At 41.8% G+C, this 72,089-nt stretch overlaps 2 protein-coding genes across 2 annotated transcripts; both read right to left on the minus strand.

Moving 5' to 3' along the window:
• Positions 1 to 6,122: 6,122 nt before the first annotated feature.
• On the minus strand, positions 6,123 to 21,591 carry LOC147887860 (uncharacterized). The gene is made up of 5 exons (XM_087393157.1): positions 18,939 to 21,591; positions 8,144 to 8,271; positions 7,772 to 7,997; positions 7,462 to 7,589; positions 6,123 to 7,314 (listed from the first exon to the last, which is right to left on the minus strand). Exons 1-5 carry the CDS (start codon positions 21,061 to 21,063, stop codon positions 6,469 to 6,471), a joined length of 3,453 nt encoding a protein of 1,150 aa, XP_087249283.1. The 5' UTR covers positions 21,064 to 21,591; the 3' UTR covers positions 6,123 to 6,468.
• Positions 21,592 to 43,661: 22,070 nt separating this feature from the next.
• On the minus strand, positions 43,662 to 46,010 carry LOC147887861 (20 kDa chaperonin, chloroplastic-like). The gene is made up of 5 exons (XM_087393753.1): positions 45,774 to 46,010; positions 45,432 to 45,611; positions 44,866 to 45,021; positions 44,366 to 44,443; positions 43,662 to 44,273 (listed from the first exon to the last, which is right to left on the minus strand). The coding sequence occupies exons 1-5, from the start codon at positions 45,924 to 45,926 to the stop codon at positions 44,100 to 44,102; spliced, it is 741 nt and encodes a 246-aa protein (XP_087249879.1). The 5' UTR covers positions 45,927 to 46,010; the 3' UTR covers positions 43,662 to 44,099.
• Positions 46,011 to 72,089: the final 26,079 nt, after the last annotated feature.

Raw genomic sequence — 72,089 nt, forward strand, 5'->3', positions numbered from 1 at the left:
TTGATTGGAGGAAGACACATAAATTCTAGCACTCATCTAACTATTCTCTTATGCCACACTTAATTAAAGACTCACTCCATGTGATCTTATGTGATATTGGTCAAACTATGAAGTGCAAATGATAAGTAATTTCTTTTGGAAAGTCAAATGCAATGCTTTAGGATGAGTACGTCTTGTCGCAAAAATACTTCAATAATGTTCAATAGTCAAATAGTCATATAAACTTTAGTGCTATGTGATATGTCGCAAAAATACTTCAATAATGTTCAATAGTCGAATAGTCATATAAACTTTAATGCTATTTGTACATTCATATATATTTATGCTGTATATTGTGTGTGTAGTGAACTACCATGCTATGTAGAAGCAATGGCAAGGGAAATGGTGAAAAGAGATAAGACTGTTCAAAGGATCAACGGGATGAAACAAGTTCATTGCGTCTTTGTTGATGATGAATGCTCAACAAGTTCGACCTGAGCTTCAGTTTGTTGTTGAATTATAAGTCAATTTATTGCTTTAACTTGGTCTTCAATCGTTGAAAGGAAACTAAGAAAGACTATTGGTGATGGATTATCATGTTCCATAAGATATTCTAGTGCTTGTATGATCATGTTTCTTGGCTTTTTTTGTTTCTAGTTGTCAGATCCTAAGTCAATTGTCATATCTATAATATACTAAGCACGCTAATTGGATAGGATCATTTAGAGAATGTGGGACCTTGGATTTAATGTGATGAATGTAAACCGTTAGATCAATTCAATCAGAGTGGTATCAATTGGTATCATGAGGTGCACCTGATTCTTCCATTGGGTTCTGAATCCTCGAACCACCTACAGGCTTCGAGATCATGCGGATAGCATAGTTCATGATCAATCTTTCTAAGTTTTTTCTTATCTTCAATTTGTTTCATGGAGTTCCATCACCATGCTTGAAGGACAGAAGTCAACATCCAAATAATATTCTATAATGCATCCTTTTTTCCTCTTGTATAAATTGGATAGAAAAATTTTGAAGGGTGATTGGCTGTTGTTGTAAATACTATATGCCCACTATGAATGTAAAAATGATGCCCACATGGCCACTATGAATGTAAAAATGATGCCCGGTGGAACGAAATGGATATAGCCTATTTCAACTTTGAACCTTTGTTTCATAGAGGTCCAATAAGATCGTTCTTGCAAATTTGTTGGGTGGATTGTTTGTCTTCCTAAATAGTTTTAAGATGGAGGGGAATGTTGGGATCCCTCCATGGAACAAAGTCATAAAGGAACACTTGGGGTACAATATAGCCACATGGGGCTGGTGATGATGGGACTATTATTTTCCCATTTTCAAGAAGGCAAATGCTTGCTTTATTTTATTAATTTTTCCTTTTTGCATGACTTCACATACAACATCACTACTTATCTTAATGTCATTCCAGTCAAAACATTTAGTGTTTAATTTGTTAATGGACCATGTATTTCTTAGATGGACCATGTTAAATGTGTTACTTGATAGGATAGGCATGCAACATCATGTTTTCAATTGCATGTTGGAATCATGACTTTAACTATGTAAAGTGTACTCTCTTGGTTTTCACTGCTCGCTTTTCTTATCTCGCTCGGTTTTTGTCGCTCACTTTATCGACTACCTCACCATGGGAGAAGTAATATAAAATAGGTGGAGATGGATATTATATTGGATTATTCCCTCCTTGTAGGATAGGCCCATGTGGGGGGGGTGTACATAGTCCAAGAATGCAAGTTAAATAATGGGGAAAGTAGGATGAGGTAGCAAGACTCCTTGTGCCAACCCTCCACTTGTCCTCCTAGATGTTTAAACATATTATAAAATTGGGAAGAGACCAAGGGAGTATCTTAGACTTGGGATATGGGGTTTGATTTATGTGGAAAAATTAGGCAAAGGGTTGTCGCACACAATTTAGAGTGCATACCCACCTAGCCCACATGGGAGACTCTTCCACACACACCATGCATGTGGGAGGATGCATTTATTGGGAGAGACCCCCTCTCTTGGCTATAAAAGGAGGGGGCTATTCCTTGATGTAACACGCTCATTCTTGTTAAGCCACCTAGGTAGTACCTTGATTTTCCCCCCAATCCTTCCTTTCAAATGAAGCATGACTCTCTTCCCTTGATGTCTCCATCTCTACATTCCACCTCCCATCATGTACATGCTCCTCTTCCCCCTCTTCCTTCCCCCTTGTGCCATAGTCTCCCTCTTCATTCCCACCCCTCTCAATCCGTTTTCCCCACCTATGTTGACGCTTCTTCCCTCATGTTCCCTTTTCCTCCATGGCCCTCGAGCGTCACCATGCCTAGCATCTAGCCTCATGCCTTGATTTTTTTTCTAGTTAATAGTGTGTGTGTGTGTGTGTGTGTTAGACTTAAGGATCCACTCTTGGGAACAAGTAGCAGTTCAGTAGACTAGTATCCCCTTTGCATTGGAATGAAGTATGAAATATATAATGAGGTAGGAGACCCTTTGCATTTAAAATCTTCATTTGGAGAGATGAAGAGCAAGGAGAGCATTGAGGCATTGATGTACTGGAAACGTATTCCAATGTTGGGGACTCTTACCTGCATCCATCCAAGAGAACGTGATGTTAGAATAGACACAACTTCTAACTTGGGATTGTAGGTGTTATCACAGTAGAGAATACGCACCAGCACCAGTAAACCAAAAGATCTAGCAACCTTGCAAGCTTGGAAGAAACCGAAAGTCTAATCTCATATGTAAAAAATGCTTCTTGCATACTAGTGAGATCTGAGACCATTCGTCGAGGGAAAGGAGGGCCAATGATCCTCATTCTCCATTACCCATGCAGGCTGGTAATCACGTCAGATTTATAGTAGGTAGAATAATCACAATCACAGAGCATGCAAGAACTTTTGACAAAGAATCACATTGTATCAAGATCCTACCATATGTTAAGTAGCTTGAATAGAGTTTAATGGCGGCATGCCACAAAACCTTAACTTCAGTCGGTCAAGAAGCATCTCGACTTTAAAGGATTGGGTGTCGTTAACCATATTTAAAAACTTACGATGCAAAAGAGCATATTGAATTCATAACAACCATCTCTTGGACTGGCAAAAAATGAACTGATGTTGCAAAGGAAATCAATCGAAAAGCAATTGAGAACTTCTCAAACACCACAAAAGGGAATCGGAATAGATTTGAACACCACAGAGACCATTGTGGTCTCACTTGGGAGGGAGGGCTTGAGTCGTTCATCACTAGCTTTGAGGGGGGCGCTATGTCCAGGGTAGCTAAGTCACTTCAACACATTGCTTGAAAAATATGAATGTAAGGATGTAGGGGATGAGCATATTGAACATATTTTCTTTAAGACAAACCCATTTATGATAGAATCCGAGAAACCCATTTGCATTAAGACAAACCCATTTATGATAGAATCCAAGAAACCTATTTGCATTAAGACAAACCCATTTAGGATAGAATCCGAGAAGGTTGTTGCTGACTCTTAGGAGTTGAATGACATAGAGGTCACTCAAGACTCTTCACACTATTTTACCCTTTAACACTATGGATTGTGATGCCTTGGTTGCGAGATGATGGGGATTATATTTTGAAGTGCTTTAGTGTTCCCTCTCCATATGGGGGGAGGATGTGTTGGATGTCATTCCCTCCTAAATCCAGAAGAGTAACCAGCTTTTGAGCTTTTGACCATTTTGATGCAACATCTCGTGGCTCTTTTAAGTCATGGCTATATATTATCAAGATTAGTAGTGAAGTACATGTGAATATGGTATCTACACCACACATTCTGTTTGATCAAGGAAAGCCTTTCCACACGAGTGGGAGCCTAGTTTAACCATGAGTTTAATTGTATTAGCATGTGTTTGTTTGGATAGTAGCAGTGACAGTCAATTATAGGATGGCTAGTCAAACAAGTGAAGTGAAGATGCTTTTTGGATGCCATTTGGGATTAATTGTAGTTAGTGAATGTTAGGAGGTGTAGATGCCATTATCATGCAACTACTTTGGATGGTCATTGTGAGGCGGCTTGATAGGAGGGTGAGCACTCTTATAGGGAAGGCTTTATCCTAGTTCTACTCAGAGCCACCATGGTGGAGGTACTTGGTTAGTCTATGTGTATGCAGAGTCTTTCTTATAGCTTAGTCTTAGCAGGGTCCTTTGGGGTCTCTTCCTCCTTGTGCTCATCGAATATGGCCTCTAGAGAGGAAGGCATAGACATGAGCTTTATCAATGGAAGACAGGCTACAACATAGGAAAGGCATTGGTCAAGGTGTAGGTCGAGGGGTTGGGACTGATGAACCGTGTATGTGAGCCAAGCAATTTAACTTGAGCATAACATATACCTTATGAGACATAGATGAGGTCCAAGATTCCAATATGCTTTTATCCTTGCATCACCACTCCATTCAATACATCCATGGGACCATCCACCTCAACCATGGATCCATGGCCCTCCTATTCTATATTATATAAGCCACATGATATTGCACACATTGCAAATAATCGCAATAAGTCCCCACCCCCACCCCCATCCCCCAGCATGGAATGTGCAACATTCCCATGCCTAGGTCAATTACATAATCTTCTAAGATACTTTCCTACATCATGATCATCAAGCCTAGTGAACACTTGACAACTTGCCAATCCCACACCTACTTTTCCAATCCATTGTAGACCACCAGAGCCTTCACTTAGGTCTCTATACAATTACACAAAAAATATGCTCCTTGTTATGTTGGAATATATTGTATGGCACATCTTATGAAACTTGTTTGTTTTGCACATGATGGTGCTTCAATCTTACAAGTTTGTCAACATGGTGTCTCTATACAAAACAAAATATACTCATTATATTGAAATACATTGTATGGCACATCATATGAATCTAGCTTACAAAGTTGTATATTGATACAAAGAGTTAAGACTAATTAAAAAATGCTACTCCTACTTTTGTAAGAGTCTAAAAAGATGAATCAGTTTCGAGTTATTGCAAAAGCAATGAGAGGTATTGAAAGACATGGATACTAGACGGATATCTTTAGTTCAATCAGTAAAAATATTATGAAACCAATACAAGACTTTGGTCTATTTAATGCACATGGTGATAGAGCAAGAGGTTGAAAAGATAGATATTTTATATCATAACCAACATAGATTTGAGATTAACATTGTGTCAAATTATTCCACTTTTAGACAAAATGAATATATTGATTAAAAATCTCACAATGCAAAGATATTTATATCAATGAATATGTCAAAGCAATAAAACTTGTTCATTTGAGTATAATATTAGCATATGATAAAAGATCAACATCTAGTTGATGCAAAATTGTTTAAAGATTGAAAAAGGTTAATAGACCTAGATGTAGATTCCTCTCTTTTACCACGTGACAAGAAAGGGCATGTTTGCCTTCATGCAAACAAGTTTGTTTTTAGGTTGACAAGAAAACAAATAACAGAAAAGACTAAAGTATGTGAGAAAGGAGGCTTTTCCAAAAAAAAGCACAAGCCGTGAAAAATGCACTAAACAAAGTCGCAAGTGCTATGGTAGATGAGATTGAGACAAAATCAACTGATGGAAGCATTTACAATCATGTTCCCACGTCTCTAGATCACGATCTTGTGAAGTATCAAAGCATCTCTAAAGAATCATCTAAATGCTCTGAAATGCTTTACTCATGGTCTCCCTTTAATAAAGAAGTTATGCATGAGAAAATTAATGCAATGGAACATCTTTAGATGCAAGATTCAATCAAAGCACTTCATGTCAACGTTTTAGACAAGGTTATAATAACCTTTTTTGCAATATGGACTATACTTTTCAGAAAAAATTTTGAAATGGATTTAAAAGGTATTCATTACCCTTGAACAATTTTATGCTATGTATACTTTATAACATCCTACATGTTAGCTAATTCATGTATTCAATACATAAAATGATAAAATTTGCTAGTATAATTGAATTTTAATATTTGTGAAAGTGTTCACAATGCTTGAGAATATTGTCGAATTTTGAAAGAAAAAATTCAACACGAGATCGAATTCGCCTCCAACAAAATATGTACTCAAGATGCTCACATTGTGATTTTCTCTACAGACACAAGACAGGAGTGAAATCGCTCAATAATAGTAAATTAGATCCAAAAACAGCAAAAGAAACGTACATCAAATTGAGGAAGGGAAGAGGGGGAGGGTGGCATAGTGGAAGGGAGCGGAGTATCCACCCTCTTAGAGAACATGTGATATGCAAAGACGTCAAGTTATTTACATGGAAGTGTAGTCCATTTACATTTGTAAGATGACCATTTCACAGCCAATCAAGTTCCAAATGCAACATTGACTCGAATAAGAGTAGCCCACTCAACTGTGGAGCTTCGATCATATCCACTTCCATTTCTGAGATCGTCAGACTTCTCTACTGACATGAATTGTTGTTGTTTTCCATTTACCCAGGCAAACCTGTCAACGCCGTTTAGGTGCTAAAAGCCTAGCTAACTCATCTACAGGTAACCCTCCCATTGGAGGCACCTCTACCCTGGGTAGATCCTGCTTCATCTTTGATTGTTTTCTTAGTTTCATCATATTCTTTTTCCTACCGAAGTCAATGATTAACTCCTTCGGTTTTGTCTCTACATTATTTAGTTGCAACTTTCTGAGCAGATTGCGCGAATAAGTAGGTCCACGCGGGGCCATCTGAGCCAACTCATCTGCTTTTTTAAGTATTAAATCTGTGTCCAGACTTGATTCGTCAAGTTGAACAGCCATACCAGACTCAACAGCCTGCTCCCACAAGCCATCCACTCTTACAGGACCAACATCAACTCCGCCTTCCTCTTCTTCAAGTTCAACATCAGAGGAGGCAACATCATGCTCTCCATCGTCTCCTTCAAGCATCTCACTCCACTCCATCAAAGCCTCCTCGCCTTCCTCTTCTTCAAGTTCAACATCAGAGGAGGCATCATCATGCTCTCCATCATCTCCATCAAGCTCAGCACTCAAATCCTCCTCATCCTCAGATGAATAGTCTGACCACATCGATTGTTGCGGAACTTCCGAGTTGGAGTCATCATAATGCTCTCCATCGTCTCCATCAAGCTCAGCACTCAAACCCTCCTCACCCTCTGTTAGATAATCTGTGCATATCAATTGTTGCGGAGCTTCCAAGTTGGGGTTGTCTATTGGGATTGCAGCCGTTCCAGCTGCATCTGCAGAAACGGGGTCGATGACTGAAGAAGCATTCAAGCCTCTTCCTTTCCACATTAGGATCTGCTCTTTATCGAAAGAAAGCAGAACACAAGGTACCAGATCCTGCAAAACAAGAAGGCAACATCAGCATGTACAGTGCCTTGCATTAGCAAATAGAAAATGAACCAATATGTTTTCAAGGTAGGCATCATAGACCACTGCTAGCAGCATTGACAAGGTACAAACATTTTTATGATATCAGAAACTTACCTTCAATTTGGCTCCAATTTTCTTGTAATCGCTAGGGTTCAATCCTTGACAGTCAATGCGCACCAGGTCATCCACTCTGAAAGCGCTTCTAACATCCTTCACAAGATTCAAGTAAACCCCATTTTTACCTGCAAATGTGCAGTGACAATGTTGTTAAAACGTATGTCTTATTTCTTCCATGGACTCTTCCTTCTATAAGCCATTCACACAGCCACAAATCTTACTGCTGCATATAATTCACTTTAGCACCTCAGAAATAAGGTTTACTTCAAAGGTTTGCTTCAACACAATGAAAATTTCAGAAACCTACCTAGCCGGCATAGTGGGGTTACTTTCTGGCCTAATGCTCGTAACTGGCGTGCTTCCTCCATTGTTAAGCCTTCAGGAGCTTTCTGAATCAGCTTAGGGTACACAGGTGTAATAGGTTTCCAGAGCATGAGAGGAATCTTAGGACGATCTTTATAATTGTAATTGCGACCTCGAAAAAGATATAGCACCCCTCCAGTTCGATAAATAATCTTTCCCCCTGTTTTTTCCTGTTTAACAATATCAAGGTCTTGTCAGAAAAGACACTCTGCAGTCTATAGCTGAGTTCTGCCCTGTGAAACCTATGCATTAGTAGATCTATTGAAGTCTTTGGCGTAGCCATGATAAAGGTAAGCAGAGAAGCAAATGGACCAACCTCAATATGAAAGCATACATTGTCCATGTCAACTGTGGGAACACCTTTGCATTTAATCCTGCACACTCTCCGTCTCTTCCAGTGCGTGTGAATCAAATCAAGCATGTTATGGGTCAATCCATCCCTGCCTGTAACCACATAGGCATTCACTTCAGTCTCTCATAATCAATCACTGCCAACTGGTCTCTTCCAGTACATGTGAACTAAATCAAGTATGTTATGAGTCAATCCATACCAGGCTGTAACCACATGGGCATGGGCATTCAGTTAGTCAGTGGTGTTAATATGTGTAGAACCAAAACTTCTTTCCTTATGTGTACTTAATGTAGATGAGTGCAGCAAGTAAATGAGCAATGCACAGGGGAGATGTAGAACCAACAAAACTTATATTTACGTCCTCAAAGGACACAATACAAAAGGACACAGTAATGCCCAGTGTGTCACCCTCTAGTAGAACCAAAACTTCTTTCCTTATGTGTACTTAATGTAGATGAGTGCAGCAAGTAAATGAGCAATGCACAGGGGAGATGTAGAACCAACAAAACTTATATTTACGTCCTCAAAGGACACAATACAAAAGTAATGCCCAGTGTGTCACCTTCTAGTAGCAAAGTGCTATCTAGATGTGCACCCTTGTACCTAAACAAAACAGTTGTTCTCCTACCTCCATGGCACTCCCAAAAAATCCTGTAGGTCATGGACGGCTTTTTACACTTGTTGTTTGCCCTCAGGGGAGAGGGAAATCTGGATGGCAGAGGGTGTCAAGGGCATTGCCATGTGAGCCCCTTTGGCCAGACAAATGGTCACCTTCTGGATCATGAAAGCCCCTTGTCAAATAGAACCACCACTAGCTAGCTTTGTGAACAAGAAAAGGGAAATGAAGAGGACCCTCAGGGCAATGTGAGATGCAGCACAAAAGGGGACCTTGAAGCACCCCAAGGTCACCAAAAATGGGGACCAGCCTGATCAGTGGCAGAAAAGGAATCAGGCGACGGGAGCTAGGAAGCGGCATCGGAAGGGGAAAATGCCAGCACAAGGGCTGGTCTGAAGCAGAGCTGGGTGCCTAGGTGGATCCCAATAAAAGGCGAAGAGTGTTGGAAAGGTCACCTCCCCATCTGTAAGCCCCCATATGAGGAGAGCATGGGGGAGGTGGACCTAAGATCTGATGGATCGCCACATGGGAAGCAAGATGGCTGCCATGGGGGCAGGAGTCGGAGAGATCAAAGGCGCCTTGCAATGGACAGGTATGAGGGCAGGCACATGGACTGCATCAGGCCTGGAACAGTAATGGCGGGGTATCCCAGGAGAGAAGGCGAGCCAGGTGGCAGAGCTTGTGGGCAGGAAGGCACCTGCAGCAAGCACTGTAGATGGCACAGCATGGAGAGGGCAGCCAGCAACTAGTCAACTGTTTGGAGGCTGGTAGGGCTGGTCACAGCCAGCCTACCAGGCCTGGAACATGGCTAGACCATGGGGGGCTGGACCCCTCAAGGTTTAGAGGGCATATGCCCTGGGTTTATAGCCCCACAGGGCAGTGGGGAGGCAGGGCAAAAGTCGGCCTGCATAGGGGCTGTGGCCCTGCCTTAAAGTGTGGGCCAAAGGCCCTGGAAAAGAGAGCCCCAAAGGGGCATTTATGGCAGACCAGGTCAGGGCCTGGTCGGCCTGTTTGGGTCAGCAATAGGCAGCCTCACTGGTCGGTTTTTGCAGCCCCTTGAGGGCCTATAAAAGGAGAGCCTCCAGGCCCTCATTCACCATCATCTGAAGCAGCAAGCAGAAGCAGCAGGAGCAGCAAAGACCAGCACCCTTGGAGCCTATTCTGGAGGACCAAGAAGAAGTGGGAGGCTGCAGACCTAGCTCAGCAAAGTGCTGCCCACCTAGGCTGATTCACAGGCAGTAAGGTGGAGAAGACCATTCTGGACAGAAAGTCTACAGACGCTCGAGGTGGAGCACGCGGGCTGAGTCTAGAGATATCCGGCAGATAGTAGAGATACCTTGTGGTAAGATCAGAGGACCACACCATTGGTGGGCCTCTAGATCTCTTGCTTTTGTATTGTGTCCATAGCTTTAGACGGAAATATATTATTTTGGTGGTTTCTATATCTGGCTGGTTCATTGTCTATTGATGAGTCTGCACATGTATGTGATGCACATTAAGTTAAGAAGTTTGTGATTCCACTCCCACACACACACTGTGTGAGCTCCTGGGCTATTCTATCAGTCTTCCGCTGTGCGTACCCTCTATTGGTTGATTTCTAACAAAGAGAAGAAGGGGAAGGAAATGGTAATGAGCCCAAAGACGGGCTAAGGAAAGGTCCAAAGAGGAAGTGGAAAACCCCAGACGAGCTGAGCAAAACAGCAGAAAAAAAGGAGTGGTGAGGAGGATTAGAGGCAGAAGGAATGACTACCGGTATCTTAGTCTAAACCTTAGTCCCCACCCCCCGCGCGGAAACCAAAAGTATAGTTCTTTGACATCTCAAACATATACCATTCCAACTATGGATTGGGCCTCCACTAGGGTGGCCTAGATTTTGTCTGGCTGGAAATGACATTCTCAAGATGCCACACTCAATGACTAGCGCTTTGACTTGCTTCCTCCTCGTACTAGCCTTGTCATCCCCACCTTCCTCGCTAGCGTAAATTCAAATGCCTAGGATCCAGTGCCAAACCGCCATCAAAGGTTCATATGGTGTCAGGGTCCGTCCCAAAGGTTTCTCGACTGCTTGCCCCTACCCCCCGGACACCACCTCCACTTGAACGCCACTTCCACCTACTCCCTCTCAATCATCCAACGCACCACTAGATTGGGACGGGAGCTCAGCCTCAGTTTTTATACATTGGTCCCTCAAGGGGGGTCCTGAGCCAAAATGCCTTTAGTGACCCGTCACTTGAATCTAGACTACTCGCCATTTAAAAACCAACCAATCCCACATGTTCAGGAGTTGTCACACATGCTTCCAAGCATCAAAAGGCCTTATTCGTCACCCCCAATCCTCACCAAGCCCTTTCCCCAGAGGCATTTGATCGGGGTGAGCTCATTGTGCAATTTAGATGAATTTGACAGATGGGAATCAAATTGAGATCTTCAACATTTACGCACATGCATGCCACCGACAAAGAGTACTTTTTTTATGTCAACTTATCGAAAGGTTACCAGATATGGACTCCTAGATTGTTGGAGATGACTTCAACAATCTCGAGTTTGTGTAGGACAAGCTTGGGGGGCTTTCTTCTCCAATATGCATGAGCGCCATCAGACAAAGTTTACCAAGGTGTATTTACAAAGACCTACATCAAGGGTTGGGGCCATGTATAGGGGTGGCTCCACAAATATTCTGGCTGGCTCCAGGTCATACCTTTCTCCCATTGTGTAACATCCAGAACAACCATGCCAAGGTCTCTCATGAGGATACAAGACGCAATGTACCAAGAGAAGGCGGTCCAACAAAGCCATGGCACAAATATGGATGGTGGAAATGCCCTCCCACAAAATGGATAGGACAGATGGACAACAAATGCCATTCAAAGGAGCACTGCAAAGCTCGTAAAGAAAGGGTGGACATTCAGGGGAGGGATTCAGCCTCTATTGAGAGGCTCAAGAGGTAAGAACCCACCTCACACTAGTTAGCGGATAGATATGGCATTGCCAAACTCGACTTTACCTCTTTCTACTGCAACCTCTTACTGCAAAGGTAGAGACTCTCCAAGTGGCAACAATCCACCGAAGAGGTCTGGGCCTAGCATATGATGCAACTAGAAGCCCCTTTCATGGATAAGAAGATGCTTGAGGCTCTCAAGGCCTTCCCGATGTAAAAATCTTCCAGTGACAATGCTTGTCCCCACAATTCTTTGTTTTTTGTAGGAACAGATTCGCATTCCTTTGTGATTGGATTTCCAAGATACCTTTGATCTTAGATTCTCCCTCGGACACTCTGTACGAGGTGGATTTTCCTCTTCATTCTCACCTCCCAAACTTTCCATGGCACTCAGATAAGTCTTGTCCAGGAAAGGAACATTGTAAACAACATCTTCACGTTTTGGGAGGTTGTTGATGTGGCACGGAGAAAGCCTAGCTCACGCTTTCTCCTACTCACTACTAACTGAACTTAAAGAATAATGCACTCACAAGTGGTACTATGGACTGAGTGTGAGAATCTGAGGAAGGTATATAAGGGGCCTCTGAAGAGGGAAATGAATAACTGAATGATTGTCAGCCCAAAGGACGGAATACAACTATACGAAACTGAAAGAATAAGTACTGCATTAAGGAACTAAACCATCACTGCAAAAGAATGTAGAAGTACTCTAGAGAGTGAGCTAAACCCTCATTGTATATCTGTATACTAAGGGCTGCACTGATGCAACCCTTGCCGCTGCTGTAATCCGGACTGAACCGGTCGGTAGGAACCCTGTAGAAGGCGTGGATGGGGCAGATCTTCTGCTCCCTGATCCAGGCCTAATCCAGGCCTGTTCGGATACTGAAGGGGGCTGTTGGCTGAAGCTGAAGCTGAATCTGCCCTGGAATGGCCTTGGAAGTGAATGGTATGAATCGCCAATTGGGCTGCCTTATACAGGCCCCCTTGGGCCCTAGATTTGACCGACCAGGGGCTGGAATGAACCAACCAGACCCCTCTATCCCGACTGCTACTGCCAGCCAACTGGCTCTGAAGGCCACGTGGCAGGCTGTCATGTGGCACCTGTACGGCTACTGCTGACCTAGCACCTGTGTGGCTGCTGGATGATGCTGACACAGCTGCTTGGCAGCTCCTGAAGTTGCCTATGTGGCTGCCATCAAGTTGCTGCTGACCACTACATATCCCAACTGCTACTGCCAACCAACTAGCTTAAGACTGCTGACCACTACATATCTCGACCACTACTGCCAACCAACTAGCTTAAGACTGCTGACCTAAATGCGTGGCTGCTGGGCGCTGCTGACGCAGCTGCTTGGCAGCTCCTGGTAATGCATGTGTGGCTGGCATCAGGCTGCTGCTGATTGTGCAGCCCTAGCAGCATGGTCATGGGCTGTAGATGCCCATCACATCCCCTTTTACTGAAACTAGAACTGGGGTAGGGGAAAAACCTCTCTATATGTGGAGAGGAGGTGGCTAACATCGGTATACCCAGCTCATGAATCCGGATCTGATAGAAGTGAAGCTCAAGCCCCTCCTCCATCTTCTAGCTCAAATGGTAAGGATGCTTGCTGGGAAGATGATGAGCCAGGAAGAAGCTCAATGCAATGCTCCTCCGATCGTACTTGTGGTAGGGACAGAGGGAGTCTTGTCATGAGGAAGATATATTGGTCCCGCTGTAGTAATACTTCCTGCCAACGGTCCTGACTGGACTGGCTGCAGTGGTCAAGTTGACATATGCTTCATCACCTTGTTGAAATCAAAGGTTGAGGAGGAGTATCCCTAAGCCAAGAAATGAACTTATACCCATATCGTGGGATTTTCGTATCCAAGCCCTGGTTCCAACAGTCAGGTTGAACTTCAAATCGGTGCCACCATCGTGCTCCCAAGATGATATCCGCTACCCAAGTTGGTGCGACCCTGAGTGGCCGGTTGTCTACCCACCAGGAGCTTCAAAGTGGCTGAAGTGACCTCCATGCTGCTCTCCTCCTGCTGTCCCAGAAATGCACCATTTCAATGCAATGGTATCTATCGAAGTAAGCATCAGATGTGTCTGCTTGGAGAAATGATACCTCGGAGCCCCCCGAATCTACAAGGATGAGGACCTTTCGACCAACAATCTGGCCATAAAAGTGAAACATTGTGGAAACACATGAGGCTCCCTCTCCTGATCTTCAATGTCTTTAATGACCATGCATGGGAGTTAAAAGCTGTGGATGAACCACTTGACATAGCTCCTTTTGTATGGAGCTTCTTAAAGTGAGGCATATCCTACTTCTTGAGGCCCTGTACATGACAATGGAAGCACATGTTCTCTTTGGCATAGGTTGCTCAGGTCGCTACATCCAAGAAACAGCCATTGCCATTGTTATCCTTTGTCACCCAGCTCTTCTTCTATTGCCCATCCCCACCATCTCCCGGTGTGGTAGAGTCCTAGGACTTCTTGCTTTTGGATCCTTGACCTTGTGAATAAGCTCAAACTTTTGGGCAAGCTCGTATGCACTCTCATAATCTCGTGGCCTGAAACTTTGGACATACCACTAGACATCTATATACACATAATGAGGTGACTCCATGTCACAACGGTCCTTCTACCACTTGTGCCACTAGTGATCGTATCGCCTGTGAGGTGCATCGAAATGTGATTACTGTTGGGTGTTGGAAGCAATGGAAGCACAATGGAGAAAAATGAGATGCTGTAATAGATTGCTGCAAAACTGAAGTGTGGAGGCTCCAGGTAGAGCCAACATAACAAAACCCTAGGGCTAACTGCCCTAACTGGACTAAGTGTCCTAACTAACCTAGATGGTACATAAACTAACTGTACCAATAGTCCTAACTGACTATAACTAGGCCTACAAGGCTCATACCAAGGTATAAGTGGCATCTATGGATAGCTCATGAGATAGCCTACAAACCCCCCTCCATGGTATGGGCTGAAGTATCCTGGACATGGCTCAGGATACCTAAATATCTAGTGTCATGGTTGCACATGTTCGTCCCGTAGGATATAGCAACCTATGACTGTACAGAGTACAACACATCAAGTTACGAAAGATACTAAGTTTAAAGCTTGCCGAAAAGCCTCAAACTAAGGTCGAGGTAGAGCCTTCGTAAAAAGATCTGTCAAGTTGTCTTCAGTGGGAACATAAGACAACTCAATATCACCTACTAATAATTGTTGTCTGACATAGTGATAGTGAACCTCAATGTGCTTTGTGCGAGCATGGAAAATTGGATTCTGTGCAACAGCCAAAGCACTATGACTATCAGTGAAGATGACGGTAGGAGCAGTCTGACATGCACAAAGATCTGCAAGTAGCTTCCGAAGCCAAACACACTCCACTGTAGCTGTAAAAGCCGCTTTGTACTCAACTTCATAGCTAGAAGTAGCAACTGTACTCTAGTTCTTGTTGAACCAAGAAACACATGAAGTAGCAAGCATAAAACAGTTGCCACTATGTGACACACGAGTGTCAAAACAACCAGCCCAATCACTATCAGTGAACCCATGCATGGCAAGTGAACTATCAGCCCCATAAAGAAGGCCTAAATGCTGAGTGCCTTTAAGATATCTGAAAACACGCTTCATGGCATGCCAATGGTGCATAGATGGGCTGTGCATATATCTGCTCAACTGTGAGACAGCATACTGTAGATCAGGTCTTGTATAGCATAGGTAAATCAAACAACCAACTGCCTGCTGATAAAGAGTGACATCACATGTACCGCTGCCATCCTTGGAAGAGAAGTGAAAACCAATCTCTAATGGTGTGGATACTAGCTTGCAATCCTCAAACTGAAAACGCTGCAAAAGCTGTCCAATGTACTTGGATTGTGACATTAACATGCCCCCCTCACTGCTAGCAAATTGAATGCCCAGATAGTAGTACAAAAGACTAAGATCAGACATAGCAAATGTCTGCTGCAAATCAACTTTAAAATCTGCAATTTGCTGAGCATGTGTCCCAGTTACAAGCATGTCATACACGTAAAGGACTAAAATCAGCAAATTTGTCCCACGCTTGCGGATGTAAAGAGTAGCCTCTGTAGGTCTGTTCTGAAAGCCAAGTGTCAACAAATGAGAATGAATTTTCGAATACCAAGCCCGAGGTGCCTGCTCCAATCCATAGAGGGCCTTTTTCAAGCGGCATACCTTGCTTTCTGAACCGTCAACCTCAAAGCCAAGAGGTTGGGAAACATAGAGCTCTTCCGGCAAATGCCCATGAAGGAAAGCTTTCTTAATATCAAGCTAATGTATCTGCCAATGAAAGTCGCAATAACAATGCGAATGGTAGTGATCCTGGAAGTGGGAGCAAAAGTCTCCTCAAAGTCAATGCCATGCTGCTGAGCATAGCCCTTAGCAACAAGACGGACTTTGTAACGGTCCACTAAACCATCAACTTTCTGTTTGATCTTGTAAACCCACTTAGTTCCAATGGCATTCTTGCCATAAGGCAAATCATATCTTCCTTATATAACTTCACCAGAGCTTCAAAATTGAGGTGTCCAAACCTCTCATGCCACACATGAGTATCTGCCATGGTAGAATCAATAGCAAAGGCATGTGCATCGGCAAGTGCAGCATCATCATCTGAACATCTGTCATAAGCATCAAGTCTGTAAAGACCGCTAGACAATGTGCCAGTCAAAACCAGGGTAGAGGTATGTGTAACATCATACGCTGCACACCTCACACCATCAAAAAAAACCTGAAAGCCACATGTAGCAATGGCTGAAATAGAAACGAGGTTCTTACGAATGCCTGGAACACAAAGCACATGCTCTAGAGTGACAATACCACTAGAGACAGAAGTAAGAGCAACTTGCCCAATACCTTACACAGTATATGATGCATTATTGGCACATGTGACACTGTCCCCCTTAGATGTAAGCTCCAATGAGCTGAATAACTTCCTGCAGGAAGTGATGTGCTTGCTAGCACCACTATCAAAGAACCAGGCATCACGAACATCTGAAACTGCCATACAAGCATCATGAACATTAGGATTATACTGACATGTAACCAAGAAAGCCCAATGGTGGTCCTGTGCAAAATTAGCAGACTCATGTCGATCTTCTGCACTAGAAGAACCAGATACTGCAAGACCAAACTCTTTCTTTTTCTTTTCAGATGCTATGTGCTTCCTGCATTCAGAAATATCATGCCCAGGTTTCCTGCAATAGTTACATCTTTTTGTTATCCCCTGAAGAAGAGGCACCATGTGAATGATCAGCATGGGAATGAGAGGGCTTTCCAGCTGAGACCTTGCCTTTACCTTTGTGTCTTTGTGTTTATGATGGACAGCAAATGCTTGATCATTAGCCATAGTAGCATTGCGATTCACAGGACTAAGCAACAAGCTGGTCAAATGAGAAATGATTAGCATCACCCCCTGCAACCAACCTCAATGTAGTAGCAAAGCCTTGATATGAGTCAAGCAACCCATCAAGGGTATCAGAAACCAGCTGAGAATCAGGCATAATCTCATCAATGTTGGCCAACTGCTCTTTCAAATCCTTCACAGTAGTGAGATAGGCAGCCATGTTACCACCCTCATCAAGCTTTAAATCTTTCAATTGCCTACGGAGATAGGCAACCCTCGCCTCATTCCGCACCTGATACAAAGATGCAAGCTGATCCCATGCTTGCTTAGCTGTCTTGCAAGACCGAATATGAGGGATAATAACTTGTTTCACTGAAAGAGCAATCAAGGCATGTGCTTTGGCATCACGACCATCCCACTGAATTTGCTCCTGTGAAGGAGGCAAAGCACCTAGAGCAGACGATGGGCTCACATTGGTAGCTTGCTGTACGGCGCACTTGGGGGCAGGCTGAGTTCTGCACAAAGGCTGAAACTGGCTGGAGGGGCAAATAGCCCCTTATATAGGGCTGGATAACAGGCCGACTTAGCAGGCGGTTTTAACTGACCTGTTTGGTCGGGTCAGTTGACGTGACTTGGTCAGCCCTGATGACTGACCTTGGGTGACCCGGTGGGCCCATCAATGGGCTCCTAGAATGCCCCAAAACCCTGCAAATATGCCACGTTGGGATGCTGCGAGATGGTGACTGTGCAGCCAGTTGTCACTGCCACATGTGCCTAGCACTGTGCATGTGACAGTTGTTTAGTCTACCTATGGTTTGCCTTGGAGCTATGTTCCCCATTGCGACACATCAAGAACTCTCCAACTGCCATTGATGCTTGTTAGCTGCTCCTGGGAAGATAAGCAGCTGGTTGCTCGATCCTTCAAACTGGTGGAAGGAGTGTGCTTTTATAGGCCCATCGTTGACTTCCATGAAGTTGCTTAATCCCCCTAGCTGAGTCGGTCAATCAGCCAAGGTCGATGATTGAATCGTTGGGTTGGCATGGACTCGTTCAAAGTTGATGCTGACTCTTACCTTATATTTTGTTGTCTCTTTAGTGGCTCTTGATTGGGCCAAAATGCTCTGAAACTGGCCCATTATATGGCACTCTAGGACCTAGGTGGGCCTACAAGTGGCCCACCCATTCTGTGGCACTGAAACGCCCAATGTCCCTAAAATCAGGGCTCACAATAGGGGGCATGCTCTATTATCTTCCCTTGCCCGACCAGATTCAGAGTATGACCAGGCTGCTGGTACGCATGTTCTTTGAATACCAGCTGGAGTTTTTCTAGCACCACTATCACAAGTTATCCCCCAAATAGGAAAATGTGGATGGCGCCCAGTATTCAAAGCACCCCCACATTGCAGATATCTGGGTGCACTCGAAATACATTTAATGTCATGGAAGAAGACAAGCTGAGCCTGCTTGGTCACAGAGTCCCAATGCTAGGCATTGCCCCTTAAGCGCTTTTACTGGTATCTTTTAATGTCAATGCAGTTTTCATCCAATTCTAGACAGTAAATGCCAGCTCTTACGGGAACCTACTCAATAAATACAACCATGGGAGGGAAATCTAATGGAAATTTTCGGAGGACAAGAGATATGAAGAGTTTGGACACATCAAGTTCACCAAAAAGGGATCCCGGGAGACAGTTAACCCAAGAGCGCCCCCATATAGAACAGACGCAGGCATGAATTCACACAAGAAATAATCAGAGCTTAAGCTAAAGCTTCATTTCATTTGAAAAAATGGAAAAGCCTGCAGTTAGAGCAAATACAATGATGACATGGCCAAAATCATACCGAGATTTAGTTGGCGTTTTTCTTTCTTGCATTTTTCCACGAGCTCCACAATTTCCCGTCTGGCTAGAGGCTCTCCCAAAATCTCCTCTCTCGTCTTTGCTGGTTTCGGACCTTGACCTTCAGGATAAGGGCCAGGATCTTGGACAAACTTGATTCCTTTTTTCCCTTTTGGTGGAGGATTGAAAGAATCAAACTCTGGCAATTTTTTCTTGCTTGGCTTTAGTGGTGCCCGACCTGTCCATGGTCTCCCCATAGTTGAAGGCCCAAATGGAGAATGTGGGGGCTCCCGATAGCGTACAATTGGCACTTTTGGGGTCTCAGAGTAACTGTACTGAACTTCAAATGGCAGATCTGAAAGAGGATGCTTCCATAAAGGCTGAATCTCCCCGCGGTCTTGAGACTCTGCAACACCAGAAGAGTCCGAAGAATTGTGCAAATCACCTCTCTCCCCAACAGAGTCGGGCATTTTAGAAGAGCTATGGCTAAACTTCAGGCGTGATGCTGGCAAAGAGGACCTGTCTCTTTGCTTGGTGGCAGCAGAAGACATGACTAAACCACTGGCTTCCTCATCATGAGATTTCTGCTTTGGTGTAGAGGAAGCAGAATGTTGTCCCGAGGGGGCAGTAGATATAGACGAGTCTTGTTCTATATCACTTTCAGTATCTGAGTCAGTAAAATCATCAAAGCTGAAACTCTCCAAAGATTCTGATGATGTTTGATGAAACGAAGTCGACTTGGAAGAAAGAGTGGCAGTATGGGCAGCATCACTGCTCTGTCGTTCGCCATCATCTTCGTTCCAATTGAACAATGATTCTGACTGATCCTTTCTCGAGATAGGCCTGCCTTCCCCTTGTGATTCGGTTGTTCTTGTATACTTAGAGAACTTGGCTGGAATAGATGGTCGGGAGGGGCTGGACCGAGAACCAATAGACCTAGACAGTCGCTGAGGGGGAACATTGGCATTCTGACGCTTATCAAATGGAATTCGGGACTTTGGATTTAAATGCACTCTGCGACCAGTCTCCGTAGGTATAGGAGGAGGCTTCACAAACAGATTGAAAGAATCAGTTGCAGAGGACGTTCCTGCTTCGTCGTCCGATCGTCCTGAAGTTTCGTTATTCTCTTTTTCATCCTCATCAGACACTGAGCTAGAGTATTTGTTAACGCTCAAATCTGTCTCTTCTGAGGCTTGCGTATTGTTCCTTGGCCGCTTCCAAGGATCCGTGGGACGTGCTTGCACACCTTCGGTTCTTGAATCCTTCCCAATTTGACCTCCCCAGCTGCTACGCTCGGTCCTTAAATCCTTCCCAATTTGACCTCCCCAGCTCTTAGATGTCTTACTGCGTTCAGGGACCGTGGATGTGTTACTGCGTGCAGCGACCGTGGGACGTCCTCTTGTCTTGAAATCGTTCAAAATGGCTTGTAGCTTCGAGCTGAAGTCGGGGCCACTGCGAGTGTCTCCTTGCTCTGCGTTCCGAGGATACTCCCCGGAACTCATTGCGCTTAGCATTGCTTTCCCGTTATGCGAAGGTTTTTTGTTTGATTTCGGGTAATTGCGACGGTAAGCAGCTGATTCCGCAGAGGAGGCCTCGAGAGAAGATGGAATGTCATCTTTGGGAGAGAGTCTAGCGACTTTTGGATGTGTTACTCGCTCAAAGACGGAGAACTTGTTCTGGAGACGAGAGGCCTGCCCCTCAGACAACAAGGCTGTCCTGCTCCTCGTCGCATCCATGACACGGGTGCCCGGCACAGTCTCGTCTCGTTCGGGATCCCCCATTGCAAACATATCCTTCAACCGTTCATATTCAAACTTGACCGTCTTCTGAGATGGCCTTCTGCCTGCGGCAGGGGGAGTCTGGGAGCCACCGCTTCTGTCTGAGCTCTCCAGCACGATGTTGGGGTCATCGTCGAGGAAAGCATCGGAATGGTCGTGAGAGAAAGCGAGGGGGAGAAGCAGGGGCTGCGAGAGAGCGACGAAAGGGGAGAAGGGGGGGGGGAGGCGGGGGGGAGGAAGGAGAAGGAAGCGAGAGAAGGAGAGGGAGGGAGGGAGGCGGAGGGGGAGAGGGAGGCTGGGAGGGATGGAGGAAGGACCAGGGAAGGAGAGGGAGAGGGAAGCGATCGCCATAGCCAAACTCTCAAGATCCTGTTGCTGCTGCTGCTGCTGCTTCTTCTTCTTCTTCTTCTTCCTCAGCTCAGGGAGCCATTCGCCATAGCCTCATCGCCATGGCCAATCTCGAGCTCCTCCTCCTTCAAGCACCTCTTCGTCGTCACCTCAGGAAATCGCCATCGCCATAGCCATAGCCAACGCCAACCTCAATCTCCTCCTCCTTCAAGAAGCTCCTTGTTCGTCGGCTCAGGAGGCCATCGCCATCGCCATCGCCATCGCCATAGCCAACGCGAGCTCTTCCTCGTTCAAGCACCTCCTTCTTCGTCAGCACACAAGACCATCGCCATCGCCATAGCCATAGCCAAACTCAAGCTCCTCGTCCATCTTGCAGCTCACGAAGCCATGGCCAACTCCAACTCCTTATCTATCCATTTCAGCTCACGAAGCGATCGCCATAGCCAACTCAAGCTCCTCATCGCCATAGCCAACTCAAGCTCCTCATCGCCATAGCCATAGCCATAGCCAAGCCAGATATTAAGTAAAACCCCCCCATTCTCCATTCCTTTCTCACTAGAAGAGCCACTAGGGCAATCACCAATGAGGCCGGTTACACATCTCGCGCACACCCACGGTTCAGAACGGTAATGGTGGCACACCACAAGTTGGAAGTGGGCCGTCGGGTGCGGTCGCTCACGGCAGTTCATGAATTTATGTCACCGCCCCGTGATTGGTGTAGCAATTCGAAGAGATGGAGGGCCAATCATGTTAGCAATTGGATTGAGTGGCGGCCTTCACGCACTGGACACAAATCTTTTTTTGTGCCCATCCCTCCTATTGGGGAATAGCTCTCCACACCACCTTTTGGAGGTTGGTGGGCGAGCAGTGTGAACCCAGCCTAATTTGGCTATTAGTGGGTGCTATTAGATATGAACCAACCAACAAGTAAAGGTTTCGAGTGCGTGGTGTCACGCCATGGGTTCAAGCCCCACATCTTTGCATCCACATTTCATTTTGGGTGAGAAGAAAGCCCCACCCAAGCACTTGGGCGTGAGGGGCCGAGAAGAGGGCCGTCTTGCCCACCCAAGCTTAGCAAGTTGGGAGAATTACAAGCTAAATGGCGCCTCGACATGTGGCAACACGCATTCCAATTCCAAGCCGACATTGGGAAAAGAAGTTATTCTGGCTCAATCTTCCGCTAGTGAGGGAGATGCGCTAACAAATCTAAGAAAGCCACACACAAAAAGATTCCAGGCCTTCAAAATCTTGGGCCATGCTCAAAATTTTGGGAAGATGTTTACATGCTCATTGTCTGGCAACAATTGTGGACTCTGGGCGCCATGTCATATTTGCTTTACACACTTTGTGATCGCCATGCCCCCACCGAAATGAGCTTCAAGATTTTGTTGAGTGGGCAAAAGGCTGCTTGTTGCTTGGTGCCCATCGTTTGGGCAAGTGATTGTGCCCAGACAAAGGAAATGAGAAATTGGGCTCTAGTCAACATCCATGCATGTGCCAAGTTCGAGTTTACGTTTTTGGGCATGGATCCACTCTGTAAGATATTTCCAAGTGGCAACCTTAAGTTGGATTTCATTGACTGTTTTGAAAAAAGAATAGGTAGCCAAGTTATTAGGCTTAGATAGTTGCAAAATGTACTCAACCTCGGGAATAAGAGAGGACTCTTGGAGTACCCTACACCAGCTTAAAATTTGCAACAATGGGGTGTACGTTAAGTTGGAGAATATTGGTGGTTTGTTCTAAGGCCAACTCTTGGTCTCTAAAAAAGGGCATGGCTAAAATGGGCTGGCAAAAGATATTGAGACGGTGGATAAGGGCTTGGAGTGCATTAGGAGGGAGTGGTGGGGTGAGATCAAAGTTATGGGGAGTGGATTGTGTGGTGAGTGTGGTGTAGAAGTGTGTGAAGGTCTTTTCGGCGAGATAACAGGATGTTCTAGTGAGCTACACAAATTCCTCTGCTTGCTGCCTAATTAGGGAAGAGTATTCCAATCTCGCATCCCTTATTTCAAGAAAGCTACTTGTTGTTGTAGTTGCAAGTTGTGTCTCTCTCCATTCCAAGAGTATCGTGCAAGGCGGAGGTCTGAATGCTGCGGGATGCTACTTGTGTCTCTGCTACCACATAGTAGTCTTCAAATTCTTTCTCGAGCTTCAAATAATTATCCTAGGTCGTGAGGTACCACTGGGGCAGTTCTTCATTACGACTCCGCTCCTCATCCAGTTGGTCCTCGATTTGCTTAAGGCGGGCCTGCATATCCTCCACCTACGCTTTGTATTGCTTTGTATTTCTTTGTTGCCTGTACGCTGGCCTCTTTGGTTGCTTGTGCTGCAACCAAACTACATCCTTCATTGGTTAATTGTTGTACCATGGAAATTGGCCATGATGAGTTGGGCAGCCGTGGGTAGCTTGTGCTTCATGGCGCTGTTGGAAGATGTTGAGCACCATTTGTTGGTACTGGATGATGAAAATCATGAACCATTCTTCAATTCAATCCGCCTGATAAGATCTTGGCCCCTCATTTCCATATAAGTTTCTTTGTTGAAGTAGGAGACCGAGAAATAGGATGCAGGTGCTTTGATCCAGTTTATCCCATAGGAGGGGATAGATTGAGTTGAGCGCTGGGCCGTTGATGGACCAGAGGGGTGCAGTTGAGGGGGCTGCTATTTTGCAAGATGTTCCAAAGCGATCTCATGAGTGTTGAGATTCATTGTTGGTCCATCCGTGCTTGTTGGTAGGCCTCATGAATGCTCTAACACATTTTTCTGCTCATCATGCAACCCACTCTCGTCGAAATTTTCTATTGCCTTGCCTTTCTTTTTCCTATTCTTCTGTTGCTCTGCTTGTGTTGCGTGTAGTTTTGCAGCCTCATTTTTGTAATTTTCCTTCTTATGCTATTTAATATGGTCCCAGTAGACCTTCTCTTCTTGAGCCTCCTCGGCTGCCCTAGCTTTCGTAGCATCATCTTCCCTTATGGCCTTTTCTTTACTGCACTTCGTTGGCATGCGACCCATGCCATGTCTTGCTACGGGACTGTCAAGGGCCCCTGGGATGAATTCCTTAGCAGCTAATCCCAAAGCTCCGCAAGGGAAGTCCCTATCCCCCCTCATGTGATATGATCAGCATGAGGATCATTGGATTGCCAATTTTGAAGTCATGGTGTGTGCAGAAGTTTTTGATCGCCTTTGTGAAGAAGATTGCTCAGTTGATGGACTGGGGTTAATGCAAGTGGGCCAATAGCTTCGGAGTAATGTTGCTGGGGTGATCTGTTATCTCCACCCTGGTTAGGAATTGGAGAGCGCATTGAGGAACAAGTGTGGGATATCCTCTTTCGCTCTATTGCATCTTCTACACCAATTATTCCCGTGACCGATCTTTTGGGCTCGAACTGCAGTCCAAATACCTCGGTGTAGGATGAGCCAGAGAAGGCGCAATTGCTTTTCAGAGATCTCTCGATCCCAGACTTTAGAGAATCTGTGCGACCAAATGTTATTGTCGTCTCTTCGATACCACGTTTTTTTTAGTCTGCTTATCAACTCCTCCTGGCCATCATTGACGATAGGAACCAGAGAAAGATTTCGTTGGCCTGCCCATTTGAATTCTCTCGTCACAGGAGGTAGATGACCACCTAGCTAGAGGAGGTTTTCTCTGGCCCACAGAGCCTGCCGTTCCTTTATCAGGGGGAGGTCAAATCTGTTTAATCTATGTGATTCTAATAGGAAATAATCGTTGTGCCATTTACCTTGAGCACGGTCCCACAAATCTCCTTAGACATTGATCCCTCTCTTCCTTAGTCTAAGAGCTGCTTTAGTTGGTCATCTCATAGTGGATGGGCGCTAAACAAGATCGAGAACCAAATTGAATCTTGGCTGCAGAAGGTGCTTGTTTTCCATGTAAATCCCTTCCATTTCAAGAAAGGTCACATTCTTTTCCAGGCCCTCCACATCCCTTTCCAAAGCTCTGAACCTTTCGTGATGCATCTTTCTTGCCTGAGAAGGAGGGATCCTAAAGGAATCTCTTTCTAGTGCCTACATCAATTAGGTTTGACTTTCCTCACATTCTTCAAAATCAGAGAAGCCCACACTGAATCTGGGTTTTGGTAGGCTTTAGGATCCATTGAGCCATGAATCTTGCCGATGACTTTTTGACATCAACCACTCCTAGACCCCCTTCCGCTTTCGGTAGAGTACAGAATTTCCATCTAACCTTGGCGCTTCTCTTGAGCTCTAAGGAGCCCCCCCCATAAAAAGGCTCAAAACAATCTGTTAAGTTGGTCAAACTGTTTTTTTGTAGGGAACCAGCAAGCTATAAAATGCAGAATGAATGGGTAGATGTAGTGATTCAACACAAATTTTCTCCTAGCCAGTGAAGGTTGTAGCCCTTGCCACCTACTAATTTTACTCCTGATCTTGTCAATTACCTAGTCCCATCTGTCTTTGTTTGTACATATGAAACCCATTGGGATCCCGAGGCAATGAAAGGTCTCACCCTCCTTTGGGATCTTGCATCTCTTATCTATGAGAATTTGGGGCGGAGCCGCCCTAGTTCCAAAGACTTGTTTTCTCATGATTAATCTTAGACCCGACACTGTGCAAGTGTCCAAGCATCTAAGGACGCTCTCCACTTATCTGGCATTGTTGCTCGGTGTGAGATTCATGTCGTCTGCGAATTGCTGGCAGACTATTTGTACTCCATTTCCCACCCGGATACCTCTAATGTTTCCATTGTCTTCTTCCTCCTTGATGAGCCAGCCAAGAGCATCTGCGGCAATGGCGAAGAGGAGAGGCGCTAAGGGGCAGCCCTGTCTAATAGATCTTTTAAGCGTAAAAGAGGAGGAGATAGCTCCGTTAACTTCCTCCTTGGCTTGGATCAGTAGAGTGTCAACAACCAAAATAAACCCAAGACCTTCCCCCATGTCTTGGAGGGAGGACATAACAAATCTTCACTCCATTCTGTCGTAAGCTTTATCAAAGTCCATTTTAAGAAAATAGATATCCTAGTTTGCCTCCTCCGCGTGCTCCAGACCTTACCAAAGAGTTAAGATGGCCTCCAGGATGTGCTTACCTTGGATGAAGCCTTTTTGTTCTTCCCTTATCCAATCTTTCATTTTGAATTTGAGTCTGATGGCTAAAGCTTTAGCGAAAATTTTGTAACTAGTATTAAGCATGGTAAGAGGTCTCCAATTCTTGAGTGTTTCTTTGGGTCCCCCTTTGGGTATTAGTTTAATCATCCCTGTGTTTATCCGTGAGTCGAGGAAACCTTTTGACTTGGATTCTTGCTAGAGGAGTAGGGGGTGCGGGCCCACTATGTCCCAGAATTCTTGGTAAAATTCTATTGGAAGTCCATCTTCACTTGGAGTTTTTCCCCTTGCCATGGCAATAACTGCACCTTTTAATTCTTCTATAGAAAGTTCCTTGTCTAGAAAGATGGAATCAAACCTTTGGATAGTACTCTTTCTAGCCAGTCGACATTTTTTCTTTATCCGTGGAAGTTTTGGGTTCCCTAAGAATCCTCTAGAAGTGCTGCGCCACAATCTGACCTATCTCTTTCAGATCCTGGATTATAGTCATCCTTTGTGTACCAGTGTATCTATCGATTCTTGAGCCTGTTTTTCCCTAAGGCTTCTAAACATGTCGTCATTTGGCCTGTCACCTCTCCCTGCCCACCATTCTCTTGTGAACACTTTGGATTGCGCTGCCTCAATGCTTGCTTCTACCCTGGCTCCGCCATCTCTGAAAGCTTTAAATCTTTCCTGTCCCTAGGTTGTGGTGTCCTCCTCCAGAATCTTGATTTGGTCTTCAATTTTTGCTCATCTGGTGGCTCTAGTGATATTCTCTCGCTTCTTGATAGCGTTGAGGAAAGTACCTGTTCTTTCTGTGGCCCTAACCCATTTTTCAGTTATAGTAGCTGTGCCATCGAAAGCTTTTTCCTAGATTCTAACTACCTTTTGTTGGACATAGGGAAGACGTAAGAAGAAGGGGTTTGCTTTGAACCAAGATTTACTTCTCTTTCCCTGACTTTTGTCTAGAGTGATTAGGATTGGTTTGTGGTCTGAAAAGGGGAGAGAAGCAAGAGCTAAGCTCTTGGTACACAAGGCTGCGTCAATGATGTCTCTTGAGTAGTACATCCTATTTATCCTTGCTTTCTTGTGGAGAGAACCCGACTGATTGTTGGTCCATGTGAAAGAGGTGTCTTCAGAGATGTCAACAATGAGCACTACAAAATCTTTGAGGGCATCCAGGAAGAAAGCTCCCTACCTCTTAGAGTGTTACCTAAGCCGTTCCATCTATCCCTATGGGATTCTACCATATTGAAGTCCCCTAGAAGGATAGCATTATTTTGCAGTATCTTCCCCTCCCATAGGGGAGGTCAATCTCTCGTGGCATTAGGGGCGTAAATGGAGAGAATCTAGCACCGAAGTTGAGGGTGGGAAAAGTCAACTTCAATCTCGACAGCCCCAAAAAGAGGTAAAGGGCGCGTGACTGACTCGACAAGGTGGCCAGCTACACCTAAGACAGCTCCACCTCTTCCTTCTTTGTGAGTGGTGCAAAACCACCGCCTCTTGTTGTCAATTTGGTTGAGCTGCCACCGTAGCTTATCCCCAGAAACTTTGACCTCTTGAAGTGCTAAAAAGTTAGGTCTTAGGCATGTTGTTTATAACCACCTTTTAAGGATGATGATAAGCCCCGCACATTGATGCTAAGAAAGGAAAAGTTGTCTTGCATCATTGTGGAGTGTTTTTGTTTCTCTTATTCTTAAAGCTTATTGGACTGTTCTGAGAAGAAAGAGTGAAGCCCAATGCCATGTGTGTCAAGGGCCACACTGCTCCAATGAGTTTCCCCTCCAAGGAGCAAATAGACTTTAATAAACTTTATTTCTTTCTTTTTTTCTTGAATTGGGAAGGTTAATGCAAAGCTTATTGAAATCCTTAGAGATTGTAAAAACTCATGTGCCCATCAAAGAACAAGTGTTCTTCACTAGCTCTTTCGAAATTTGATTATTATGAAGTCACTTGAGTGATATCAAAATGTTGTTGAGAAGTTGATTGATAAAAATGCTTGATACGAAGATCTTTGTTGTTTTAGAATATTGTTTGCTAAGATGAACAATGCTTCTCTTGACTTGCACAATTGAGTATGTTGCAAGTAAAGGTTGATGTGGACATTCCACTTGTTGAATATGCCACTAATAGAAAATATGACTTGCCTGAATTTGACTTTTCACTTGATTTCCAAAATGCTTTCTATGTTGATGGAATGGTAAATTGAACAACATAACTTGTTGAAACTAATGTCCTTTTCCACAAAACTCATTGAGTTAAACCTAAAATAAGCTTATTTTACTTGTTGTAAAGGTTCCACTATCTTGAATTTCCTTGATGTTGAAGTTCTCCAATTGATTATGTTGTCCTTGTTCAATGCTACCAATGTGTTAATGGATTGTTTCCCTTTAAGTAATGCATAGCCAAACTTGCACAAAATCTTCAAAGATATAAGAGCAATAGTTGTCTTCAATAGCTAAACCTAATGGTGAAGACTACATCCAATTTGGGTCAATGTTGAATAAGATATGTTGATTTCTACTCCATTAGGTGCTTGAAATTGGTGCTTGACTTGTCCTTTGAAATGATGTCATCATGAGTTTTTGTCATGATTGGGAACTTTGATATTGAACTTGAGTTGGCCTTTGAAATCATGTGATCATGAGTTATTGTGTAGTCTCAATGATGACTCAAGTGTCGTGGGGATCTTGAAGGAATGCCGATGGAGCCTCCACTCCAAGCTACTCCTTGTGAGAGCAATGCAAAGCACGAGCCATCCGAAAGTGTCACTCAAGAGGCTCACGGATTATTGCAATGTGTTTCCACAAGAGAAAGATGGAAAGGGGAGATGGGAGTAGAGGGAGAAGGGGAGATGGGAGAATAGAGGGAGAGTGAGAAGAGAGGGGGAGAATGAAGGGGGAGGGAGTGGCGAACGCAAAGGCACTACAAGGGAAACAAGAGAACATCCAAAGACACTTTTGGAAAAGAAGAGGGAGCTTGTATTCCAAACTTGTGCATACAACAATGAAGACCAAAGTCAACCATTTGGCCTTTTATACAAGTCACCTTTTGAAGGGAGGGCCAACCCTTTTCCTTATACCACTCTCTCTCATCTCTTTTTTGTTACAGCCACTTGGGCCCATATGGCACCAAGGCATATGCTGATTCTCTCAACCTCCTCTTTGTCTTCAAATGGCTCTTGTGTTATCCATATATGGGATCCAAATGGCTCTTGTGTTATCCTTGCCAATTTGGATGATCCCGATGACTACCTCTATCCTAAGCCATTTGAGGCTCAAAACCCACAGGACTAGATTGATGCTAAGCCATTTGCTGCTCAAAACCCATAGGACTAGATTGATGTTGAGCCATTTGTGGCTCAAAACCCATAAGGCCAGATCCGTCATCATGCTCCATGTTGTGGCTGTTAACATGCCCCTCTTCCTGTTGTGCTGAGCCGCCATCGGATCAGCCACACTGGAGTAGGTGAGTGGAGAGGATCATCTAGAGGATTTCATAGAAGACCAATTGTCGGGGGGTGATCCACGTGAAATAAGTGCAAAAGTTTCAAAAGTGGGTGGCATGCATGTCGTGGAATGTCTGAATGTGATGGCCATGGAGGTTGTAGACCCGAAGGTAGAGGCATAAGTCTTGGAATTGGGAGGGACCAGTGTCGAGGTTGAAGACAATTTGGTTGTTGAGATTATGTAGTCTGTCATCGTCAATGGGCCAATTGTGGGTGGGGAGATCCCAGAGCAGCAAAAGGATGAGGCAGTTGAAGTGTATTGCTGCAACCACCGCAGGATTTGTAGGTATCGTTGAATGACTCGAGGCAAAAGCAAAATCCCTCTTGAGTCATTTCCTTGGGGAAGTTGTATTTCAAAAAGTTGTAGATAACATTAGGATACTTTTTTTGGAGCTCTCAGAAGTGAGCCCAGGTCCATCGCCTTTACATGGGTACATGTAGAGGGATGGTCTAGGTGTGTGCTATGAAGGTAGCACCAAAATTGCTCCTTTTTCAAAAAGGGGTTGTGCCAATGGGGTTGAAGGCTGGTGTCCGCATGGGTGAGGGGAATGGGCGCATCTAGGGCTAAGTGGTAATCACCACGTGTGTGCTTCACATGGGTTTTGCCTCTAGTCATTGAAAGACTAGGTAATAAACTAAGTGAGGGGGTGAACTTCCATTATTTTGTAGAGACAAACATGAAATCCTTCAAGCTGGGCCGTCTAGTGATGCATTAGAGAATTGCTGGGCAAGTCCTAGAAGGATTATAGGTCGGGCCACCATTGGATATCTTTGGGCGAGGAGGAGGGGGGTGCTGGAGGGATCTCATTGTTGATATTTGGCATAGGCTCCTCCTCTACATTCCTGGTAGGTGAAGGGTCGATGGGCGTATGTACAAAATGTGCTAGCTTTAGTAATGTATTGAGAGCCTCATCGGGAAGGTTGACAGGAGCGTTGGAGAAGATGAACTCGGAGGTCCCATGTTGTGTGTTGCTAGTGATGGAGGCATTAGAGGAGTACTTGGGGAGGTTGTGTGAGGAAGGGGAGGTGAGACGAGGTTGGCAGGCTATTGGGGGTGTTGGGCACGATCTATAGGGTGTTTTTGTAGAATTTTGTGGGGGGCAGTAGAGTTAAAGATAGTGATTGCTTCCTACCCTTCCTCCTCAGTAACATCTTTAGGGTATGCTACATGAATTGTGTCAAAATTGTTGACCAAGGACTCGAGTGAGTCCTGAAGAGCTTGTAGCACCCGACTTTTACAAAATGATGATGCCAAGGGGAGATGGTAGGTTGTGGAGTGATATGCAACTAGGTGTCCTTGCATTTGGACTATGGAAGCCCAGCCATAGGTTTGCATCCAGTTGATGTCAGCTTGGAGGTTGTCAAGAGTATAGACACATAGGCTAAGTTTGTCGGACTTGGCTAGTTACATCACATCATCCTGTGGATAATTGGTGGACTTAGTGATTACTCGACACCATGCATCGAAGTTGAGGAGGATGGGGTGGGCAGCTAGGGTTTAAAGATTGGAGGGAAGGAGGAGGGATAGACTAGCCGAGTGAAGGTTGAGGGAGAAACAAGACATGGCGAGGAGGGAGCAACAATGCTCGGGATTGCAACGATGGAGGATGGTCTAGAGTGTGTTAGGCAGGAGAGGGGCAGTGAGATCTATGTGTAAAATGAGGTCTCATGTGTGGAGTGCATCAAAGTACATTTGAAGGGTTTGGGGGACGGTGCGTGGGGCGTGGGGAGCTGGGCCACTACTTCCAATAGTTGGAGCTACATGTGGTCCACCTGTGAGAGCTATTGGGCCAACATGGTAGTGTAGCCTCCAAGTGTTTGCTACTACTGCAGTGTGCTACAAAATTGTAGGGATTTTGTGAGACCGAACCAAGGAGAAGAGGTAGAGCTTGTGATGAATGACGCGGGTTCTTGGGGTTGCATGGGGTTAGGGGTTGTAGTCTGGGGGATAGAGGGGGTGGGAGGAATGTTTGTCGACGTAGGGTGGAGAGCAATATGTATAATGTTGTCCCATTGAAACTCCTCCACATCAATGGGGTCTAAGATGGTGACCTTGCTTTTAGAGTGTCAGGTGGAGGCCTCAAGGCATCGTCGTCTCCTCAAGAATTCTACACTTGACGATCTTCGTATTGTTCTCTCAATTGACTGTCAAGTGGTTGTTGAGCGGGATGGCTGGAGGGGGTGGGGCTTGGATCGCTTCTTAGTCATTTGGGGTTGGCTACCATTGCCTCTTCATCTATTGGGATAGGTCCTATGTCTAGCTTATCAGCCAACCCATATCCCATAGGTAGTTGTTGCCTCAACATGTGGTACAACACGGGCATGTACATCATCGAATTGCCTAGGACATCACCATGTGTCTTGAGGTCTTCCCTCATTTGCATGCAGAAGAAATCTGCCCAGTTGGTGACTTGTGGCTCTGCCAGCCTTATGAGGATGTTGGGCACGATCGACTGATGGCGGTTTGTGTGTTTGACTTGGGTCAACCGCTGGAGCACTCTTGCCAATTTTTCCATCTCGAGCTTTCTTTATTTCAGAGAAGTGAATACGGACCTTGCTCTTCTTCTTGTCATATTTCTAGATCTTGCTGAGGGCCTCATGCAGATATTTCTTATGGGAGTAATTGTCGGCAATGATGGGGAGGCCGAAGGCAGAGTGCACCCCATCCTTATTGAGGTGGTAGAAGTGGGGGGTGCCTGTTACGTCACGTAGAATTTCGATGTTGGAATTTGAGTTGTAGGCCTTGATGAATTTCCCAAGCAACTTCATGTCGAGGTGACATGGCAAATGGTCCGCAATGGGCTTGAGGCCTATCATTGCTAGGGATGCTTGTACTTTGGGCTCCTTAAGAGCTTGGTATGCAGTCGCTTTGTGGTAGTGGAGGGTGTAATCATTCCTATTGTACACAAACCTTGAGTGGATTGCACAGCCTTTGAGTTGTTAGAGCCATGTTTCTCCAAGTGGTGAGTGTGTCATGGACCTCATGACCTTTTACTCCCCCTGTGTTGAAGCTGGCATACGTTTCCTGGATGATTTGGGGGGGTGGTTGCAGCCGCTGTTGGTTGTGCTTGGGAGGCCTATTGTGTCAAAGAATGTAGGATCGTGCTAAACCTAGTGCAACTAGATGAGCATAAGAACTATGAAGGCTCAAAGCATAGAAGAAACTCCATGAAAGAGATGATGGTTTATGCATCATCCTGGTTGTCAGGCGTGCATTAGCACTGCGGCATTCACTTTGTTGGAACTCTCTCAGAATAGGGAATGTAGGTTCTTGTGTGGTTGTAACCCAAGCAGGGATAGGTTCTTCTGGTACCGCAACCCTTGATGTGGAAGACACATCACAGGCGCTCCATTGAGTAAGGTGGCCTTTGATGGTGTACGCAAGGGCTTGGAGGAAGGTGGTTGTGTAACTACCCCACTTTTAGGGGTTAGTTCTTGTGTTGCTTCCTCAAGGACCTTAGTGGCTTTCTCATTGAGTTGCATTATATGTGGAATCATGACACTCCTTAGGCTCGTAGAATTGTTCATTGTGCTAGGCTCGAGGGTAGGTTCTTGTGGGACTATATCAGAAGTTGACACAGGTTCTTGTGTTACTACCTTATGAATCCTAGCAAGTCGAGGTCGTGTATTTGGTGTCATTGGAAGCTTTGGGATCCAAACGTATTGCTCACCTTGATAGTAGCCCTGGGCTTCCAAGAGCCTTGTCGCAACCCAATGCTTGTAAAACTTTTGTTTGAGGGCTGTTGGAATTTTTCCTTACTAGCGTGGTGATTGGCAACGTCAAGCTCTGCTCCTTGATGGGATTGCCCGTGTTGGCACGGGACACGAAGGGGCTGGAGACCCTTCCCCAGCTTTGAGCTTCTAGGACTACTGTTCCCTTCTGAAGTGGCGTTGTGCACAAAGGATGGCTTTGTGCACTTGTTGTTCATAGAATTTCTAGGTCGGGGGCTTGGCCTTGGGTGTGGAAAGTAGGGGTGGGAGAGCAGTTTGTGGCAAGTGTTTGCCATTATCGAGATTAGGAATTTGAGCCACATTCATATGGATTTCCTTATGAGGATCCAACCAAGGGGCACTGGAGGCTCGTGGAGCTTTGGACCTACCTTCGTTTACAATTTCCCTACCTCTTGCTAGCAGTTGTACTATGGGGGATGTGGGATGAACTTTACATAGCGAAATTGCTGCAATTCTCCCCTCGTACGTGAGAGTTGTGTTTCTAGCTGTCCAATTGATTTGGTAGTTCATGGCATAGCACCAGGTACTTCCCAATATCATCTGTTCATCGAGTATCTCTATGGGGAGAACATAAAAATGAATCTCTACCTCTTGGTGGGGGTGACAATAATTAGTTTCAAGTCTACATACCCCAATGTACTTAAGAGTTGATCGTTGATTGCCCGAACTAAAGCAACAGTAAGGGTTAGGGGTACCTATAGCATTTCCCATACTTTGTAGAGATGAAATTATGGCTTGTTCCTAGATCCACGAGTGCCTTAATGCATGTACTTGGACCCTAAAATTGGACACTCGACCTAGTTGGATCTACTATCAGTTCCTCGATCGGCCCAAGGTGTTCTACTATTATTGCCTTAAACAGGGTCATTTGCTTTCATTGTCTAATTTTGACATTACATGGCTTGGCTTCTTCGATGGCTTGGCATTTCATCTGGGCTACCTTGACCTTGAGCTCCTTTCCCCTCTATATGTCTTGGAGGGTTTGTAGAGGAGGGGGCCATAGTATCTTTTCAATTTGCTACCGTTAAGGTAGCTGTCTATCTCCACTCCATCTAGGGTAGCTATTCGGCACGCACCTTGTAGAGTAATCTCCACTATGCGGTAGGGACCCATGCCTGTATATTTCAGTTTGCTTTTGGTGTTACGGACGCTATAGAGGAGTGCTAGGTCCCCCTCCTTAACGTCTTTGTTCTTGAAGTTACGGTTGAACCACTTTTTAGGCCTTGCCTTCTCCACTTGAAGGCAATAGGTCGAATGCAATCTCGTTTCATATAGTCATTCAAGATCAATTAAACGCTCCGCCAAGGCATTTTCAATAAGCCTTTCCTTGACCGTGTTGCAAAGGCTGGGTACTATATACTTCATTGGCATAGCTACCTCCACCCCAAAGGCTAAGTTGAAGGGGGTACAATTGGTTTCCACCTTGTAAGATGCTCGGTAGGCCCACAATGTTGCAATGAGCTTGTGCTCCTAGTCATACGATTGGCTTCAACTGTGCAAGTTATAACCTTGTAGCATGTTTTGTTCGAGCTCTCAGCTAGGATGTTTACCTTGGGATAGTATGGCATCGACTTCCTATGTATGATCATGAATTCGCTAGTCTGGATCGCTATGGTTTCATTGAGGAAATGAGTTCCTCGATCTTGCTGACTGATTCCAAGGGACACCCAAACTGTGTAATGACTTGTTCATATGAAAACTTAGCTGTGATTGCGCATCAACTTTTCTTGTAGCTTGTCCCTCCACCCATTTGGTGAAATAATCTGTGGCCAGGATAACATATCTGGCCCCTGTTCCTTTAGTTGTTGGGATTATCTGACCAATAAAATATATGCCCCATTTCTCAAAGGGTTGATCGGTTAATATTCTCATTAGGGGTATCATGTCTGCTTTATGTGGCATTTGCACTCTTTGGCAGGGATTGCATCGCTTGATAAACTTGACTGCATCTTCAAAGAGAGTTGGCCACCAGAGGCGTGTCTGTAGCACTTTACGTGTTGTAACATTAGTGGCAAAGTGACCGCCTGCTATCCCGAAATGGGCTTCTTCAAGCACGTCGATATATTCATGTTCGCATACGCACCTGCGCATGATGCCATCCTTGCCTATGCAGTAGAGTTGGCCTAAAATTAGCTGATATGGTGATGGATGATTAATGAGATTGCGGGCTCTCTCCCTCTTGAGGGTTTTGTCCAGAGGCAACCTGTTTACCAGGGACTGGCCTATTTTGGTTGCCCATTCCGAAATTATGTCAATGAGGAATAGGGAGCATCTGAGAGGTCATCCTTGACTCCTATTGGAGCTTCCCCATTGGGAATCTTGAGAGGTGGTCGGCTAGGACTCTTTCCTTTACACAAATAAGGATTAGCATCCACCTTATGATGAGTCCTATCATGTAGGGCTTGTTAACCAAGTATAGTAATGCTTGATGATCAACAAAAAAGATGAACTTGTTGGCTAACAAGTAATGCCTAAACTTCTTAACTACGGCTGGCAAAGTACATCAAGTAGTCCAAGTTGTACTCCCTTGATTGGGCTAACATGCATTCGGTGGCAAAGTTTGAGGCATCTATGTCGAAGTGGAATATTAGATTCTAGTGCGGGGCCCGCAATACTGGTGTTGTGGCCAGAGATAGCTTGAGGGTTTCGAAGGATTTTTGGCATTCCTCGGTCCACTCAAAGACTACTAACAGCTTGTACACGATGGCCAGGCTATGTCTGCCTAATACAAGATGAACCTTTGATAGTAACCCGTATGGCCTGTAAATTGATGCATTCCCTTCGCATTCATGGGGGGGGGTAGCTCTAGAATGAGTTTGATCTTGTTGTAATATGTGGAGATGCCATTCTTGGACACTATGTGACCGAGAATCACACCATGTTTGACCCAGAATTGATATTTGAGATAATTCAAGGTTATCCAGTACAACCTACACCTCTCCAAGACTAGTTCAGGTATCTTCGATGATCATCCCATGTCAAGTTCATGCACATCATCCAAGAAGACTTCTATGAAGTTCCTTAGGTACTCCTTCATGACAGTGATCAATCAACTATTGGAATGTGGTGGGCGCATTGGTAAGTCCAAATTTAATTACTTTGGCCACATACACACCCCAATCGGTTGCAAAGGAAGTTTTATGTTGATATTTCAGGGTGATGGGTACTTGATTGTATCTGAAGAATCCATCTAGGAATTTGTAAGCTTCCTTTTTGTCTACTCTTTCTAGAACATGTTCCATGAAAGGAAATGGATAGTGGTCATGCCTTGTAGTAGCATTTACCTTTTTCAAGTCTACACATACTCAAATCTTTCCATTCTTCTTCAGGACTGTCGCAATGGGTGACACCTAGTCCGTACACTCTATCTTATAGATGAATCCCACATCTATGAGGTTTTGGATCTCCTCCCTCACTATGAGTGCATATTTGGGATTCATAGGATAGGGACATTGTTGCACTAGCCTACCATCCTCTAGCATGGGTATCGTGTGATGCACAACCTCAACGAGCACACTCTTCATATGTATGTACTTCCAAGCCATGCAGTCCTTGTACTCTCAAAGGAGGGCAATCAAAGCACACTCCTCATTGAAGAGGAGGTCATCTACTATTTATACTGGTTGTGGGTCCACCCCTTCCGATACCAGGTTTACTTCCTTAAAGTTAGCTGTGCTGTCATATCCTTGGAAGCACCCTTCTTCTTGGGTTCTCTTGGCCTGTTGGTATAAGATCTTGCAATCCTCGATTGTGTAGGCCTTGTAATGGGAAGGTACCTATCTCGTAGGTCTTATAATTAGAAAAAGGGGGGGTTAGTCCCAAAAAAACCCATACAAAAAGTGCACCTCAAATCAAATGGCCAGCATGCCTTAAAGTTAGATGAGCAACCCGAGGCATTTCCAAGCAGAATCAGCTTCCAATTGGAACCAATTAGAAACCTTGACATCAAGCCCGACTCCTATATAGCCTTCTCAAATTTAAACCACACTCCTCTAGAAGCAGGGCACCTCCACATCAGATGCTGCATATATTCATGAGAATTCACGCTTAGAGGACAAGCATGATTGACCTAAAATCTTTTCACTAAGCTGGATATGATGGGGAGCCATTGATCCATTATTTTCCATAGGATCAAGGAAAATCTTCCAACTCTAAAACCCCTCCAAATCCCACTAAGCCTCTTAATCCACCAACCATGAGACCGACGTAATCCCCACTTTTTATTCAGATCCACTGCCAGCAGGTGATCATCGGTCAACCCTCTTTGTATGATTTTAGAAGAAAGTTTCTTCAACTGAGATTTACCAAAGTGCCAGTGAAGCACTCTTCTCCCCAATGTCAGAATGCAATTAGAAGGCCAAACCTCTGAGCACAAATTCAACAAACTATGTAGGAAGGTGGTCTCCCTCATAGTAAGAAGGAATGGATAGCTTATATCTCCCATGGGCATCCAAATCCCTTGTGAGGGTCACATATCTGCTGCGAGTTTCTAAGGCCCTTTTGAAAATACTTCGAGCACAAGGGATATTTAGCCAGGCTAAAGACTGACCATTGCACCTCACGGCTTGACCCCACCAAGTACTCTCCCCCAAACTTGCATCTCCCCTCAGTCTCCCAAGCCTTTCTAGGAACATTTACTGATGACAATCTTCCAAGCATTAACTAAGCTAGCTATCAAGTTTGAACCTCTCACCGCCACTGGGAAGTCTGAGAATAATCTATCATACCAAGATAAACGCTTTCTAAGTCCCAACTTTGGGGCTTGAACCATTTTCAAGAAACCCTTGGGCAACCTCAGCCCAAGGCAAGCCTTCATTGAAGAGCTTAGGCAACCATTTGCTAAGGTAGGGAGATGTTTTTTAAGAATGCATCAGGGATACCCAACCCGCCTTTTACATTTTCAAGCTTGAGAACATCCCATGGAATATAATGCATCCGTCTTATCCCTCCTTCTGCTGCCCACAAAAGGCACGAAATCATCTCTCCAATTCAAGCCAATGACTACGACAAAAATGCTAGATAGTTGCTACATAAGTAATCATCATAGATAAAATATGCTTAATGACCAAGGCTCTTGCATTCCATTGAAGGCATAAACCATGCCAAGCTTTGAGCTTGGACTTGATGTGTTCCCTAAACCATTCAAACCTCTGTTTCAGTGTAATCCCAAGTCGTAATGGAGCTCCAATATATGTTATGACCTCCCTCGAGAAATCCACTTGACGGGCATTAAACATACCCCATCATGTATCTCCTAAGGTAATGTCCTTATAGCAAAGGATTTTTGCTAGTTGCATATTGAACCTGTGGCCAACAGACTCATGACATTATCCCCTTTAAATAGTCAATACAATCTGCATTCTCTTTGCAAAAGGAAAGAAGATCATCTGCAAACATTTGTATACTCAATTGACCTCCCAAGGGGAGATGCACACTCTCGATTTGACATGTATGCAATGCAAATTTCAATCTATGAATGACACCACCTCAATAAAATCCCAACGTATCCTATCATATGCCTTATCAAGCTCAATCACCAACATAATGCATCACTTGGCCAGTAGCACAAGCATAATCTAGAGTAACAATAACATTTCAAGATGTTATCAAAGATATCCTCGCCTTTTACAAAACCTGTTTGTTCCTTGTCAACAACTTGGTTAAAGATCTCTTGGATATGGAGAGCAAGTGCCTTAGCTACCATTTTATATGAAGTGTTTAACATCATGATAGGCCGCTAGTCCCCAACTTGGATTCTTTTTTTTTTGGGGGGGGGGGATAGCTTGATTAACCCAGTATTGACATTCTGAGAAAAAGAGCCTCTGACAACCCAATGCATTCACCATCTCAATAAGGTCATTCTCATAACATCCCAAAAGCATAAGAAAAACTCCATGGTTAAGCCATCAGAACTAGGGGCCCTATCTCTTTTCAATTTTTTCAATGCTTCCCAAAGCTCAACCAAGAAGCGAGCAACTTTCTTTGTCCATCTAAGACACACTGATTCAACCCAGAGAGCAAGTCATCTAGAGCCTCATGCCAATCAACATCCTGTGTGGCAGGAGCACCCACCAAAAAAAAGAAAAAGGAGTTGGGCATCACTACCGAAGTAGAGTTGAGACCCAACGGCATCAAGAACACCATTGGGAGTAGTGATTAGTGTAACAAATTTGGCTGCAGTGCAAGATTGGGTACTGTGGGATTATCAGTGGCACTACCATAAACACTATCCTTATATTCAATCCCTATTGAACTGGTTGAAACATCAACCAAAACATCAAAGGTGCTCAAGGAGATGTTCGAGGTAAACATGCAGCATGAATACTCAACCTTGAGACCGATCTTTACAACATGAAGATGGACAAGAGAGATTTGTGTTAAGAATGGTGTAAATTACACCATAGACTAAAGTTCTAGAGAGGACCCTAAAAGGGTACATGGAGAAACTATAAAGGTTAAGATGTGTGTATATATATAAAGGGTACATGGGGAAACCGTAAAGGGTAAGATGTGTATATACTCATTTTTTTTCATTACAATGTTAGTGTACATCTAGCCATCTTGGTTGTGCACTACTCCTCGGGCACCTTTATTTAGATTAAGAAAAAACCCTTTGTTGTGGAATTGTTACAAAGAAGGTCGACATTTAGGCGGAAAACTCCTTATGGAATTGCATCAAAGAGCCTTGCCCTTCCTTTTGAGGGTGCTTCAACTGCTGTCCAGTTTTCACTAAACTCTGAGCACCATCGCACCGTCAAAGCTGGATAGTTTGAATTTTGTTCTCTTTTGCCAGCTCAAGAAGAAAGGAGCTTGATAAGTAGAGAAAAAGTTGGATGTCGTAGGGAGGTTGATCGATGGAGTCAAGTTTGTGTGTCTTTCTGTTGAAGTCGCACGCATTCTATGAGCTGAGCAAAGCTAAGGGTCAAAGAGTTGAGAGGCAACACTGAACTGAGCTGCCCAAGAGACTTCACCAACCCTGCACCTCAACCCCTTCCATCAGGGGGTAGGAATCCATTGAGTTCATTTGCAAGAGAGGTGCAATCCCTTGTCATAGGAGACAACTTACATCGCATTAAGGGGGTCACCTAGATTGCTTGACGAACTCGTTGTTGCCTTGATGGCAGGTCATGAACAGTGCCATCTCATATCTTTTGGCAGTAGAGTAATACTTTTCCAACCATTCACCTGCAACAATGGCAGTTAGCAACGCCTTAAGTTGGCCATGTTGAATCCATCATCCATCTTTCATGGCAAGCATTTGGATACAAGCATTTTTCTATCAATATATAAATAACAATCTTCACAAGTCCATCACTCTTTTCTAGTGTGCATACAAGTCTTCATAGCTTTTCATTTGCATAGGTTCCTTCTTGCTTCTATAGGCAGATTGCTTCACAAGTCAGAATTCTTTTGACTGACTCTATACACACATGATCAATTTGAACACAAGTTGTTGCTCAACGCACATGGTCAATTTGAGCACAAGTTGTTGCTCATTTGTAGCCAACGTGCCACTGTGCCTATCTCAAATATAAATGCCCCAAATGAGCAACGTGCCACTGTCCCTATCTTAGAGATAAATGCCCTACTCAACACCCCTAAATGAAGAACAATGGTGAGACTTCTAGGATAAATGCCTTTCTTGCTCGAACATTGACCATGTTAATCAAATATGATGAAATGGAGCACCCCAAGAATTAACCAAAGATTATGTTGATCTACAAGAGAGACATGAATCAATTTCCTACCATGGCATTTGAGAGATGGGTATGTTTGAAAGTTTTTGAGCATAGTGTCAAATCATATCATGTTCACCTATATGGTATCAGAGCCATGTTATTGAAAGCTCTCGTGCTCTACATTGATGCAAAAGGAAGGAGTTCCTCCTGAATTGAGGAAGCTCGATGATGCAATAAGTATCAAATCCATACCAACTCTCAATGTTCACCTCAAGATGTGTAGTTTCTTACTAATCCCCAACTTAAGGAGACAAAAAGCGTGATCGGTCCAACTATGCTCTCGGAAAGTGAAGCTTTGGAGTCATTTTGTTGTCGAAGGAGTTGGCCAATCACTACTAGAGTAGAGTTCAGCCCCCAAGACATGAACACCATTGGAACAGTGATTATCGCAACAAATTTGGTTGTAGTGCAAGATTGGGTTTTGTGGTATGTAGAGACCTAGGTGATTATCATGGGCATAGTGCAAGATTGGGTGTTGTGGGATGTAGAGACCTTGGTGACTATTATTGGCACTATACTATAGACACTATTCTTCCTCGCATTCAATCCCTATTCGATTGGTTGAAAAATCAGAGGCAAGTTCTTGAAAGCTTTTGAGCGTTGAAGGAGCCCCTCCTAAATTGAGGAAGCCCAATGATTTAGTTAAATACCAAATTCATACGTACTAAGAAAGTGCACCTCAAGATGTCTAGTTGCTTACTCATCCCCAACTCAAGCAGATTAGAAAGCTTGATGGATCCAACCATCCTCTTTGGGAGGTGAAGGTTTGAGTCAATTTGTTGTCGTCCATCCTTTTTTTTTTTTGGGAGAAACAAACCGGCTTTTATTAGTTGGGAGGGTCAGATCCCAACAAGACCCATACAAAAGTTGGCCCAGAGAGGGACAGAGCCCTAGGCTTATGCTCAAAGAGCAGAGGGAAGACACCAAAGAAGGTTAACATGTTAAAACCCACAATACTGCATAAACCTTAAGCCACATTTTAGCTCACCATAGTGTCTACCTTATCCATGATCTTGGACAAGTCACTCAGATATGACTTCACCAACATGATGATTTGTGTCTCTTTGTCACCCACATTGGGTCTCTCCCCAAACACAGTTTGGTGTCGTACTAGCCAGATGGCACCACAAACTGGCCAACAGAGGGGCAAAACCCAAGGCCAGAACATCAAAATAGGTAGAAAGGTTCAACCATTATGGCAGCAGCCACTCCAGCCAAACACTGGCTGATAACAGCATCAAATTTACCCACCACCCTGGACACATCAGAAATATGGGATTTCATCTCTCTGATAATCAGCATCTTTCTGTAACCCACATTCGGGCTATCACCAGACACTGTTTGATTCCTTAAAACCCAGATCAGATTGCAGACTGCTCTACAAATATACGGCCAGCAGGCCTTGACATTAGAAGAATATCCCGAAGCATCCCCCAGCAATACCATTTTCCATTAGACCCTATAACAAACTTCACCATCAGACCTAAAACACGAATAGCCGCCTCAACTTTATATACCACTCCCCTTGATGTAGGGCAATGCCACATCAAATAATGAATAAACTCCAAAGTTCTCGACAGGAGGGGTTCACCTGAAACCTTTTGGCCAGTTGGGTCCATAGTGGGAGCCATTGATGAATCATCTTCCAGCGAGGATGAAACCGAATCTCCCAATTCTGCATCCTTGCCATATATCTTTTAACCCAAGGATGGTGGCAAGGAGGTTAGAAATCCCCCAACAGAGCTATTCCTCCTAAATGTCAAACCTTCTCTACAATAAACTCTCCCACAAGTTCAAAAAGAGATGAAAAACAACAGCAGCTTCAAAAAGTGTAGCTCAAGCTACAGATGTCAAAATCTCAAGCTTCCTGAACCAAAATGTAGAGAGGGCAGAAGCACTAGAGCACCCTTTGCTATAATACCATGTTGAAGGAGATGGGGAGAGTACCATGTTGAAGGAGATGGGGAGAGTATGAGAGAGGTGGGCGCAAAAGGTGAAAGATAAGATACCAAATGTTTGCTAGCATTTCATTACTTAGATTCAAGATAAGCTTAAGAGTTAATACATGAAGTTTCTTCGCTTTTGTAAATTAGACAAGTCCACTAGGGACATATGGTTCATGTTAAACATTCGCACACACGGCATAACATTCAAGATGGGAAACAACATTATAACCACGATTGTGAAGAAACCTTCAATAGTAAAATAATAAGCCAAATTCCCCCTTTCCTTAAAATAAATGACCAAGAGAAACAACGCACAAGCCCATAAACGAAGGGGATGCCTTGCTATCGCTTCAAAAGTCTTATATTATCATCCTGAACACTTTCTCTATTCTTGAATGAAGCATTCTTAATATAAAAAATCACTCATCCTAAAACTCTTCTGAGTACAGACACTTAAGCCTTTGGTACAACTTTCTGAAAAGGAAGCATCACATTTAGCCGTTAAATCCTAAATTCGAGGGGACTAATTCAAACAATCTCAATCCATAACATCATTGGATTGTACTTCCATAAATTTTCCATAGATACAGTTTTTTTTAATTTCTTAAATGGTCCTGAATCAACTGCCTTAATTGGTAGCCAATTTCGAGCGCAACTCACCGACACCCACGTACCCTGCTGTATCTGACAGCTGGAACACAAACTTTGTGATTGCATGCAGCAGAAACAGAATGCTACTTTGATAAAAATGACACTTTTAATTCGGCATCTCTTACAAAGTCTGATGACACAAGCATGACAGCCTAGGCTACTACAATTCTCTATCTCAGGCCTAAAGGCTCAATGTCAGAGAAATATTTTTTTGTTCCTAGGAAGCCCTTGTGAATGCAACATGCAAAATTGCACTTTATAACAAATTAATGTGTGAAAATTGTGCCAGGAATTGTCCAGGCGTATCCTATTCACCCAACAATCTCTCGTACAAATAACCGAGTCACACTACTCATCTCAAGCCGCAAAATATATAAGCTCTATTTGCATGTATAAACCTTAACTTAGGTTAAGATAGCACAGCTAACACATCTGCAGCTTTTAGCACAACGTACTGCTTTCCATCTTTGGACTTGAAGTCACTTCCACCATATTTGGAATACATCACAGTATTTCCTGGGCTAAGCTCCAAAGGCTTTCGAACTCCATCCTCACCATAAACTCCAGGTCCTACAGCTTTGATCTGCACAATCCAGTAGAAAATCAGCTCCTATTTCTTATTTTCCACGTCAGCAAACGTAAAAAACTAGCTAATAGCAATAGCGAAGCCACTACCGTTCCAATCACAGGCTTCTCCTTTGCACTCTCAGTCAGCAGCACACCCCCTGCTGTCTTCTCCTCAGCTTCAGCTACCTGCACAGTAGAGAATACTTTGGAATGTAACGCAACTTGGCACCTGAGTTTCCTCCCAAGGGTATAATTTGTTACACGTATACTTTTCCTCCAGAGAAAATCATTTCTCCAAGAAAATGCTGACATATCATAAGCTGCTTCCATTCCAAGGAACCTATAGTTCTCAACTTACGCACATTATACAGTCAATTACTTTCAACAGAAAAATGAGCCCATCGCCCAGACAATTTTCACCTCAATTCATAATTCCCATAAACGTCCCTCCCTAACAATCTAAGCTCTAACATGCATGAAGAGGAAGATGAATACCAGAAGTAGTCATTGAAATATGTAATTATTTATTCTAAAATTTTGCACCAAATCTTGAATGCATAATCGTCAGTGTAAGACATGCCCTAAAAAACAAGACATTGTATATATACCTCAATAAGCACCCTCTCATTCAGTGGTTGCAAATCTTTGATATCATCTGTTTCCAGAAAACCTATAATATCATCCTCCTTCAGTAAGAGGTGGTTGATTCCATTAAACTCTAGTTCCGTCCCTGCATATTTGGAGTAAACAATGGTTTTCCCATTCTGCAAGCAATCAAACACAAGCACAAGAAATCCCAATCCCGCTGTCAAGAGGATTCACAGCTTATGTACCAGAACACAAGCACAATACCTTCAAATAACCAAATGCACAAAATTAGAAATCCATGGGGCAACAGCACCCTTTGGGGAAGATTTTGTAATATCACTCAAGATAATAAGAACTACTATGTCTTGCAAAAAATAAAGTTGAAAAGGTAAAAACCTCGGGAATCTAAGAGATTCCGTAAACATTCTCAAACAGGCGTGATTGCAGTCATTTGGTGATTCACATCCCTCAAACTTCCGTTACTGGAAGCACGATGAGAAATATGCTCTAATTCGGAGATCTGCCAGCAGCAGCGCACTACAAAAGCTATCATAGCTTTGAAACTGAAGGCTCAACGAAATCAAACCTGCACACTCGGCCCAACTTTCTTATCGCCGAAGGTTTTCCCTTCGCCAACTGCAACCACTTCGCCTCCTTGTGGTTTAGACTGAGCTGTTGACGGCAATAAGATCCCTCCCGAGGTCTTTTCCTCCACTGTCTGAATCTTCACCAGAACTCGGTCGCCTAGCGGCTTTAGTGTCGTAAACTGCAGACCCAGAAAAGCGCAAAATGATTTGAGAATTCCGCGGCGAAGCAAAATGCGCAATGGTAAACCAAAAGGGACCTAAACAGGGCACTAATGGTAAAGGCATACAAGGGAAGAGTTGACCATGATTGTTGCAGTTCAAGCACGGAATTGGGAGCATACCTTGGGAGCAACGGTGGTGGCAGCTCGCAGGGAGAAGCTACGGAGGGGTTTGAAGGGGGAGGGGAAGGGGGAGGAAGGCAGCTGCGATCCGAGGAAAGGTTTTCCGTCGAGATGGAAGGCAGGGGCAGCAGCGAGGTGATGGGAGGAGGCCATGGAAGCAAGAGAAAACGGCGATGAAACTGAGCAGAAATGTTTTGTGTGCGTTTGCTGAGCAACAGAATTTCACGAACAAAGGCGGCTCAACTTGACTGACTCGAAAAGAGAGCACACCCCCACCACCCCTCTCGAACCTTCCAACAAGCCTTGGTCACACGGGCTCAAGGCCTTTGCCTTCACCCCACGCGCTCTGAGCGCCGGTGCGCAGATTGATCTGGCCATTGCTGGCCCCTCCACACCAGGGCTCGTGGAAACATTCCCTTAAAGAGGGACGAGCATTTTTCGAGCAAAATCTTTCGAGCGTCTGAGCAAAGGAAAAAAAAGAGCTTCCAACGCTGTAAAAATATGGCAGAAATAGATCGGAACAAAACATATTTTCACTTAGAAATATTCAAAATATTATAGCAATGCTTATTTTATACACAAATCTTTATGGTAGGCAGCCTTAAGAGGTGTTTAGGTCTCTTGAGCCCTCCTTCATCCATGTGTCTCAATCTGCATCGTTGATGTACATCTCGCTTTTCAAATAAGAAACTCTATATTTGAAAGTTTTATAGCTTTTCGCACACATATTAATATAGTGAAAGCTGGAGATTTAGAGCTGCTCCCTCACTGTTTGCTATTATTTAACTATCTGCAGTGTTTTCTATCGCTTCGGTTTATACTCCACGTTGGGGTCTCTCGTCTTCTCAACCCTTTCTTGGCGAAGTGCACTTGTTCTCATCCGTTTCCTAAACTGTGGCAAAGGTAAGCTAGGCCCATATTCTCTTTGCACCGAGGGCTTGTCTTCTCTGTTAGATCCAGGCTGCAAATCACCAAAATTTTCCTTTTCCCTTCGGATACATCGCACCTCCTCGAAAAGGCACGAGCTGTCACAATTCATCAAATCCGCTCGACGGTTCGCTTTGATTGAGGAAACACTCGCAATTCTTCAGAATTGCCGACTCAACATGATTCTCTTTACATCACAGTAGAGTGATGAAGAAAAAAGAAAAATTTACTTCTATGTGAACTCCTGAATAGTAAATAGTTGAATCACCCTTCTTCTCGGAAGCAAATCGTGGCTGGAAACAGTCCCATGAGACCCTTCAGGCTTTCCCAAAGACTTGTATCCTCCTGTAGCATGTCCATGTCTGTTACCCTGCGACAAACTCGTATTGCGTGATTCTCTTCAACCCAAAATATCGAGACCTGGAAATCTATGATTCGAAATGCCATCGCTGGAGCAAGGGGCTGGGCATCCGTTCGGTGGGCGCTACCTACAACAATGGCAGTCATGATTTGTTGGCTGGCAATTTGATTAGGTATCATAAGGACGAACTGGCGGCTTACAATGCAGGATCGAAGGAATGGTCAAAAGTGGAGGCGCCTCTAGCTCGTCATGGGCCTCTTCTCTTAGGGCGGCTGTGATTTAGAATGTCAGGCAACTCATCAGGTAGTTTCCAGGCTTTGCAGTCAAAGCCCACTCTAAACTGCTCCTTGATAAGGACTCAACACTAGAGTTGCACGTTGGGAGCTCGACAAAGCGGGACGACAAGTTTCATCCTTCCCAGATTATGGGTTTACCACTTCTGTGGAACATCGTAAAATCAATGTGAGAGGAAGACCTCTTTAGCAATGATGAAGTCGAACAATTATAGTTACCAGAGGATATTCGCAACGTGATCACCCCCCACAAGATCGAACAATTACGTCTTCCAAAGAATTGCAACATGACCAAAACCCACAAGATCGTGAGATGGCCACCCGTGGTTTTGAGCCGAGCTCTGAACGAGAGCTCTGAACGATGCGATTAAGTTTAGCACGTCGTAGGGAATTCGGTAGTGCAAAAATCAACGATCAAAGAGCTCGCTGGCCACGAAGTTTGTTGATCATGAAAATTTTAGTTGAGTACTGAAAATAGAGGCAGAGGTTCTAGTAAGAAAGGCTCTATCAATGGAAAAACGAAGCGAAGGCTCAAAAACCAATCTTTCTCGTTAGCGGATCCCTGTCACAAATCGCCGCAAGGATGGTGTTAAATCAGGGCTACCTCATGGTTGTTTGTGTTTTCTAATGTTTCGCTTATTTTAACGTAGAAATAAATCCCCTCATTTTGTAATGTTTTCCTTATCTAAATCATTTCTGTGTTTTCTAATGTTTCCCTTATCTTAATAATTTTCAAGATAATTTGTCTTTGTGATTCCAGCTCCCTGATTCAACCAACCATCCGAAGCAGCAGTAGCGCACAAAATCTCAATATAGTAAGCTCCTCCAGAACCAAGCATTCATCAATGACTACCATGCAGGATTCTAGCAAAGAAAAGCTCAAGGTCTCAAACAAGAAGAAAATGGAGACAACTAGCAATTGTTATTCAACTACTGTAAAATACACACAATACGTGTGCAATATTCGATTCGCCTAGAATGTGTACCGATTAGTTTGAGAAACCCAGAAAATAACTTATATGCTTGCACCTGGCGATAGGATAGGTATGCATACAACTACCTTAATGATGAGGCAGTCGATTATCGAGAGGCCTTACTCTACAAAGAACGTTTGATATAAAGAAGCATAAATTAGAGCCATCAACAAGAAACTAGATCTTTCGAGATGCAACACTGGCAAACTGGAATAACCACTGCTCACAACGAATTAAGAAGCTCCAATTTTGTACTTCGTGTGGAAAGTGTGAGCTCTGGACTGGCAAAAGTAAAAAACTTTTACAATTCCATAACGTTCTAGAATCAAACATAGTCCCTCCTTATTGCTTCTCCAATATCCTACTTCATGTACACTCAGAGAAAGCTCATGGTAACCTGGCATCACAAATGTTTTGTAAGGGTGTGTCTCTCAACCTTTTCAAAAGTTATATGCAGTTTCACATGAGGTTGAATATATACAAACCATCCTTCACCCGAATGTCTTCCATATGCAAATGCTATTGCTGCTACATGTCAGTATCGAGAGTGCCCTCTTTCCATTTCTATTCCCTTTCAGCCATGGTTGGCACGATGGTCATCTTTTCTTCCATGACTATTTAAAAATGAGGGTGTTTACATTCTTCTCACTATTGACATTGTATAAGCCATATCTTTTGCTAATGTATCAACTCTGTCAAGCATTTGTGGACGAACAGCTATCCTTCAAAGAGACATCAATCAAAAGCATCGTGAAAGACCAAATGCAACAACTGACGAGTTGATAAGGGACATAATCAAATTCGATATCCCAGCAACAATCCCAAGCTCTCCCTCTTGGCATCGAAGAAACCTAAAGGATTAAATGGCAATGGTGGATTAGTGGGTTCTACCGCATATATTCTTGACATTAATGGTTGATGAGGTTATAGACACACGATGGCTAGAGTTTTAACGATCTTGAGAAACTCATAAAGCAATACAACCCACAGTTCACTTGGCAATATTGCCCTATCGAGTGTGCCATGATTTTCCATCTCAGGTTGCAACAGTTCTTGCACTTATGTATTTTTAGCAACAACCGCTTGTTGGGAAATTACTTGATTAGTCATGAAATGCAAAATCGTGGATCACTTCACTTGCACATTATGCTATAGCTCCATGATGATGATGTCGAGCAGGTGACAAATGAAATAGACACCCACGTTCCATATGAAGAAGACCGGGTTCCACAGTTTTCACATGCTTCTTCAACGATGAAATTACGCAGGCTGGTGCAAAGAAAGCAGATCCATAATTGCAACAGTTCTTGCAACGTGATCCTGAGATTTCAAGAAAATGCAATATGGCTTTCCACTTAATGACCATCTAGACACAAACCCATCAATAGATCCAAAGACACATCGATGGTTGTATTTCTATCCAAATCAAAAGCACTGAAATGTCGTTTCGTATCATGCTGCAGTATTGTTACTATGGCAAGGACATATGAATATTCAAAGAATCAGAAATACCAGTCTGTCGTACTATTTGCTAAAGTATGACATGAAAATAGAACTGGTAGGCAAACTAAACCTAAATGTCGAGGACGCCAAGCGACTAGGCCTTGATACACTAGATCCATTAAAGCTAAAGATGATCTCAACATATGTCTTGTCAAAGCCGTCACCGACCGAGGCAACATTGGCATGCTTGCAAGTGCCAACAATCCATCGCAATGAAGTGATGTACTCAATTGGCTCCTCCCCTTCAGAGCTTCGTCAAAGATACTTGCAAAACTATTGTGTCGCAACAATGCATCCAATTGACACTTACTGCACACGCTCGGCGATAATAGAGCACCTCACATTTCAGCAATATTGGAAATCCTTCACGCCCCAAAAGGAATGAAGGTGCAAGAGAACCCATGCAAAGATGAAGGATTTATTCGGCAACTACGTATATCCTAGCACACGACTCGTACGCTTCATTGATTACCATTCCGCCCACCAATTTGAGAGCTTCTTCTTCAACGAATTGCCAGGAATGAGAACGAATTGCCAGGAATGAGAATGAATTGCTCTTGATATCCAATCAAACAAGGTCATACTTTTTGGAATGTCACATGCGTGGGATTATCCAGACAGAGCAATACATCGATACACTTGTCTCGAATTACTGTAAGATTTGTATGCTTGTCGACGAGACAAGACAATAAATAACCAACATGATCTTGCAAAAGAGTCCTCTGTGAGCCATGGATGATACTTCTCTGAATATTTGCGAGGATGGAAGCGACAACACAATCGAGAGGAGCCGAATCGAGATTCTGTAACCATTAGATGAATTTAAAGGAATGGAAAATAGTACACTTACAGAAGATCAATGTGCTATCTACAAAAACACTTTCGAGACAAAAGGTGGCCTACACATTGTTTGCGGAACACAAGCTAAGGTAAGACACATTCATGATCAAGTACATTACATACAATCCCGTTATGCACAAAAAATCCATAGTTTTGTCGGTGACAACTGGTGTTGCAGCACTACGCTTGAGTCGCCTGGCAACAACAATGCATCATCAATTCGCCCTTCCAAAGAAGAACGATATGTTTCGTAGCACGCTTGCCAATTCATATGAATGCTACTCTGCTTTACTTGCAACAGACACAATCATCATCGACGAGATATCTATGATGACATCCCAAATGATGAATCTGGTGGTTCGACAATTATGTGAGGTTTGCAACAACAGTACACTAGACCCGTTCCAATGCAAGAAGGTGATTCTTTTCGGTGGCGACATGCAACAACTACCGCCGGTATGCAAATGTAGAGTCACTGCAAAAGACTATTGCCGAAAATGCCACATTAGTAATTCGCCCTTTTGGAGAATGGGAAGATTTCACTACATGCACGCCTCCGTACGGCACCTGGAAGATCTAGATTTCAATCCGTTCTTAAACATCATTCGCACAACACCACCAACAGAAGAGCAAATCGAACGATACCTCGGTGGCCTCATGATCATAGAATAGGAGGCAGCAACGTTCATCAGCATAGAGACAATTATTCTATGCACTCACAGATAGGATGTACATCGATTTAATGATGCAATATTGACATCACAATTGGCGGGCTTTGACATCATACCAGTCCAAGTCGTGTCGAATGCCACCAACATTAAGGAACTACAAGACTCGATCATGGACCCAGATTTCCACGAAGTTCCTCATGTGGCAACCGGGGCAAAAATCATGCCAACAGAGAATATCTTTAATGAGTCATAATGTAACCACGATCAACATTGTCAATAGTATTTCAAGCTTGTGCAACTCTATACATCACAAAGTCTCCTCATCCTCATCATCGCTAGAGCTTGCTTCAACTGCGACTTGCGCTTGTCCAAGGATGGGAGGATCATGCAACGGACGGGCCTGGGAGATCACAATTTACCCACTTGGCTAGATCCCCATCATTACTCTCTCCCTTAACATCATCCAACACTCTACCATTTGCATAAACATATACCAATTTCTATGCTCTTTCCGTCTTCAAGCGATTTCTTGTGATAGAATGTACAAACTTGTAATTACTCCAATTTCGTACACTCAACAAATTGCTGCAAGACTAGGATGGCACTTTCAAATCCAAATGAGGTGTCGATGCTCCACACTCTTCCCACCATCTCCATGTAGGCATCTCCTTTGCAAGGTCTCATATTCTTGTATATGCAAGCAACCCTTCCCTATTTCAAAAAGTGGATAATTCACTAACAGCAACAGCATATTCAGATGTATCCTCAAAAAATTATCCTAAGAGATTATGCCAAGGCTGCATTACATGTTCCCATGTTTTCGAACGATACTCCCACCATTGGGGATCTAAAATATGACCAACATAGTGAAGGTCATTGAGAGGTCATTATGAGCATGATTCCATCGCTTTCAAAACTTCTTCTGCAAAGTGGCACGACAACCAGCCCCATCATTTGTGGATCTTCTATTTTCCCTCAATAGGTCTTGTTCAACAGTCCACCAAGACATGTAAGCACTGCCCAAACTTGGACCTTTCATGTCTAGTTTTTGAATGGCAAGCCATACTAGCCTCATTGCATCAGCTGCATCAGCTATTTTCTTCCAAAAGCCAGCACTGTGATAGATTTGCTTCATCTGTGTGAATTCATTACGGTTATTTTGTAAAGTTGACTTAGCTATCCACTTGTTAGCTTCTACACTGAATAATGTCTCCATTACAACTTGTAACTTGAGCAAATGGTCCAACATTATATAGTTTGTTCCAAAGCATGTTTCACCAGGTTTCAAAAACTCTAGTGGATGTTTAACAGGTTCGTGGTTTTTGAATATGCCCAACAATCTCTCATGGTTGAGGAAGTACAACACCAATCTTCATCATTCATCTACAATGGCTTTGAACCAAGGGGTCTCCATGGATTTATACCAATCCTCAAGCACAAGGTCAAGGCAATGGCAAGCTCAAAAGCATGGCGATGCCCAAATGGTTGTCCTTGGTGACATTTTTCCATCCATCACTAACAATGGTGAATCCTGTTCTCTCAATACCATCATATACTACTTGCTCCATCTCTTGTTTCATCCTCTCATAGTATGCATCCAAGTAGTTGTTGCGGACAACATTGTAACTTGGCATCGTAAAACCTAGGCCCGCCCTTGCTACAGACCTTGTTGCACTTTCTCTATATGTTGTTGTTTGAATGATGCTTCCAAAGATCTTTTTTGTGGATGCGGACGCGATTGCGAACAAGCCACATCGCTGCCTTGTCCACTCGCCATATACATCATAGAGCAACTTGCGTCTGTGTCAAACGAGACCACACCACCACTTTGAGGTGGCACATCTATAGATTGACTAGCTTGAGGTGTGATTATATCATCAAGCATGAATTCACGAGGTTGGGATTGGTGATGTGCAACTATATCATCTACCTGGATGTCCATACTTTTAGGCATTTGTTCACCTAGAGTGGCTAGAGCTCTCTCAACTCCTGGCCCCTTGCATTTTCCAATTTGTTTGTTTGGTATCACCCAAGAAGTGCTTTTGCATTCTTGTGCGAGAGCTTGAGTACTCCTCATGACAAAAGTTGCATTTCCACTTCTTATTAGGCAACACCGTAACATAATCCCAAGCCTTAAATGGGTTTTTTCCTCGTTTTTCTAGATCCATGCTTGCAATGAAGACTGTAAGAGAAACATACAAACTTTTAAATAAGTAATACATGCATTCACATAAATTTTCATGTTTTGGATTCTACCATATCATTTAGCTTTTGGGACACATAATAATATTTGGAATCGTTTATAATTCTATGTCCAAAATCAATGTGGCTATTTGAGACACAAATTTAGAGTACTCCATGCAAGCTTGCTAGACCTCAAGAGAAAGAAATCATCCACCTCTCTTACCCCCTCCCAATTGTGAATGTGGTAATCTAGTTGTTATTAAAATAGGCGTGGGATGGCAAATTGCCTTTTCCCATGTTCTTCTTCTCCTAAGTAAGCATCTCTCTACACCATGATCATCCGCAACATCATGCTCTATTGACGGATGTAGGTATTTCACACATACTAGTGCAGTAGCTAGCATTACTTACATAAGTACTTATAAAGCCTTTTACTACTAATTTCTAAGCTAGGAGACTTTGTTAACCTAATACCCTCAATCCTCAATAATTTTTTTCTACAAATGTATGTACTATGAGTTTGAGTTCTAATCAGGGCTACAAATTACAACGTATGCAACATAATATTATCTAGTTTGTTTCATCTAATAATATATAAAGCATAAGGATAGTAAACCTATGTATACCACAATCTCTCCACATGTACATCCTATAATTTTGTGAGTTGCTACAAGCCAACAATTGCAGGCCCAACAACTGGCTAGACTTCGAGCGAGACGCAAATGGCCAGCATGAGCCAGCCCACAACCGATTCAAAGTCAAATATTTCCTCATCACTCTTAAACCCTAGTTTGTAGATTTTTACTTATATATAGTATAAATTTTTAACCACATGCGAGATGTTCTAGGTCGGCCTAAGCAGACCCCCAACCAACCGACACATGGTATAATATTGTTCATCAATGAGTGAGTTGTTCCAGGTTCGCTTATGCGAGCCTCCAACTGGCTCATTGACTTTTTTTTGAAATATAGTTACAGGCCATAACTACATGGTTATAAATAAATACATATGCTAATATCAAGAAAAACATACACACAAACATAAGCTTTTCCAAAAGTGAATCATTTCATCAACTTGTAATGTCTACTTTTCCATTTTTCCAAAGCTTCCTTGTACCTACAATATTTCATGCCACCATATTGAAATCTTCAGTCATGCAACTAAACTAAAATCCCAAGCCATGCAAATAACAAACTCTTCACCTAATCGTAAGTGACAACTCTTTCCAAAGAGTCTAGACAAGTCACAACTTAAATACTTCATGCAAAAAATTAAAAATCGTCTATTTTTCCAAAGCCACATAGAATGTCACATGAAACTAACTTACTCTTTACCTAATAGTATGTAAATGCTAATTATCCAATTAGTATCTAAGTGCAAGTGGATTTTGACCGGAAAAAGCGAGCCCACCACTGACACCAGATACTGTTTTGAACTTACAAGGACTAACAAAACTTACAAGTTTCTTTGTAGCTTTGTTTATCCTTCTTTCTTATGCTTCTTATCTTTCCCAAGACTCAACAAAATTTCAAGAATCTCGATTATGTGAATAGTAGCAGTGCGGCATTGGTTTATATATGATTAACAACACCGAGCGGTGTAGCTAAACACCGCTCAGTGTATCAAATTATACCACTCTATGTAGTGGAACATCACACAGTGTACATAACAGTGACCGGTATAATAGCTTACCGTGTGGTGTTTTGTTTTGATATATCGAGCCTTGTATGGATTTACCACGTGGTAATCGGCTGGTCCTGGTTGAAATTCGATACTAGACCATTTTAAAATGCCCCAGGTTTAATTAAAAAACGTTCAAAACATTTTAATACAATGTTTTAAAACTAACATTTTAATACCACTGCAAACGCCTGACTCTCATGATCATTGTTGACAGAGAGAAACTACGATTTTGTGACCTTTGTCTTCAACACAGTTAGAGACCCTCCTATTTTCAAATTGAGACATCAATCTCTTTTTTTTTGCTTTGGGCTTACAAGAATTAAGAGTGTGCTAAAATGCATAAGCTTTACATAGGTATAACCGACACCACTAGTTCTTCTTTTGCAGATGATGGTGTGGATAGATGTACATTCGCTATTTCAAGTTCTTATGCATGATTAAAGCTTCAAGCCCTATAATGCGCCCAAGGATCCCTTTGTTGCTTAGTGGCACAAATGCAGCAACCTGAGATAGCGCACTCCTTAAAAAATTTCCCATTAAGAAGATCTCGAGAAAATCTTTGAAGAAGGTTTTAATGCAATTGCAAAGCAAGCATATAGCGAGGGTAACAATTTTGTGTCCTCTGTTTTGCTATTTTTTCATAGAATCATTTGGACTTCCTTTGAAAGTGTGTTCATCCTTTTGTAGTGTTGAGAATCTTGCGGGGAAGTCATGGCAAGATTAAAGTGAGAATTGAAATCCTTGTTATAGTGAATTATGCGGGGGAGAAATTGAGGAACGACATTCACACAACTCAGAATAGAAAGATGGAGGTAGTATGATAGATAGAATAATCGATTGATGGTATGTTTGGTATTTCGAAGTACACCTTAGGAAGAACATGGAGAACTTCTTTAAGAATTTCTAGTACTTGTAATTCTATTTTAAATATTAACATGCTTCTTGAAACAACTAATGGCATGGTTAAATGCAAACATTCATTCTATCCATTTGTTTGGCAAAGGCAATTTGTGCATACAATGCAATATGAAAACTAAGTTTCCCATGAAGTGAAGATCAACTGTAAGCAAAAACAAACATGCATATCTTACATTAACTACATGAACTCTTTATGCCATGTATATCTTACATTGATTACATGAAGTCTTTATGCATGGACATATTGCTATGTAATGGTGATCACATACATGAAACACATTATGGTGTTTCAAAATCATATTGTCATGGAAATCAATGTAGAAGTGAATGCATTTGTAGCATTCATTATGCCTTATGTCAATTTCTTTACATTTGTAATCTACATGTACTGCGATTAATTCGAAAATCTTATGGAGGTTTGCATTGTCCATTTCAGCAAAACAAATGATAACACCACAACTAAAAAGGAACAACATGAACAAAGTGAGCCTTGCCTTGGCTCCTATGACATCGAACACGGGGAAAGCCCACTTTGCACTCCTACTAGCCTTTCAAGAACTAGTCCCTATAGGCACCCGGGTATGCTCCATGGCCCTGCTCCTAGGTCACATTAGAAGATAACTCGAGCAGTTTATAGCTTCCAATAACCTCCTTTCAACCACGTTCCCTTCACTTGTCGTGTTGCCTCTTCCGATGTGTAGTTACTTAAAAGCTTCCGATGTGCTCTTCCCTCAAACTTCTTAGTTGCCCACCCTTCTCTCATAAGTCTTCCTCTAGCCCATCGTGTTATGTTTGGCGTTGCATGTGCTCAAGATTCGTTGATTGTTATTTTGCTTCTCGATGCTTTATGTGATACCTCTTATTCCTTGTGAGCTCAGGCTATGTGATGTGTAAGCAACCTTTTACTTATCACTTGCTCACAACTGTAGCTTACCGAGGCATGCTAGCCTTTGCCTTGGACCTTGACTCAAAAGCTAGCCTTGAGCGCATAGTTCCTCCATTTGGCTGCCTTTCGCGACTCTCAAGTCACCACCTCTTTACTGCACCAAGCTCATTGCTTTGCCACCCTTTGTCTCTAGTCAGTTGCTTTTCTTCTTGCTCCTACTTCAAAGCTTAGCTACTGTAACTCTACACACCTCTCCTTCATCTTGTCTCCTCTTCATTACCTTGGCAAGAATTCTCTCCATGTTTTCATTGTTACCCCTTTATCAAGCTTATGTTTGTCGCTTTTCTCCTCTGCATGCTCTCTTTGCTTTTTTTTTAGCCTTTGGTATATGCTCGACTCCCTAGATGCTAGTACTTAGATCCTACTTAGATGCGCGACTCCCTTACTCTACAATATATATATTTTAAAAACATAGTAAACATATGTGTTGTTTTAGTAGACCTAGTGCATATATATATATATATATATAAAACATGTCAAGCTTTTAGGTTTATAATTGACCCAAGCTTACTTGAACACTTATATATATAAATCCATAGATTCTTATATTTACCTTCTTCTTTTTTAAGGATTTTATAGTATATTAGGCCTTGATTTTCTATGTGCTTTAACTAAATTGTGTGTTAATCTCTAACCCCTTTCTTTTGTCTTTAAATGTTTATTTTGATAATTGATTAGTATTTTCTTAAAAAATATGCATATGTATACTCTAATTAGTTGTATTTTGCATTGTAGTTTTTTAAAATAAAAAATTTACCCCTTCCTAACTTTATATACATACATACATACATACATACATACATATATATACATACATACATATATATATATATATATATATGCATTCATTTTTTGGTCAAACTGCTCCTTTAAATTATATATTCTTTTATTTATGTACACTCATTTACTAATATTTACTCTTATAATCTATTTAATTAAATATGTTTAAGTACTTTATTCATTTTACTTCTACCATTATCTTTACTGTGAAGCCCTTTATTATATTAGATAGTATTTTTATAATTAATTGGTAAACCTAAACTTTTATTGATTGTTTAATTGTCTTTGTTAAGGGTGTGGACTACCCCCTTAACTATGTCTAGGTTCCTTTAAATAAACTTTATTTTTGTTTGTGTTCCTTAACATATATTGCCTTTTTATGAGGTTTTGATGGCCTTGATGCATTATCTAAGGGTCTCATTTTTACCCCCCTTCGCTAACATTTATATTCTTTATTGAAAAATCATAAGGGTCTCTTAATTAATTTTCTTGTCCCCTCCTAAATTTTTCTTTGTTCTTCAAGCCTTCTTATTATTTTGTACAACTTGTCCAAATTAATAATACAATTAATTTATTTGGCCCTCAATTACCACTCAAGGATGAGGATTACCCTCCTTCTTTAACTAATATTTTCATGCATTTCTTCACTCTTGTGTGTGGATTACCCCCCTTAGGATTTTTTTCACTTTATCAGAATTCTTTAGAATGTAAACCACCGCTACGATCGTAAATTTCTTGAGGGCTTCTTTTTTTTAGATTCTGAAAGGTTTTTAAATTTGGTCACCTTTCGACTCTCAGGTCACCACCTCTTTACTGCACCAAGCTCACTACTTTGCCACCTCCTTCTTCAAATCTTAGCTACTGTAACTCTACACACATCCCCTTCATATTGTCTCCTCTTCATTACCTTGGCAAGAATTCTCTCTACATTTTCATTGTTACCCCTTTATCAAGCTTATGTTGGTCACTTTTCTCCTCTACGTGCTCTCTTTGCTTGTTTTTTAGCCTTTGGTTTCTGCTCGACTGCCTAGATGCTGTTACTTAAATGTGCAACTCCCTTACTCTACCATATATATAATATATATATACTATAAACATATGTGTTGCTTTAGTAAACCTAGTGCATGTTTATATATATATATATATATATATAATATGTAAGCTTTCGGGTTTATAATTGACCCAAGCTTATTTGAATGCTTATATATGTAAATTCATAGATTCTTATATTCACCTTCTTGTTTTTTAAGGATTTCATAGTATATTAGGCCTTGATTTTCTATGTGCTTTGACTAAATTGTGTGTTAATCTCTAACCCCTTTCTTTTTTCTTTAAATGTCTATTTTGATAATTGATTGGTATTTTCTTTATTGCACTGTAGTTTTTTATAAAAAATTTACCCCTTCTTAACTTTATATATATATATATATATATATATATATATATACATATATTCGGTTTTTGGGCAAACTGCTCCTTTAAAGTATGTCTATCAGTTTTTAAATTGTATATTCTTTTATTTATGTGCACTCATTTACTAATATATACTCTTATAATCTATTTAATAAAATATGTTTAAGTACTTTATTTATTTTACTCCTACCATTATCTTTACTGTGAAGCCCTTTATTCTATGAGCTAGTCTTTTTAGAATTGATTGGTAACCATAAAGGTTTATTGATTGTTTAATTGTCTTTGTTAAGGGTGTGGACTACCCCCCTTAACTACGTCTAAGTTCCTTTAAATAAACTTTATTTTTGTTTGTGTTCCTTAACATATATTACCTTTTTATGAGGTTTTGATAGCCTTGATGTATTATCTAAGGGTCTCATTTTTACCCCCCTTAGCTAACATTTATATTCTTTATTGAAAAATCATAAGGGTCCCTTAATTAATTTTCTTGTCCCCTCCTAATTTTTTCTTTGTCCTTCAACCCCTCTTATTATTTTGTAAAACTTATCCAAATTAATAATACAATTACTTTGTTTGGCCCTCAATTACTACTCAGGGAACGAGGATTACCCTCCTTCTTTAACTAATATTTTCATACATTTCTTCACTCTTTAGGATTTTTTTCACTCTATCGAGATTCTTTAGAATGTAAACCCCCGCTATGTTCTTAAATTTCTTTAGGGCTTCTTTTTTTAGAATTCTAAAAGGTTTGTTCATGTTCTTTGCTAAAGTAATAATAAGCCAGGGGATATAGGCATTACCTGTCTACCCAAATTTAACTTCATTGTTCTAACAACTAGTTGGTGTGGATGTTGGTAGGTAAGTGGACCTTGACCTCGGAGCTTGGATTACCTAATGGATTCGAGACTTTGTACTAATTCTTGATTGTAGGGAGGCAGCTAAAACTTGAGATAGAGATGAAAAGGGAAGGTTAACTCTACTTAGTGGCAGCTAGGTCTCAAAATATGTGCAAGCAATGATTAGATACTTAAATTCACACGTACTTAAAAGACCATTTTTGGCACATGTGGCTGGTAGGACTGATGTGACTTGCATAGATATCTGTGCCATCTCCTCTTATCTTAACTTTTCTCCATCCCTCCAATATTTTTTATCTTCTTCCCTTTTCTCCAACACCACATCCTCATCTGCATTTGGACATCATCCCCGCCTACTTGCACCTGTGCAAGAGCCATAGAAAAGTCACAAAGTAGCAATGGAGAGAAAAAATCAAGGTATTTATATATGCCACTTTGGAATTTGCTATATTTGTGAGCCATAGTGTTTTCTTGATCTATGTTTGTCGGCATAATACTGCAACAGATCCTATGCATGATCCAAGTCCATTTTCTTCCCAAAATTATCTGAGTTTTTTTGGACCTCGATTTTCCTTGGAGCCTAGTCCCTGTTACTTAGAGGCTAAGATTCTTTCTTAAAAATGTGATTTGAGAGTATCTTAGCAAGAAAAAGACCCCATAATGCATTTATGGGCAAAACATGTTATTCCTGCACCAATTTGCTTGAAAATGCGATTTGGAGCAACAGATTTGGAGAAACTGGCAAAATCATGTTTTGGATCAAATTTCTATGTAGCAGTCTCTAGAATGTAAATGAATTGTGCTAAACAAAAACACATGATAGAGCATCTTTAAGAAAAAGCTTAGAGAAAGACCATTTTACCGAAAAGACTCCCTTATAGGTATGAAGATAATATGAGCTTGATGGGCAATAGATTTCTTACCTATATGGTCCAGGTGACGGAGCTAGAGCTATAGTAGGTCTGTGTGATGGATCTGGAGCTACAGTGGGTATGTGTGATGGAGTTGGTGAGGTTGGATAGCACAAGACAGTAGGGAGGAAGATGAAACTTGAGATGGATATGAAAAGGGGAGGTTAACTCTACTTAGTGGCGGCTTGGTCTCGAAATAGGTGCAAGCAATCATTACATACTTAATTCACTAGTACCTAGAAGACCATTTTTAGTATGTGTGGTTGACAAGACTGATGTGACTTGCATAGATATATGTGCCATCTCCTCTTATCTTCAGTTTTCTCCATCTCTCTAATAGTTTTGATCTTCTTCACTTTTCTCCAACACCGTAGCTTCATCTTCTTCCTCATCTACATATGGACAACACATTAGCCTTGGCTTTTCTCCCACCATCATCCTCGCCTACCTACACCTGTGCAAGAGCCATAGACAAGTCCAAGAAGTAGCCATGGAGAGAAATATGCCAAAGTCTTTATCTACCTCTCCATGTGTTTTCTCAATCTACCTTTCCATGTGTTTGCTTAAAAACTCAATTCTGGTGCATTGTTGAAAGAAAAACATGGATATCGAGTTAATGGGCAAATACTACACCAGATCCTAGGGATTTGCTTCATTGTTTGCATGATCCAAGACCTTTTTCTTTTTAGAATTATTTGAATTTGTCTAGACCTCATGTTTTCTTTGGAGCCTGGTTCATGTTACTTTGAGGCCAGGGTGTTTCTTGAAAATGCAATTTGAGAGTATGTTAGCTAGAAAAGATCTTATATCATGTTTATGGGTAAAACTTGTTATTCCTGCACCTAATCCAATGCATATGCCCAATGTGTGTTGTGGGTTGGCTTTATTTCCAAAAATATGTTTCTCCATAGACAAATTTATTTTGCCTGAAAACGCGAATTTAGGGTACATAATAAGAAAAACATTTATATCGCATTTATGTGCAAATATTCAAAGAGGGGAACCCAACCCTTATGTGTGTTTGTGCAGGTGATGCAGTAAAACCATTCAGAAAGACCATTGACCTATCAGCTTATGCTATAAGGGAGGAGGAATCTCCTGGTGAGATTGTTTATTGAGTCCTTCTGTTTACTTTAGCTACATCCTGGAGGACCCACATTTGATTTTGTATTATGCAATCAAGAGAAGAAAGCCCAATGAGAAGGGTTCAAACAAAGGTGGACAGGCAGATGTTAAGGAAAAGGATAAGGAGGAAAAGAAGTCACCTCAACTACAGCTTTTTGAATTTTTATAGAAGTCTGAATGTCAAATGCATTATCACAAATACTATGATATGTTCAATAAGGAGATGGATTTGCATTCTCTTCTGGTGTAGCACAAGGATTTTCTTAGAGAGGAGTATGAGTCTTTTAAGCAGTGGACCATTGAAGGAGCTAAAGTTGTAAACAATAAAACCTTTGCACATATTAAGGACATTGCCAGAAATGATAGGATCAGGCATCAAATGCACAAACTTTTCGATAGTTTTGAAGACTGCAATAAGGGAATTTGCATTGTACACAAGGGCAATTGCAGGATACTGGAAGAGTCACTTGCATTTGCAATGTACATACACTAGGCTGATGGTTCAGTTGAGGAGGCAAAGGATAGTGATGAGGAAGAGGAAATAAAAGAAAAGTTTGATATACAAGATGCGGAAGAGAATATCGACCCAAAAGAGGAGAAGCTTGTAGTTGCAGCATTGGATCTAGTGACTTTAAAAAATCAGACACTAAGAGAGGCTATTCTAGTGGAATACTTTGAGGCTAAAAGCTCTGACCTCACTGTGCCCATTCTTCCCTCTTTTAACGTTGAGGGCAAAGAGTATGTCCTGTTGTATGACATATAGTGCCTCTTCAATTTGAGAGAGGATTATGCAATTTACCTTATTGCTCAGTCTTGTAGGGTCGACAAGGAAGTCAAGATTGATAACGATCCTTTGTTAGAGCTGGAGGACACTTCAATTCTTTAGAAGAATTGTCCATATGTTTTGAGCAAGCCCAAATGTATGAAGATGTGGATGAGACAATCTTCTAGGAAATGCAAGCATGAATGAACCTCACAACAACAAGCTTGGATATAAGTCAAAGCTCCAAGGAGAAGGAGGAGATGGGTATCTCCTTGTTTAAGGATGATGTGCTGCAGAAAGATGAGAATATTGAGGTAAAGCACCTACCTTTCTTGAATTATGAGTTTAGATATGCAATTTAATGGTTTTTTTTTAAATCTGAGTGTGCTTTACATATGGCAGTTGTCCATTGAAGATGACACATTCCTCCTGAGGGTAGCTGGAAGTAGAATTCCTGGGCTTGGTAAACTATCAAGCCTTTCTTATTATATTAAAGAGTTGTCTACTGCAAAGATATTGATTTTTCACAGATTGCCTAGTAACAATGGAGTTGCTATTACATATTTTTTCAAGTGTTCATCAAAAGCTTTGGGTGGTCATCCTATAGAATATAAGTTGCAAATCAATCTACTTTGGTTGCAACATGTGCTTGCTGTGATGAAAATTGAGCACCGCAATCACAAGCGTAGGGACCATTCACTTGTTGATACCTTAGAAGAGGATATCGAGATGGACACCTTGGTGCATGGGATATATACAAGTCAACATGTGGTTGACTTTGAAGATCAAACGATGAGTGCCGCCTCTTTAGAAGGCCATTGGCATATTCAAAGATAAGTTTTGCGAGAAGCTTTCATTCCCTACATTGTTTTATGCACAACTAAGGTCTTGCGATATCCTTGCACAAACTAGCTACCAAAACATAGTAAGATGGGAGCTAACCAACAAAGATAGGCTCTTTGAAATGAGGATAGAATACCTTTTTTTCAAAACTATGAAAATTTTGGTCCAACAAGTACTTTCTTCAAGCTGTGTGCGGATACGAAAAGGGCAATTGATAATGTCAACACTACAAGCAAAAGATGCACAGCTAGACACAAACATAGAGAGACTACTACAATTACAAATCAGATATCATGACTTTACATGTTTGTGTACATCTGTTGAGTACTATAAACAATGACCTAAGAAAAACGTTTTTGCTATGATTAGGCAATGAGGCCCCCCTACTTTCTTTGTGACTTTTTTTGCTGCTAAAAATTCATGGCAACCCTTGGTTGAGTGCTTGCGCATATTGAATGATATCCCTTGTGCACCCATGGAATCTAATGTGTACTCTCTCAATATGAATTTCAAGAATCGGGCTCCATGATGGATATTTCCCTAGAACATCACAATCCAGTGCCTTAGCTTATCAATCTCTGCAAGCTCACAAGCACATTTCTTTTGGTTCTTTTTACCTCCCTGCAATGGTACTCTCTTTTGCATGCACAACGGACAAGTATGGCTTGTATTTTCTCCGTGTCACATTAAACATACATTTAATAGTCTTGAGGTCAACAGCAACAACTAGATGCCATTCTACACTATAGGATCCACAGCCCTCAACTTCAAGCAGCTCATCATTATTATGACCTTTGATCACACTTGGGATATCGATTTGGTCAAAGAACCACTTCAAAATTAGAGCACCCAATAGAGATAAAATAGATAGAAATTTCAAAGAAGTTCTTGAGATCCCATTATGCAATGTTCACATTTGTACATTGCATGCATTATGTAGGATCATTGAGAAACTAGTTTTCCTATATATTGGATTTGCATGGAAACTTCGCCCCAAGAGCAAAAAAAAAAGAGGCACTGCAATCATTAGAATCAGTGCTATCAAAAATTCATCTCCATGGAGGAGATGTACATATTACAAAGGATCTTTAAAAATCTACAAATGGAAAAGATGTCCCTATCAACCCATCTATTGGTGGAGTAAAGGTAGAAGATTTTTGTCTCATCTAGAGAAAAGAAAAATAAATGGCAGTAAAACAACATATGTATAAAGGATAAAGTATAACTTGTGAAGAAAAGTACACAATGCTCTCAAAGATCATCAAGTAGATGGATTGGCAAGAGATGTCAAGGCAGAAGTGTGGAAATGCTTAGACAAGGTTTTTGTTTTTTGTGACCAAGTTACCTGGAGCAAGAATGATCAACAAGCATTTGAAGAAGCGGTAAAGAGTTTTGGAAAGGCAATGAAAGAGGCTTGGACAACATGTGACATAACTCACTACATGGAAAGAATAGTATCTTGTTTTGTGCATGCATTTTTTTAAAGCAAACAATCTTATTTTTATGTATTTCTAATGCCCACTTGCGTTTGTATCAAAATAGCATATAATCTCCAATCACCTTCATTTCTTTGTAAAAAAATATGGATGCCCTACAATTTGGTCTATAGAGGGAATGAAGAAATCACTCTACATGGCACGGAATGCATTCTTTAGACACACACAACATTTTGGAGGAAAATAGAAAGCCAATAGTTTGAAAGAAGTTTTTCGGTGGTTCTATTGAGGCATACTACAAAGGCTTCAAGCCAAGGGCAAGCCAGGAAGAAAGTCAATACATCATAGGTTAAGCTAGCTTTCAAATTGTCTCAAAAGGAAAGAAGGAGGTAGATTTTTGAGAACTCAAATGCAGCAGAGAGACATGCTCAGTGGAGGCACTCAAAGATATTTGTAAACCACAAGTGGGTAGATAGAAGCTAAATGCTAAATCTATTTCCTCAATAGCTATCATTTTATGTAACAAAAAAATGTTTTCAATGAACAATGATGGCTCTTTCATGCATAAGAAATAGCACTTATTGTGTCATTGTATGCAACCATTGAAATATTTAAAATGTAATTCATATATTTCTTTTTCAAAAATTACATTGTTTTTGTCATGAATACACATAAACTTAACTAAGACATTCTTAAGTGATCTGTTCTCACAATTTAACTCTACTTTCATCTTGTAAAATATACAATGAGATGGGCCATTTCTCCAATGGTTTGCCAACTTTAATTGTTGGAATCCTTCTTGTAACTTTGATTGGAGACCTTTTTTTCTTCGACTGAGGAGCAACATAGCTCTTCTCATCTTGTACAAGAGTTGTTGTCTTTGTAGTTTGTCTTCATCTATTTTATTGGGAAGGGCCACCAAAGGAGGCTCTCGATCCCATATGAGCCTATGCTTTCCATAACCCTCCAATGTGAGGGGATTATTTACACCACAACATAGTGACTAGGTAGTATATGTCAAAAAGTAACTAGCTCTTGAGCCAGCATAACACCCAAAAATAATCAAAGTAGACCGCTTCTCTATTAGAATGATCTTATTTGTTTGCCATGATTGTAGAGGGGGCTATCGGGAAGCTCATGTAGGGGACATAGAGTCAATGTTGGGTGCACTAACTCATGAAATTGTGTGTGTACTCTAGCTTCTGCTTTATCGCAACCATGATTGTGTCATTTGTGGGTTAGAAAATGTGGCAGTACATGCTGTGATTTCTCAACATCTGCGAACACATTGATGATGCTTCCACACAATCCGTATTGCCATTCATAGGTGAGCTCATGGATATGAGCAAATGGTACATTCATATGGAGAGCAAACGTGATTCAATGTTGTTCAACTTAGATGCCTAACTTGTTTTGTCAGGCATGATCATGTTTTTCATGCAAAACTTTGGCACACAATTCTTCCTTATCTGGCTCAAACAAAGAGAACATACTATCTTGTCTTTTCATGGATTTCTCTCTAATAAGAGACCATGCTGTTCTAGCAGGAGCATGCCTAGATTCATGTTTGCTTCCATCTACATACTAGCACTAATACAAGGGGGAAATCTTCTAACCTGTGAACTCTCAAAATTTCCAACCCTCTTTCAACAATCTTCATGGAAAAGGGCACCTTTTTAAGCTCTTTCCATACTTTTGTAACCAATTTATAGACAACAAGCTCCCTTCTAGAACCCAAATATGACAATCCTCCATTCAAAGGCACTGGGTAAGAAACTCCAATAGAAAAGGCAAAGCCAGGGGCGATGGTGGCCGATTCTGTTGTAGGCAAGTGGCATGTAAATGCTTCAAGATTTTGCACTCTGAGCTAGGAAGTATGCTACATGGGTCAACACACATCAGAACTTGAGCCTTCAAAGATGGCACTCACACCACTACCTAGATGCAGTTGCAAGTAAAGCAAAAGGGTCATGATGGATTACGATTAACTTAGGTCTCCCCACAAGACTCACACTGAAAATCTACAAGTGGGGCATTCAGGTTTGTGAAGTAAAGAACTCCAGATATCTGCCACAAACAATGAAAAGAAAAGGTGAGAACTATCTCAATGTTGAGGGACAATACACTAAAAACTTTGGATACTTACCTTCTGACCATATCTGAGATAAAAAACCTGTCACATAAATGCCTCCTCCAAGCTATCGCGTATGGTACCATCATGGCACAAGATAGTGAAGTCGAAAAGATAGAGTATGTTCCTTGCATGCATGTAAGAAATGTTCTTTTCTACCTACATACATGACTATGCCACCATCATTGAACTCCCCGACAAGTTGTGAGAGTGTGGGTTTCATTTCGTTAAAAAATGATAATTGTAGTGGAAGTTTTAAAATGAGCTGGTAGCTTGTGGGGAGAGGAAAAAAACACTAGCAAAATAGGCATTATTATTGTAGCATGATCTTCACGATTCGGTCCATCCATGACTATACTCTGGTTAGAAACTTGTCCATCTTGGTCCACTTTCACGTGAGAAAGAAGGAAATCATATCCAGGATTGACAGGAAAGAGCCTTTTGCTAAATGCACTTGAGAGGAAACCCATGGTACATGCACACTTATTAAATTGTTTGGATGGAAACAAACCATTCGATCAAATGGCTCACCCTTTACAACACATCTAGATGTTGAGGCATTACAGATGTGCCACATTCTCTTATTGATCTCTGGAAAACTATAGGACCCTCGATGCAGTAAAAACTATCAATGTGGATAAGATCTTTCCTCTGCACAATGAATCTATGTGGGAAGGTTAATGTCATTATCTCGGGACAGACCCTCTTTAAAGTTGCTGAGACCCTATCTGAAGTCCATTCACATATATGTGGTGAATGAGGCATCTTTAGCTTTGAATGTGCTGTAATTAGCCAATGCCTTTCAAGGCAAATTGATAGCATATAAATTCACATAGTTAACTAATAGACAAGATTGACAGCATGTTTGGGCAAGGTGCTTGGCAACCATGACAATGAGAAAAGGTGGCTGAAAAGAGCGTCATGAAGCAAAAAGATGAAGCTTTTAGCTCTAAGAGAAGAAGTAGCCAAGCAAGTCTTTTGCAATCAGAGTATGCTTGGAAAAAAGTTTTAAAAGAGAGAAGGCACTACCAGCAAGTGTAACGAAGAAGCCGACGAGGGATATGTCTGAAGAAGAAAGAAGAGTGGGGCTGTAAGAACTTAAGAAGGGATAAAAATCATAATAGCCAAGGTCACAAGAGGGAGCAAGGGCAGCGACATGAGGCGAGAAAGAGGAGGTTGACAGCGGTGACTGTTGGATGAGTGGTGGTGAAGATGTGTGAGAGGGAATAAGGGTTAGATTGAGGTTTAGTTAGAGGGTAGGTTGTGGTTTAGTTGGGGGGTATATTTTAAGGATAAGTATTCAGTTGAAAGGTGTACAAGACTAACATAGTCTTAGCCTCATAAGGCCAACCAAGTACAAACCTTAAAGCAAATAATTAGGACCTATGGCTATGACATAGCCACTGAAATACACAATGGGTGAACAGTAAAAGCATATGTCCTAACCAAATGTACACTGTCATAATGAATTTGGGCAAAGCTCCAAAAGTTAGAAGGGTTTTGAAACCAACCAAGGTGGTTAGCTACAAAAGAAATAGGGGATATAAGTAAATAAGAAAAGTGACATTAAATAAATGGAAAGTTGTGAAAGTGACATTGAAAGGTTAATCTTTTGTGACGGTGAGAAATTTAATGTATAAATGGTCATTTTGTGAAGGGGAGCGGGGGGGAAATAGAGGTGATTGGGGGGCTTATTAATTTAGGGATTACATACTACTTAAAATGAAGATATTAAGATATTAAGGAGGGGGATAACTTTGACTAGGGATTAGTTAGGGTGGAGATTACTTGGGGGGTTTTGCAAAGAAAAGAGAGGTAAGTGGGGGGGGCATTGCTTGTGTAATAATAAAAAAATTTGAGAACTTTTGAGTGAGTGTGTGTGTGTGTGTGTGTGTGTGTGTGTGTGTGTGTGTGTGCGTGTGTGTGTGTGTGTGTGTGTGTGTGCGTGTGTGTGGTGATCTCATTCTCAAATGATCTACTGAAGAGGGGTCAGAAGATATGTGTGTGTGTGTGTGTATGTGTGAAAGTGAGAGAAAATTTTAAGCAAAATTAATGTGTGTGTATGTGTATGTGTGTGTGTGTGTGTGTGTGTGTGTGTGTGGAAGATAAGACAACAACCCTTTCGCATAGTGAAAAGACAAGAGAGTTAGGGTAAAGGATAGAAAGAGAACATTATAGAATTAATGAAGATTTTGAGTATGTAGGTAAAGCATCTATGAAATTGTATAAAATTATATAAGAGCTTTGATAAGAAATGACAATAATGTTTTTTGCAAAATACATTTTTGCAAAAAAAATTAAAGCTTGGTTAAGTCCTGATAAGCATCTCTTTTATTGAAGAGGAGAGTCTGCATCCCTGCCACCTCCAACAAGAAAACATGGTAAGAACAAGCTTAACTTTAATTGGGAAGACAGGTGTCATAAACACCCCTCCCTTGTTATCAGGGTCACAATAAAATAATGGCTTAAGCACATACTTAAACAGCTCGATGTAGACTTTAAAGGTGTAAAAAAAAGGGGCCTGGAGAGAATTTGAAAAAAAGGAAAAATGATTTAAAAAGTTAGTTTAAAAAAATTAATAAAAATAATTGGGGGGAAATCAAGTGAAACTAGGGAAAATTATGGGGAAGGAAGAGGGGAAAATACGGAAGAAAATAGGAGAAAATTGTTTAAAGATGAGAGAGAGAGAAATCTAGAGCTTTAAGAAAGAAATTGAAAAAAAATTAGGAGGAATCATGAAAAATTAGGAAGTATTTGTGCGATATAAGGAAAAAGAATTAGAAAAAATAGGAAGAGGGAAAATCAAGAAATTAAGTGGATGCAAAAGAAAAAGGAGAATAGTAAGTGTATGTGTGTGTGTGTGTGTGTGTGTGTTGTGTGCATACACACACACATGCACATGTGCACACATGCGTACGTGTGTTTTCCAAAAACACCGAGACATAAAAAACGACAACAAAATCATGCAAACGACAACTCAACTCCATTTTTGGAAAAAAATCCCAAAAAATAAAATATGCATTCTATCAAAATTAGAGGGATGAAATATACACTTCATGTCAAACACTTTTAAAAACTAGTACTCTTATGAAAAAAGAATGCATAAAATATTACTTACATTTAACTCCAGTACCCAAGAATGTTTAGTATTATTAATTGAAAAAAGTGTTCTCTTCTTTAATTTGAAAAACACGACAAATTACAAAGAAGAAGAAACTCCTTCATTCAACTAAGAGAGTTGTTGGAGCTTTTGCTTTAAAATACCAATTGTTTTTGTGCAAGTGCCCATATATTTTTAACTCAAATCCATATACAAGGATTTCTACATCCTATAAATCAAGCATGTCCACACATTGATGAATTCCTTTTTTTTTTCTTTTATCACATTGTTTAAGCACCTCTAGATGATATGTTCCGTGAAGTCCATTGGTTGAAAGATTTTTTTATGAATTGACTTTCACATAAGTAATAACGTTGCCCTTATGGATAAGTACACATTTCTAGAATACGTGTACATCGCATGCTATCCACAAATTGATAATTCTTAAAATGATGTGACTTTAAGATCTAATACAATTTGATGAAACACTTTTAGTGCGTTGTCTAACAAAACAACTTTTCTTTTTTATACATAGTTGATCAAATGGTGGAATTTTAATATATTTTGACATTAAGATGGGTAGGTATATATGGACTCCACGACCTTAGAAGAGGCTTATTCAAAGCAAGCATGTCTCTAGATTTAGATATAAGCCCAATGACTCAAGTGGTCAAATTGTAAATGGTCCTGATTAGTACAATTTATCATTTACTATGTTTCGGTCTATTGGTTCGATTCAAAGCTCTAGTCTTTGCAAAAATATTTTGGTTTAAAAAGGCTAGATTTGGAAGCATGAGTATGCTAGCAATTGTCTTTTTGAAAAATTCATGAAGTTTTGGATTCTGGAATCCACTATGTTGACAAGCATGAACATAATGATTTTTTTGTCTGAAAAAAAGTAAAGTTTTGTCAATAGAACAAAATTTTCATATGAAAAAAGATGAATTTCAATTTATGAATGAACAAAAATATCATTCAAAAAACTTCATCACGTAAAACTTTCATCGACATAAATTTCCATCGGCAAAAATTTTCTCCATCGATGGAAATTTCAATCCGTCGACGGAATTTTTTTCCGTTGATGAATTTTGGGATTTTTAAAAAAAATTATCGATGAAGTTTTGGATTCTAGTATCCCACTGGATTCTAGAATCCCAAAATTCAACAATGGAAAAAAATTCCGCCGATGAAAATTTTCCGTCAATGAAAGTTTTACGTGATAAAATGTTTTCCCTTATACTAGAATGACATTTGCATTCACTCACGTTAGAAATCTTCCTCATTGATGGAATTTTTTATCCGTTCAACTTTATCACAATAAAGTGGATTCTAGAATCTAGATTTACATCATTTTTAAAAAGGACAACAGTTTTCATCTTCATTCATATTTAGATCAAAATAAAGTAAACCACTAAATTGTACTACTCATAATCGTCTAAAATTTGACTGTTTAGATATTTGATTTTCTTTCTACATCTATCGAAATATTTTCTTTCAACAAGCCTCTTCTTTGTCTATGGACAACATATACCTACTTATGTTAACACCACATATATTCTCTAATTCAATGATAAGGATGAACTTCAATGATTGGGATGAAGTTTTTGTTGAAGAAAAAGCACATTTTTGTAATTCTAAGTAAGTAATGTATTATAC

The sequence above is a fragment of the Dipteris shenzhenensis genome, chromosome 22 (assembly GCF_047967505.1).
Source record: "Dipteris shenzhenensis isolate YYH24624 ecotype China chromosome 22, Dip_SZ_1.0, whole genome shotgun sequence".
NCBI classification, from domain to species: Eukaryota; Viridiplantae; Streptophyta; class Polypodiopsida; order Gleicheniales; family Dipteridaceae; genus Dipteris; species Dipteris shenzhenensis.

What these genes read in the sequence shown, in the direction of transcription:
- LOC147887861 (XM_087393753.1), bottom strand. Translation starts at nt 45,926, where the DNA reads ATGGCCTCCTCCCATCACCTCGCTGCTGCCCCTGCCTTCCATCTCGAC. An exon ending in ATGAGAGGGTGCTTATTGAG is followed by an intron (nt 44,444 to 44,865) that starts GTATATATACAA and finishes TCTACTGTGCAG; the next exon opens with GTAGCTGAAGCTGAGGAGAA. An exon ending in AGAAGCCTGTGATTGGAACG is followed by an intron (nt 44,274 to 44,365) that starts GTAGTGGCTTCG and finishes TGGATTGTGCAG; the next exon opens with ATCAAAGCTGTAGGACCTGG.
- LOC147887860 (XM_087393157.1), bottom strand. Translation starts at nt 21,063, where the DNA reads ATGGCGATCGCTTCCCTCTCCCTCTCCTTCCCTGGTCCTTCCTCCATC. An exon ending in AAAACGCCAACTAAATCTCG is followed by an intron (nt 8,272 to 18,938) that starts GTATGATTTTGG and finishes ATGTGGTTACAG; the next exon opens with GCAGGGATGGATTGACCCAT. An exon ending in AACCCCACTATGCCGGCTAG is followed by an intron (nt 7,590 to 7,771) that starts GTAGGTTTCTGA and finishes GCACATTTGCAG; the next exon opens with GTAAAAATGGGGTTTACTTG.